The sequence below is a fragment of the Rhinoraja longicauda genome, chromosome 5, assembly GCF_053455715.1.
Source record: "Rhinoraja longicauda isolate Sanriku21f chromosome 5, sRhiLon1.1, whole genome shotgun sequence".
Lineage (NCBI taxonomy): Eukaryota > Metazoa > Chordata > Chondrichthyes > Rajiformes > Arhynchobatidae > Rhinoraja > Rhinoraja longicauda.
Genome location: NC_135957.1, coordinates 2,725,210 through 2,788,798, shown reverse-complemented (window position 1 = coordinate 2,788,798; position 63,589 = coordinate 2,725,210). Strand labels below are relative to the sequence as shown.

The 63,589-nt window shown below is 50.6% G+C and overlaps 2 protein-coding genes across 2 annotated transcripts in view; both read right to left on the bottom strand.

Moving 5' to 3' along the window:
• Nucleotides 1-9,430, bottom strand: part of LOC144593825 (phospholipase B1, membrane-associated-like) — a 171,067-nt gene extending 161,637 nt beyond the window's left edge. Inside the window, exon 1 of the mRNA XM_078399942.1 lies at nt 9,311-9,430. Within this exon, the coding sequence (XP_078256068.1) occupies nt 9,311-9,430 (120 nt within the window). The remainder of the gene's footprint in view (nt 1-9,310) is intronic.
• A 19,165-nt stretch (nt 9,431-28,595) lies between these two features.
• Nucleotides 28,596-56,098, bottom strand: fosl2 (FOS like 2, AP-1 transcription factor subunit). The gene is given in 4 exon segments (XM_078398784.1): nt 28,596-29,081; nt 29,084-29,171; nt 36,536-36,643; nt 55,850-56,098. Coding segments are annotated over 4 exon segments (858 nt in total). The 5' UTR covers nt 56,087-56,098; the 3' UTR covers nt 28,596-28,656.
• Nucleotides 56,099-63,589: the final 7,491 nt, after the last annotated feature.

Genomic DNA, 63,589 nt, shown 5'->3' with positions numbered 1-63,589 from the left:
GCCATTCAATATGATCATGGCTGATCATCCAACTCAGTATCCCGTACCTGCCTTCTCTCCCATACCCCCCTGATCCCTTTAGCCACAAGGGCCACATCTAACTCCCTCTTAAATATAGCCAATGAACTGGCCTCAACTACCTTCTGTGGCAGAGAATTCCACAGATTCACCACTCTCTGTGTGAAAAAATACTTTCTCATCTCGGTCCTAAAAGACTTCCCCCTTATCCTTAAACTGTGACCCCTTGTTCTGGACTTCCCCCGACATCGGGAACAATCTTCCTGCATCTAGCCTGTCCAACCCCTTAAGAATTTTGTAAGTTTCTATAAGATCCCCCCTCAATCTTCTAAATTCCAGCGAGTACAAGCCGAGTCTATCCAGTCTTTCTTCATATGAAAGTCCTCCCATCCCAGGGATCAATCTGGTGAACCTTCTCTGTACTCCCTCTATGGCAAGAATGTCCTTTCCTAAGAATGTCTTTCCTCAGATTAGGAGACCAAAACTGTACGCAATACAGCGTACGCAATTCTGTTTTATAAATAATTGTTTACCTACGATATATATATATATTCCAATATTTCAAGCTCTTTTTAAAAATTGAATATTATTTATTTGTTGCCATATAAACCTAATGTAAACCAACCTAATCTAACCTAACCTAGTTTAACCTTTCCTAATCTAATCTAACGTAACCCAGTCTAAACTTTTTTTGGGTTCATTAAATTTATAAAACTCACACTTGTTTATTTTTTCCTACACCCCGCAAAAATGTGCCAAATATATAACGTGGCCCTCATGTTGAAAAGTTTGGAGGCCCAGGACAGAAAGGTCAGTGTGGGAGTGGGAGGGGGGGTTGAAGTGCTGAGCCACCGGGAGATCAGGTAGATCTAGGCAGACTGAGCGGAGGTGTTTAGCGAAACGATCGCCAAGCCTGCGACCAGAGTTGAGAGATGGTAGATCAGTCTGAAGAAGGGTCTCGACCCGAAACGTCGCCCATTCCTTCTCTCCTGAGATGCTGCCTGACCTGCTGAGTTACACCAGCATTTTGTGAATAAATACCTTAGAGTTGAGAGGTGATTCATACTGCTTTTGGCAGGGTCAGAGAAGCACAGAAACATAGAAAATAGGTGCAGGAGGAGGCCATTTGGCACTTCGAGTCAGCACCGCCATTCATTGTGATCATGGCTGATCATCCACAATCAGTAACCCGTGCCTGCCTTCTCCCCATATCCCTTGATTCCACTAGCCCCTAGAGCTCTATCTAACTCTCTCCTAAATTCATCCAGTGATTTGCCCTTCTCTGTGGCAGAGAATTCCACAAATTCACAACTCTCTGAGTGAAAAAGTTTTTTCTCACCTCTGCTTTAAATGACCTCCCCTTTATTCTTAGACTGTGGCCCCTGGTTCTGGACTCCCCCAACATTGGGAACATTTTTTCCTGCATCTAGCTTGTCCAGTCCTTTTATAATTTTATACGTCTCTATAAGATCCCCTCTCATCCTTCTAAACTCCAGTGAATACAAGCCCAGTTTTTCCAATCCTTCCTCATACGACAGTCCTGCCATCCCGGGGTTTAACCTGTTGAACCTACACTGCATTGTCGTAGACCTTTAGCCCTGAGGGAGGATTGGATCAGTGGAGATTGGATTTCCTCGGTTGAGAAGATAGATCGTGGAGGTCTACGTGACCGAGATGGGCTGATACATAGCGAAGGGAAAGGAACTATTTTCTTTCGGAAGGTAGACACAAAAAGCTGGAGTAACTCAGCGGGACAGGCAGCATCTCTGGAGAGAAGGAATGGGTGACGTTTCGGGTCGAGACCCTTCCTCACTGCCTTGCTGAGGATTAGAAGGGACTAGACCAAGTGGACCCGTTGGGCCCAAACCTCTCCTGCATTGATGCAGCACCCTCTGCGACCCCCCCTCCCCTCTCCCCCTCCCCCTCCTCCATCCTACATCCCCCCCTCCCCCATCCTTTCTCCCCCTCCCCCTCCCCCTCTCTCCTCCTACCCCCCCCTCCCCACCCTCTCCCCTCCCCTCCCCGTCCCTCCACCCCCCTCCACTCCACCTCCCCCCTTCCCCTCCCCCCCACTCCATCCCCCTCAACCCCTCCCTCCCTCCTCCTCCCTCTCTCCCTAAGAGATAGATTTAAACTTTAAAATGTGAATAACTTTAAAAATATAACACCGATTTCAATGAAACTTCTTCCATTGGCACCAAAGGGACGACGGTGAGTAAGGTGGGCCTAAAATTGTCGCGCTATCGTGTACCGTTTTGGCTGTAGTTCAGGAACAAACAGACAAACAAACGAACGAGAGTTTTAGTATATAGAATAGATTCTCTGCTCGTGGCCACCCTCCGGTGGTAACACTGAGTAAATACAGGGAGAACTGTAGACGTAAGAACTGGCCCATCTGGGTGTGGTAATGGCGCCCCATATTGACCTCCTCAGACACAACAGGGGCAGCTCAATATTGATCTGGGGCACTGCCTATGAAATAGAAGGGACTATGCCCGCCTACAGTGGGCACACTGAGTAAACACAGGAATAAATGTAGAAACAAGGAACTGCATTAGAAATCAGGGTTGCCAACTATCCCGTATTAACCTACAAACCTGCACGTCTTTGGAGTGTGGGAGGAAACGGAAGATCTCGGAGAAAACCCACGCAGGTCACGGGGAGAACGTACAAACTCCGTACAGACGGCACCCGTAGTCGGGATGGAAGCCGGGTCTCCGGCGCTGCATTCACTGTAAGGCAGCAACTCTACCGCTGTGCCACCGTGACCGCTGTATGCGTGGGAAAGAACTGCAGAGGCTGGTTTAGTCCGAAGGTAGGCACGAAAAGCTGGAGTAACTCAGCGGGTAAGGCAGCACCTGTGGAGAGAAGGAACGGGTGACTTTTCGGGGCGAGACCCTTCTTCAGACTGAGAGTCAGGGGAGAGGGAAACGAGAGATATAGATGGTGATGTGGAGAGATGTAGAACAAATGAAAGAAGAATATGCAAAAAAAGTATAAAGGAAGCAGGCTGTTGTTAGCTGTGGGCTGGGTGAAAACGAGTTACAGACAATGAGACTCAACAAGACGACTTTGAAGCTGGTACGACTTGGGTGGGAGAGGGATGGAGAGAGAGGGGATGCAAGGGTTACTTGAAGTTAGAGAAATTAAAATTCATACCGCTGGGTTGCAAGCTGCCTATGTTTTTTGTGTCTCTCTGCACTGTTCTATGTTCCCATTCCAATCTGACCTTTCTGTCCTGGGCCTCCTTCATTGTCAGAGTGAGGCCCAGCGCAAATTGGAGGAACAGCACCTCATATTTTGCTTGGGCAGCTTACACCCCAGCGGTATGAACATTGACTTCTCCAATTTAGGTAACTACAAACCCCCTCTCCCTTCATCCCCAAAACCCTCCCCTTTCTCTTCTCCCTTGAGTGTGTCACACCTGGACTCACATCCATCTCTCCCCTCCCCTCTCCCGACATTCCTTCCTTCACTATTCACAACTCTTCACACCCTGTACTTTCACGCCTTCTGCCTTTTCATCTCAGGCCTCTGTTCCACCATCTGCCCCTCACCTGTATCCACCTATTACTCACCAGGCTTTGTCCTGCCCCTCTTGTCTTCCAGCGTTCTCCCCCCTCCCCCTCCCACTCCCCTTCCACAACCCCCTACAATCAGTCTGGAGAAGAGTCCCGACCCGAAACGTCACCTACGTTAATTCCCGGAGTGGCGGGACTGTCATATGTTGAAAGACTGGAGCGACTAGGCTTGTATACACTGGAATTTAGAAGGATGAGAGGGGATCTTATCGAAACGTATAAGATTATTAAGGGGTTGGACACGTTAGAGGCAGGAAACATGTTCCCAATGTTGGGGGAGTCCAGAACCAGGGGCCACAGTTTAAGAATAAGGGGTAGGTCATTTAGAACGGAGATGAGGAAAAACTTTTTCAGTCAGAGAGTTGTGAATCTGTGGAATTCTCTGCCTCAGAAGGCAGTGGAGGCCAATTCTCTGGATGCATTCAAGAGAGAGCTAGATAGAGCTCTTAAGGATAGCGGAGTCAGGGGGTATGGGGAGAAGGCAGGAACGGGGTACTGATTGAGAATGATCAGCCATGATCACATTGAATGGCGGTGCTGGCTCGAAGGGCTGAATGGCCTCCTCCTGCACCTATTGTCTATTGTCTATTGTTTATTGTCTATTGTCTATTGTCTATTGTCTATTGTCTATTGTCTATTGTCTATTGTCTATTGTTTGTTGTCTGTTGTCTGTTGTCTATTGTCTATTGTCTATTGTCTATTGTCTATTGTTTGTTGTCTATTGTCTATTGTCTATTGTCTATTGTCTATTGTCTATTGTTTGTTGTCTGTTGTCTGTTGTCTATTGCCTATTGTCTATTGTTTGTTGTCTGTTGTCTGTTGTCTATTGTCTATTGTCTGTTGCCTGTTGACTATTGTCTATCCCGAGAACTATTGTCTATCTCTGTTCTCCAGGGACGTTAGACACAAAAAGCTGGAGTAACTCAGCAGTCAGACTGCATCTCTGGAGAAAAGGTATAGGTGACGTCTTGGATCGGAACCCTTCTTCAGACTTGCCACAGATTCACCACCCTCTGACTAAAGAAAGTTCCTCTTCACCTCCTTTCTAAACGAGCACTCTATAATCATGAGGCTGTGCCCTCTGGTCCTAGACTCTCCCACCAGTGGAAACATCCTCTCCACATCCACTCTATCCAGGCCTTTCACTATTCTGTACGTTTCAACGAGCTCCCCCCTCATCCTTCTAAACTCCAGCGAGTACAGGCCCAGTGCCGACAAACGCTCATCAAATGTTAACCCACTCATTCCTGGGATCATTCTCGTAAACCTCCTCTGGACCCTCTCCAGAGCCAGCACATCCTTCCTCAGATATGGAGCCCAACAATGCTCACAATATTCCAAATGTGGCCTGACCAGCACCTCATAAAGCCTCAACATTACAGCCCTGTTTTTGTATTCCAGACTTCTCCAAATAACTGCTAGCATTGCGTTTGCTTTCTTGCATTCGACTTGCGGATTAATGTTTTGGGAATCCTGTACCGGCGATCCCAAGTCCCTTTGCACCTCCGATTTCTGGATTCTCTCCCCATTTAGAAAATAATCTACGCCTTCACTCTTATTACCAAAATGCATGACTCCACACTTTGCTCCACTATGTCCCATCTGCCACTTCTCTGCCCACTCTCCCAACCTGTCCGAGTCCTTCTGCAGAGTCTCTGCTTTCTCTACACTACCTGCCCCTCCGCTTATCTTAGCATCATCCGCAAACTTGGCCACAAAGCCTTCAATCCCCTCGTCCAAATCGTTAATATACAACCTGAAGAGCAGCGGCCCCAGCATCGAGCCCTGCGGAACTCCGCTAGTCACTGGAAGCCAAACAGAAACAGCCGCCTTTATTGCCACTCTTTGTCTTCTGCCATCCAGCCAGCCTGCTATCCATGCTAGTATCTGCCCTTTGATACCATGGGCTCTCATCTTCCCTAGCACCTTATCGAAGGCCTTCTGAAAATGTAGGTAAACAACATCTGCAGCCTCCCTTCTGTCTAGAGTTGCCAACTGTCCCGTATTAGCCAGGACATTCCGTATTTTGGGCTAAAGTGGTTTGTCCCGTACGGGACAGGCTTTGTCCCGTATTAGGCCCGAGGGGGGCGCTATAGGCCAGGACACTGTAGGCCTGGACACAGTAGGCCCGGATACTGACTCCACAATAACCGCTGACTTCACTGAAATACTCAACTGCTTTAACCTCACTCAACACGTCAATTTTCCCACCCATAACCATGGGCACATTCTGGACCTTGTCTGCTCCACTGGACTAAATCTACATCACCTCTCTGGTTCCGACCCCACCCTCTCTGATCACTTAGCCATCACCATGTCCGTCAACATTCCCACCCCAGCTCCAAAGCAAAAACGCAAAATCAACTTCCGTAAGCTGAACTCTGTTTCACCTACCTCGCTCTCATCCTCCCTCTCTGAAATAATGTCCGCCTCTCCCTTCGTTGACCTCCACAGCCCTTCTGACCTCACTGACTACTACAACCACACTCTCTCCTCCTGCCTCGACCAGCTTGCACCTATAAAAACCAAAACAGTTTCCTTCACCCACTCTGCTCCCTGGTTTACCCCTGAACTCCGCGTGATGAAAACTCATGCCCGCCAACTTGAAAGACTCCGCAACAAAACAGGTCTCACAATTCACTCCCAAGCCTACAAAGACCACATACAGCACTATAAAGATGCCCTCTCCCGTGTCCACTCCACCTACTACTCTCAAATAATTCACTCTGGCTCCGGAAACCCAAAACACTCTTCTCTACAATAAACAAACTCCTCAGCCCCCTGGACACCATCTCCCAATCATTCACAGTTGACAAATGCACCACTTTCCTTTCATTCTTCCAAAGCAAAATAGACAGCATCTACAGCACCTTAACCACCAACGCACCTGCTCCCCCTCAAACCACCTGCCCCCCCTTATCCTGTCAACCCCTGCCTCAGTTCTCCCCAGTCTCCACCACCGACCTCTCTGACCTCTTCACAGGAATAAAAACTGCCACCTGCTCTCTGGACCCCATCCCCTCCAGCTTTGTCAAGGCCTGCCTTCCTGCTCTCTCTCCACTTATCACTGCAACAATAAACTCCTCCCTGTCCACTGGCATCGTCCCGCCATCCCTCAAAATCGCTGCTGTCACCCCCATTCTGAAAAAACCTGGTCTAAACCCTGACACCCCAAACAACTTCAGACCAATCTCCAACCTACCCTTTCTGTCCAAAGCTTCCCAACTCCAATACCACCTCTCTACCAATAACCTGTATGAAACTTTCCAATCCGGATTCCGCTCCAACCACTGTACTGAAACTGCGCTCCTCAAAATCACAAACGACATTCTCCTCTCCTCCGACGCTGGCAACCTCAACATCCTCATCCTACTTGACCTCAGCGCCGCCTTTGACACCATAAATCACTCCATTCTCCTCACCCGACTTGAAACCTCCTTTAACATCACCGGCACAGCCCTATCCTGGTTCAAATCTTACCTCTCTGACAGACACCAGTTCATCTCCATTAACAACTGTAAATCCCCCACCGCTCCCCTCCCCCAATGTGTCCCCCAAGGCTCAGTCCTTGGCCCCCTCCTCTTCATCCTCTACCTGTTCCCCCTTGGTCAATTAATCCGCCGTCATGGTCTCAACTTCCACTGCTTCGCCGATGATATCCAGCTCCTCATCTCCACCAAGTCAATCTCCCCCACCACACACTCTACACTGACAAACTGCATCAGTGAAATAAAATCTTGGCTTCAATCAAATTTCCTCAAACTCAATTGCAACAAATCTGAAATCATCATCATTGGTCCAAAAACGCTCACCAAATCCACCCAAAACTTCATCCTCAATATTGATGGTCTCCCAGTATCCACCTCACCTCACATCCGGAATCTTGGAATCATCTTTGATCAAACCCTCTCCTTCGACAAACACATCAAACACATCACAAAGACAGCCTTCTTCCACCTCAAAAACATTGCCCGTCTCCGTCCATCCCTCTCCTCCACAGCTGCAGAAACCCTCATCCACGCCTTCATCACCTCCCGTCTGGACTACTGCAACAGCCTCCTCTATGGCTCACCCTCAAAAATCATCAATAAACTTCAATACATTCAAAACTCCGCTGCCCGTCTACTCACCCACACCCCGATCCGTGACCATATCACCCCCGTCCTTTACAAACTCCACTGGCTCCCCATCCCCCAGAGAATCCAGTACAAAATCCTCCTCATGACCTACAAAGCCCTCCATAACCTGGCCCCATCCTACCTGACCGACCTCCTCCACAGGCACACTCCCACCTGCACCCTCCGCTCTGCTGCTGCCAATCTCGTATCCCCCCACATCCGGACCAAACTCAGATCCTGGGGGGACAGGGCTTTCTCCATCGCTGCTCCCACCCTATGGAACTCACTACCCCAAACCGTCAGAGACTCCTCCACACTCACCACATTCAAAACATCACTGAAGTCTCACCTGTTCAGTACTGCCTTCAACCACTGAAGGTCACCCCACCTTCTGTCTCCTTTCTCTGTTCGTTTACTTATTTATCTATTTATTCACTTCCCTATGTTCTCTAAATCCCTGTAAAGCGTCTTTGAGTATATGAAAAGCGCTATATAAATGTAATGTATTATTATTATTATTATTATACTGTAAGCCCCGACAATGTAGGCCCGGATGCTGTAGGCCCGGACACTGTAGGCCCGGATGTTGTAGGCCAGGACACTGTAGGCTCGGACACTGTAGGCCTGGACACTGTAGACCCGGACGCTGTAGGCCCGGGGGACACTGTAGGCCCGGATGCTGTAGGCCCGGGGGCTGCTGTAGGCCCGGACAATGTAGGCCCGGAGGCCCGGGCGCCGCCTAACGGAGGTTGCGTAGCAACCTGCCTCCCAGCTCGGGCAGCCGCCATTGGTGGAGCGGGAGCACGTGGCCGCTGGCTGGGTGAGGTCACGTGGGGTGACATCACCTTGTCCCTTATTTGGGAGTGAGGAAGTTAGCAACCCTACCTCTGTCTGTCCAGCTATTTACTTGCTCAAAGAACGTCAGCAGATTCGTCAGGCAAGGTCTTTCCTTCAAAAAACCATGCTGAGTTCGGCCTATTTTATAGTGAACTTTCAAGTACTGCTTAACCTCATCCTTTATAATTGACTGTAAAATCTTACCAACTACTGAAGTCAGGCTAACCGGCCTACCCTTCTGTTTTGCTCCATTCTTGTGTCTTTTTGTACTGGAATGAATGCCTGGTATTGTAATTTTTCAACAGAGACTTATAAAGTTCTTGACTTTGAATCACGTTTGTTAGTCTTCCAGCATTACCATAGATCCTGCCGGCATTATTACCCCAGATACTCTTTTAGCAAAATTAAGGGGAAATCTGTATACTAAAACTCTCGTTTGTTTGTTTGTTTGTTTGTTTGTGACTGAACTTCCGCCAAAACTGTACCAGATAGCACGACATTTTTAGGCCCACCTTATTCACCGTCATCGCTTTAATGGTAAAAATGGTAGTTTTATTGAAATTAGTGTTATAGATTTTAAGTTATTCACATTTTAAAGGTTTTAAAAACCATCGCATGTGCAGTTGGGGCTGGTCCTCATCTAAGATGGCTGCCAGACCAGCGCCTACACTTACGTAAGATGGCCGCCGGGTGACTGCGTGTGCGCAGTTGGGGGGGGGGGGGGAAGGTCGTCATTTTCGTTCAGCTCCCACTTACCGCCAGACGCCTGTTTGATTCCGCAGCCCAAGTTGGGGGAGCGTCACCACCGACGCCGCTCCAAACCCCGGGCATCTCCATCATGGCCGCCGCTCTGCCTCGGGGTCCCCGCCCCGCCATCACCGTTGCCGCCGTCCGAAACCCCAGGCGTCTCCATCATGGCCGCCACTCCTGCTGCCGCTCTAAACCCCGGGCGTCTCCATCACTGCCGCCTCGCTGAGCCCCGGAGCCCTCGCCCCGCCATCACCGCCGCTCCTTTTGCCGCTCTCAGCCACGGGCGTCTCCTTCACCGCTCAGCCCCGGTTCCACCGCCGAGCAGTTAAAGGTCAGACTAATTAGACCAGGCGGACCCGCTGTGCTCAAACCCCTCCCGCATTCACATAGCGCCCGACCCCACTCCCCCCCGCTCCTCTCCCCCCTCTCCGCTCCCTCCCCCCTCTCCACCCCCCTCTCTCCCTCCTCTTCCCCCCTCCCCCCCTCTCTCCCCCCCTCTTCCCCCCTTCCCCCCTCTCCTCCCTCACCCCCCTCTCCTCCCTCACCCCTTCCCCGTCTCCTCCCTCACCCCCCTCTCCTCCCTCCCCCCCCCCCTCCTTAGGAGATAGATTTAAACTTTAAAATGTGAATAACTTTTAAATATATAACACCTATTTCGATGAAACTTCTCCCAGTAAGACCACGGGACGATGGTGAATAAGGTGGGCTTAAAATTGTCGCGCTATCGTGTACCGTGTTGGCTGTAGTTCCGGAACAAACAAACAAACAAGAGTTTTTGTATAAAGATTTTATTTGCTGTTGAGCTGTTAAAGATAATCTCCCAGTAAAATCTCCCCCAAACCTCCCCTACATTAACTGAAATTGAGTTACGGTTGTTTTAAGGAACCCCACTCACCCACTCCAACCCCCTCCCCCTCCCCACTCACATACTCCACCCCCCCCTCCACCCCCTTTATCCCCTCCTCCCCACTCACACATTCACCCACTCCATCCCCCCTCCACCCCCTCTCTCCCCCCTCCCCCCTCACACACTCCATCCCCCCTCCACCCCCTCTCTCCCCCCTCCCCCCTCACACACTCCATCCCCCCCTCCACCCCCTCTCTCCCCCCTCCCCCCTCACACACTCCATCCCCCCTCCACCCCCTCTCTCCTCCCTCCCCCTCACACACTCCATCCCCCCTCCACCCCCTCTCTCCCCCCCTCCCCCCTCACACACTCCATCCCCCTCCACCCCTTTATCCCCCCTCCCCTCTCACACACAACATCCCCCCTCCACCCCCTCTCTCCCCCCTCCCCCCTCACACACACCATCCCCCCTCCACCCCCTTTATCCCCGCTCCCTTCACCTGATCAATACCTATCTCTTTCTAACATCATGCCAAGAGTGAGGAAGACCTCCGAGGTCATGCAGATCACCAAACCCGTCCGAATTAGGCAGAAAGCTTCCGCCTTCTTCTTTCATTGTAGGGAGGGTCGACAATGATGTTCGATTCTCCAGTTCAGGCTTGTCTACCTTAGGAAACGCCTTTGGCTAAGAAGGTATGGTCATGCCGAATTAATCTAATTTAATTTCTTAAAACTTCTGATGGCTGCCTCCTAAATTGAACCTGTGCCTTCGTTGCGATCCCTTCCCTCCCCCTCACCCTCAGGCGATCGTGTCAAGAGATCATTTTAATGGTTCCCCATCAAATCAAGGTGGATGGCTGCCCAGAATGTGCGCCCAGTGCCAAATCAATCTGTTTTTTTTGTGTCTGAGAGACTTGTTAAACTGTGGTGCCTCGCGGAGTCAAGGCAGAAGGGTTTGCCTGGACTGGTCCTTCTGTTGTTGGAGTCGGGAATTTTACAGTCTGGGGAGGAGTGACAGATTAAAGGGAATATCTGGGATTCATTTGAGAGTTGTGGAGCAGGGATCGGTGCAGGTTCCTGTGGTTGCGGTTTCGTTTGGAGATACGGCGCGGAAACAGGCCCCTTCGGCCCACCGGGTCCGCGCCGACCAGCGATCCCCGCATACTAACACCATCCTACACACACACACACACACACACACACACACACACACACACACACACACACACACAAGGGACAATTTACATTCACACCAAGCCAATTAACCTACAAACCTGCACGTCTTTGGAGTGTGGAAGTAAACCGAAGATCTCGGAGAAAACCCACGCAGGTCACGGGGAGAACGTACAAACTCCGTACAGACGGCGCCCGTAGTCGGGATGGAACCCGGGTCTCCGGCGCTGCATTCGCTGTAAGGCAGCAACTCTACCGCTGCGCCACCGTGACACCCATTGGTATATTAGTGACTCCCATGTGACTTCAAGAAGCCATGATTAGTAAACTTGCAGATGACACCACAGTTGCTGGGGTGGTGGATGGTGAGAAAAGCTGTCAAAAGGTTTATAGATTAGGTTTATTATTGTCTATTAGTCCATTGTCTATTATTATTGTCTAATATCCTATTAGGTTTATTCTTGTTTATTGGTCTATAGTCTATTCGAAGCCTGAAGAAGGGTCTCGACCTGAAACGTCACCCATTCCTTCTCTCCAGAGATGCTGCCTGTCCCGCTGAATTACTCCAGCATTTTGCGTCTTTATTCGGTTTAAACCAGCATCTGCAGTTCCTTCTTACACATATTGTCTACCATTGCTGTCTAATAACCTACAGTGTTAGGTTTATTATTTTCTTTTAGTCTATTGTCTATTATTATTGTCTAATAACCTATTAGAAACATAGAAACATAGAAAATAGGCGCAGGAGGAGGCCATTTGGCCCTTTGAGCCAGCACCGCCATTCATTGTGATCACGGCTGATCATCCACAATCAGTAACCCGTGCCTGCCTTCTCCCCATATCCCTTGATTCCACTAGCCCCTCGAGCTCTAGCTAACTCTCTTTCAAATTCATCCAGTGAATTGGCCTCCACTGCCCTCTGCGGCAGAGAATTCCACAAATTCACAACTCTCTGGGTGAATTTTTTTTTTCTCATCTCGGTTTTAAATGGCCTCCCCTTTATTCTTAGACTGTGTGGCCCCTGGTTCTGGACTCCCCCAACATTGGGAAAATTTTTCCTGCATCTAGCTTGTGCAGTCCTTTTATAATTTTATACATTTCTATAAGATCCCCTCTCATCCTTCAAAATTCCAGGCTTATTATTGTTTATTAGTCTATTTAGTTTGGTTTAGTTTTAGAGAAACAGCGTGGAAATAGCCCACCCGGCCCCTCCCAGAAAGTGAAGATGGTTGTGAACGATTGCAGCAGGATCTGGGTCGATTGGCCAGGTGGGTGGAGGAATGGTTGATGGGATTTAATACAGAGAAGTGTGAGGTGTTGCATTTTGGGACGTCGAACAAGGGCAGGACCTACACAGTGACTGGTAGGCCTCTGGGTAGTGTTGTAGAGCAGAGGGATCTAGGAGTACAGGTGCATGGTTCCTTGAAGGTGGAGTCACAGGTAGATAAGGAGGTCAAAAAGGCTTTAGGCACTTTGGCCTTCATCAGTCAGAGTATTGAGTATAGACGTTGGGAGGTCGTGTTGTAGTTGTATAAGACGTTGGTGAGGCCGCATTTAGAGTGTCGGGTTCAGTTCTGGGCACCATGTTTTAGGAAAGATATTGTCAAGCTGGAAAGGGTACAGAGAAGATTTACGAGGATGTTGCCAGGACTAGAGGGTGTGAGCTACAGGGAGAGGTTGAGTAGACTGGGTTTCTATTCCATGGGGCGCAGGAGGATGAGGGGTGATCGTATAGAGGTGTACAAAGTCATGAGAGGAATAGATCGGGTAGACGCACAAAGTCTCTTGCCCAGAGTAGGGGAATCGAGGACCAGAGGACATAGGTTCAAGGTGAAGGGGAGAAAGATTTAATGGGAATCTGAAGGGTAACTTTTTCACACAGAGGGTGGTGGGTGTATGGAACAAGCTGCCAGAGGAGGTAGTTGAGGCTGGGACTATCCCAAAGTTTAAGAAACAGTTAGACAGGTACATGGATTGGACAGGTTTGGAGGGATATGGACCAAGCGCAGGCAGGTGGGACTAGTGTAGATGGGACATGTTGGCTGGTGTGGGTGAGTTGGGTCAAAGGGCCTGTTTCCACACTGTATCACTCTGTGACTACAAATCGTCACCCATCCATGTTCTCCAGAGATGCTGCCTGACCCGCTGAGTTACTCCAGCAATGTGGTTCATTGTGATTTTTGGGGGGCAAAGTTTCAGGTCGGGGCTCTGCATGTGGATTGATAGGGTAGTTTTATCTCTATCTCTTGTACCGTGAGTCACAGACATAACCCTTTGAACAAGATCACATCAGTCTGAAGAAGGGTCTCGACCCGAAACGTCACCCATTCCTTCTCTCCCGAGATGCTGCCTGACCTGCTGAGTTACTCCAGCATTCTGTGAATAACCATTTGAACAAGATCACCATTGTGTCTAGTAATTATAATAGACGGTTGCAGTAAGTTAAATGTGTTGGGTGTATCCAAAATAATAAAGTATGCTTTTTAAATCATTTTTAATATTGCGCAATTAACACGGTGGCACAGCGGTAGAGTTGCTGCCTCACAGCGTCGGAGACCCGGGTTCCATCCCGACTACGGGTGCTGTCTGTACGGAGTTTGCACGTTCTCCCCGTGACCACGTGGGACTTCCCCGGCCCTTCGGCCCACCAAGTCTGCGTCGACCAACGATTACCACATACACTAGCCGTATCATACACACACTAGGGACATAGAAACATAGAAAATAAGTGAAGGAGGAGGCCATTCAGCCCTTTGAGCCAGCACCTGCAATCATTGTGATCATGGCTGATCGTCCACAATCAGTAACCCGTGCCTGCCTTCTCCCCATATCCCTTGATTCCACTAGCCCCTAGAGCTCTATCTAACTCTCTCTTAAATTCATCCAGTGAATCGGCCTCCACTGCCCACTGAGGCTGAGAATACCACAAGTTCACAACTCTCTGGGTGAAAAAGTTTTTTCTCACCTCAGTTTTAAATGGCCTCCCCTTTATTCTCAGACTGTGTGGCCCCTGGTTCTGGACTCCCCCAACATTGGGAACATTTTTCCTGCATCTAGCTTGTCCAGTCCTTTTTATAAATTTTATACGTCTCCATAAGATCCCCTCTCACCCTTCTAAATTCCAGTGAACACAAGCCTAGTCTTTCCAAGGTCAAGTTACAATTTCCCCGAAGCCAATTAACCTACAAACCCGCACGTCTTTGGAGTGTGGGAGGAAACCGAAGCACCCGGAGAAAACCTACGTGGGTCACGGGGAAAACGTTTCATAGAGTCCCCTTAAATGGGATCTGTTATGGATAGCATGCAAAGCAGAGCTTTTTTCTGTAGGTTGGTACACGTGACAATAATAAACTTAAACCTAACCTAACCTTGATCTAATAGATTTATAATGTGAAGAGTCATGTGTCAAGAGTCATAAGTGTTTAATGTACTGACAGAGGAACAATATAATTCTTGCATGTAGCAACATAACACGAACACAACACAGAGGTTCAGGTTTATTATTGCCATGTGTACCGACCTCCAGTGAAATGCTTTGTTTTGCATGCTATCCAAACAGATCAGGTATACTTTACATCGAGACAACCAGTTCAAACTCGAGTACAATTTGGGCGCAGCGGTAGAGTTGCCGCCTTACAGCGAATGCAGCGCCGGAGACCCGGGTTCCATCCCGAATACGGGCGCCGTCTGTACGTTCTCCCCGTGACCCTCGTGGGTTTTCTCCGAGATCTTCGGTTTCCTCCCACACTCCAAAGACGTGCAGGTTTGGAGGTTAATTGGCTCGGTAAAATGCAAAAATTGTCCCTAGTGGGTGTAGGATAGTGTTAGTGTGCGGGGATCGCTGGGCGGCACGGACCCGGTGGGCCGAAGGGCCTGTTTCCGCGCTGTATCTCTACACTAAGGTAGCGCAAAGGGGAAGATGCAGAGTATTTAGTTTAGTTTAATATCATGTGTATCAAGGTACAGTGAAAGCTTTTGTTGCTTTCTATCCAGTCAGCAGAAAGACAACACACGATTACAATCAATACGTCCACAGATACAGGATAAAGGGAATTAGGTTTAGTGCAAGGTAAAGTCCCGTAAGGACCAGTTAAAGATAGTCCGAGGGTCACCAATGAGGTAGATAGTAGTTCAGCACTGCTCTCTGGTTGTGGTGGGATGGTTCAGTTGCCTGATAACAGCTGGGAAGAAACAGTCTCTAATATAGTTTTCAGCATTGTAGTGCACCAGGTGGGACTAGTGTAGATGGGACGTGTTGGTCGGCTTGCTCAAGTTGGGCCGAAGGGCCTGTTTCCACGCTGCATGACTCTGTGACTCTATGAGTCTATGGCTCTATGACTATACACCGATCAGCCAAAACATTCTGACCTGATGAGCCAAAACATTATGCCCACCTGCCTAATATGCTGCTGGTCCTCCGTGTGCAGCCCCATACGCAGCAGGGTGCGATGCACTGTGTATTGTGACACATTCCTCCCGTGACCACCATTAACATTTTCTGTGACTTGTGCCACAGTCGACCTTCTGTCGGTTCGGACCAAACGGGATAGCCTTCGTTGCCCTCGCGCATCGATGAGCCTTGGGCGCCCAACACCCTGCCTGTCGCCGGTTTGTGGTTTGTCCCTCCTCGGACCACTGTCGGTAGGTACTCACCACTGCTGACCGGGAGCACCCCACAAGCCTTGCCGTTTCAAAGATGCTCTGACCCAGTCGTCTGGCCTTAACAATTTGGCCCTTGTCAAAGTCGCTCAGGTCTTTACTCCTGCCCATTTCTCCTGCATCCAACACATCAACTTCAAGAACTGACTGTTCACTTGCTGCCTAATATATCCCACCCCTTGACAGGTGCCATTGTAACAAGATCATCAATGTTATTCACTTCGCCTGTTAGTGGTCATAATGTTTTGGCTGATGACCAGATCAAGGTTATACCTCAGCAGTGCCAGGAACTGCCTTTGTCTCCTTACCTTTTGCAACAATAACATTGATGTCAGCTTGGATTCAGGACCCACAATGAACAAACAACACGTGCAGAAGCTGGGAACATGCGATCAGGCAAGGCCTAGCTGGATCTCCGGACTCTGACTGCCTGTGCCAGAGTGGGTAATCGGCCACATACTGCAGCACAGTTCCCTTTACCGTACACCGCACTCACATCCTGTGTGGGTCTGGGCGGGTGCCAGAGTACACACACACTGCTGGATCCACCACGCCCTGTCTCTCCAGGCATTTCAACAAAGAAAGTCTGCACAGAGAAAGAAGGGTGGCAGCCCTTGCAGAAGGCAAGGCACGACCTGCACAGGCAAGTGGGCAGCTCCCAACCTTCCATCCATTCACCACACCGTCCCGGCACTTGTAGGGAACCATGCACCGATATTACCTGTACCTACACTTCAGCCTGAAGAAGGGTCTCGGCTAGGGTTGCCAACTGTCCCGTATTATGGGCTAAATTGGTTTGTCCCATATGGGACCGCCCTTGCCCGTATTAGGCCCGGAGGCGCTGTAGGGCCGGACGCTGTAGGCCCGGACGCTGTCGGCTCGGACGCTGTAGGCCCGGACGCTGTAGGTCTGGACAGTGTAGGCCCGGACACTGTAGGCCCGGCGGCTGTAGGCCCGGACGCTGTAGGCCCGGACGCTGTAGGCCCGGACGCTGTAGGCCCGGACGCTGTAGGCCCGGACAGTGTAAGCCCGGACACTGTAGGCCCGGACAGTGTAGGCCCGGACAGTGTTGTAGGCCCGGACAGTGTTGTAGGCCCGGACAGTGTAGGACCGGACACTGTAGGCCCGGATGCTGTAGGCCCAGACGTCGTAGGTCCAGACGCTGTAGGCCCGGACAATGTAGGTCCGGAGGCTGTAAGCCCGGATGCTGTAAGCCCGGACGCTGTAGGTCTGGACAGTGTAGGCCTGGACACTGTAGGCCCGGATGCTGTAGGCCCAGACGCTGTAGGCCCGGACAGTGTAGGCCCGGACAGTGTAGGCCCGGACAGTGTAGGCCCGGACAGTGTAGGCCCGGAGGCCCGGGCACCGCCTAACGGAAGTTGCATAGCAACCCGCCTCCCGGCCTGGGCGGCCGCCATTGGTGGAGCGGGAGCACGTGGCTGCTGGCTGGGTGAGGTCATGTGGGGCACGGGGCGGTGACATCACCTTGTCCCTTATTTGGGAGTGTGATAGTTGGCACCCCTAGTCCCGACCCGAAGCGTCACCCATTCCTTCTCTCCCGAGATGCTGCCTGTCCCGCTGAGTTACTCCAGCATTTTGAGTCTACCTTCGATTTAAACAGCACCTGCCGTTTTTGTCCTACACATGCACGTATACAAATAGGTTCATAGGGTTTCAGAGCAGAATTAGGCCATTCGGCCCACTGAGGCCATCAAGCACCCGTTCACACACTAGTTCTATGTTAGATCTCCTTCCTGTCTCCACCTATATCCTTCCTTTGTCCCGCCCCCCTGACATCAGTCTGAAGAAGGATCTCGACCCGAAACGTCACCCATTCCTTCTCTCCTGAGATGCTGCCTGACCTGCTGAGTTACTCCAGCATTTTGTGAATAAATGCCTTCCACTTTCTCATCCACTCCCTCCACACTAGGGTCTAATTTTGCAGAAGCCGATGAACCTACAAACCTGCATGGCTTTGGGTTGTAGGCCCTGTGGCCTATTTCCATGCTGTATCTTTAATCTAAAGTGGACTGCAGGAGCTCGACTGTATACAAATCAGTCCATAAATCGGGCATTTGTCCAGAAATTGGGCATTTGTAACCCAGGGTTAGGAGTCAGATTGAAGTCAGCCATAAACTTAACACCAGCGAGTGAAATTCTTCTCATCCTTATACCAATTCGACGACACAGAAAAAATCATTCACGCTTTCATTTCCTCCCGCCTAGACTACTGCAACTCCCTATACACTGGGATCAGCCAATCTTCCCTGTCCCGCCTGCAACTGGTCCAAAACGCCGCAGCGAGACTCCTGACGGGTACCCGTAAAAGGGACCACATCACCCCGATTCTGGCCTCTCTCCACTGGCTCCCTGTACGGTACAGAATCAACTTCAAGCTCCTCCTATTCACGTATAAAGCCCTAAATGGACACTCCCCCCTCTACATCAAAAATCTTCTAATCCCCCTCTCTAACTCCAGGTCCCTCAGGTCGGCCGACTTGGGGCTACTCACTATCCCGCGGTCTAGGCTTAAGCTCAGGGGTGACCGCGCTTTTGCGGTTGCAGCTCCTAGACTGTGGAACAGCATCCCTCTCCCCATCAGAACTGCCCCCTCCATCCACTCCTTTAAGTCCAGGCTCAAAACCTATTTCTACTCCCTAGCGTTTGAGGCTCATTGAGGAGGCGCTGTGAACTGTTTGCGTGCTACTGTATGTTTCATTTTTTTCCTTAGTACCTAATCAGATGTACAGCACTTTGGTCAACGTGGGTTGTTTTTAAATGTGCTATACAAATAAAATTGACTTGACTTGACTTGACTTGATACATCTTATAGAGCTGTATAAGATCATGGGGTAAATGTGCAGAGCAGGGGAATCGAGAACCAGGGGACATAGGTTTAAGGCAAAGGGAGAAAGATTTTTGTTTAGAGATACAACACAGAAACAGGCCCTTCGGCCCACCAAGTCCACACCGACCAGCGATCCCCGCACATTAACACTATCCTACACACACGAGAGACAACTTTACATTTACACCAATCAGCCAAAACATTATGCCCACCTGCCTAATATGCTGTTGGTCCTCCGTGTGCAGCCCCATAAGCAGCAGGGTGCGATGCACTGTGTATTGTGACACATTCCTCCCGTCACCACCATTAACATTTTCTGTGACTTGTGCCACAGTCGACCTTCTGTCGGTTCGGACCAGACAGGATAGCCTTCGTTGCCCTCGCGCATCGATGAGCCTTGGGCGCCCAACACCCTGTCTGTCGCCGGTTTGTGGTTTGTCCCTCCTCGGACCACTGTCGGTAGGTACTCACCACTGCTGACCGGGAGCACCCCACAAGCCTTGCCGTTTCACAGATGCTCTGACCCAGTCGTCTGGCCATAACAATTTGGCCCTTGTCAAAGTCGCTCAGGTCTTTACTCCTGCCCATTTCTCCTGCATCCAACACATCAACTTCAAGAACTGACTGTTCACTTGCTGCCTAATATATCCCACCCCTTGACAGGTGCCATTGTAACAAGATAATCAATGTTATTCACTTCACCTGTCAGTGGTCATAATGTTTTGGCTGATCATTGTACAACCAAGCCAATTAACCTACAAACCTGCACGTCTTTGGAGTGCGGGAGGAAACCGAAGATCTCGTAGAAAACCCACGCAGGTCACGGGGAGAACGTACAAACTCCGTACAGACAGCGCCCGTAGTCGGGATGGAACCCGGGTCTCCGGCGCTGTAAGGCAGTTGCTCAATTGCTGAGCCATCCAATAGAAACCTGAGGGGTAACTTTTTCACACAGAGGGTGGTGGGTGTGCGGAACAAGCTGCCAGAGGAGGTAGGGACTATCCCAATGTTTAAGAAACAGTTAGACAAGTACATGGACAGGACAGGTGTGGAGGGATATGGACCAAGCGCAGGCAGGTGGGACTAGTGTAGCTGGGACATTGTTGGCCGGTGTGGGCGAGTTGGGCCGAAGGGCCTGTTTCCACACTGTATCACTCTGTGACTCTATGAAGGGCCTGTTTCCACACTGTATCACTCTGTGACTCTATGAAGGGCCTGTTTCCACACTGTATCACTCTATGACTCTATGAAGGGCCTGTTTTCACACTGTATCATTCTATGACTCTATGACACTACAGGATGAACACCGATTTTCAGGCAGCCTTGGTTTCGGAGGCTTTCTGGATTGTCCGTTTTTCTAGACCAACAGAGATTTGTTAGTTTAGTTTATTGTCACGTGTACCGAGGTACAGTGAAAAGCTTTTGTTACGTGCTAACCAGTCAGCGGAAAGACAATACATGATTACAATCGATCCTTTTACAGTGTGTAGATACTGTACATGATAAGCGAATAACGTTTAGTGCAGCAAAGTCCGATCAAGGATAGTCCGAGGGTCACCAATGAGGTAGATAGTAGTTGTGGTGGGACGGTTCAGCTGCCTGATAACAGCTGGGAAGAAACTGTCCCTGAATCTGGAGGTGTGCGTTTTCACACTTCTGCACCTTTTGCCTGATGGGAGAGGGGAGAAGAGGGAGTGGCCGGGGTGAGACTGGTCCTTGATGATGCTGCTGGCCTTGCCGAGGCAGCGTGAGGTGTAGATGGAGGCAGTGGAAGGGAGGTTGGTTTGTGTGATGGTCTGGGCTGCTGGCCTTGCCGAGGCAGCGTGAGGTGTAGATGGAGGCAGTGGAAGGGAGGTTGGTTTATGTGACGGTCTGGGCTGCGTCCACAATTGTCTACAATGTCTTGCGGTCTTGGATGGAGCTGATCCCAAACCAGGCTGTGATACATCCCGATAAAATGCCGTGTATAATATATGATAATGAAATGACAATACACCCCTGCCCCGCTAATAACACCCGTTCCTTGTGTCTAAAGCACCATCGAGTGCCAGGAATTTAAATAAAACAAATATAAAATATTTTTATAAGAAGGAACTGCAGATGCTGGTTTATACCGAAGATAGACACAAAATGCTGGAGTAACTCAGCATCTCTGGAGAGAAGCAATGGGTGACGTTTCGGGGCGATACCCTTCTTAAGTTTAAAGTCATAAGTGTTAGGAGTAGAATTAGGCCATTCGGCCCATCGTCTACTCTGCCATTCAATCGTGGCTGATCTATCTCTCCCTCCTAACCCCATTCTCCTGCCTTCTCCCCGTAACCTCTGACACCCGCACTAATCAAGAATCTATCTATCTCTGCCTTAAAAATATCCACTGACTTGGCCTCCACAGCCTTCTGTGGCAATAAATTCCACAGATTCACCACCCTCTAAAGAAATCCCTCCCCATCTCCTTCCTAAAAGAACATCCTTTAATTCTGAGGCTGTGACCTCTAGTCCTAGACTCTCCCACTAGTGGAAACATCCTCCCCACATCCACTCTATCCAGGCCTTTCACTATTCGGTACGTTTCGATGAAGTCCCCCCTCATCCTTCTAAACTCCAGTGAGTACAGGCCCAGTGCCCACAAACGCTCATCGTATGTTAACCCACTCGTTCCTGGGATGTGAATGGAATGAGCTGCCGACCCATCCCTCGCTACCACCGTCCCCACGGCCGTTTGGAGCCCCAGCTTCCGACCGCACTCCCGACTCTCAGGGTGCACCAGTGAGCCCCACTCACCCACCACAGGTCCCTTCATAACGAGGGGATTTGAGTATCGGAGTAAAGAGGTCCTTCTGCAGTTGTACAGGGCCCTGGTGAGACCGCACCTGGAGTACTGTGTGCAGTTTTGGTCTCCCAATTTGAGGAAGGGCGTCCTTGCTATTGAGGCAGTACAGCGTAGGTTCACCAGGTTAGTCCCCGGGATGGCGGGACTGTCGTATGAGGAAAGATTGGATAGACTGGGCTTGTATTCACTGGAGTTTAGAAGGATGAGAGGGGATCTTATAGAGACATATAAAATTATAAAAGGACTGGACAAGTTAGATGCAGGAAAAATGTTCCCAATGTTGAGGGAGTCCAGAACCAGGGGCCACAATAGACAATAGACAATAGACAATAGGTGCAGGAGTAGGCCATTCAGCCCTTCGAGCCAGCACCGCCATTCAATGCGATCATGGCTGATCACTCTCAATCAGTACCCCGTTCCTGCCTTCTCCCCATACCCCCTCACTCCGCTATCCTTAAGAGCTCTATCCAGCTCTCTCTTGAAAGCATCCAACGAACTGGCCTCCACTGCCTTCTGAGGCAGAGAATTCCACACCTTCACCACCCTCACAGTCTAAGAATAAAGGGGAGGCCATTTAAAACTGAGGTGAGAAGAAAAAAAATTCACCCAGACAGTTGTGGATTTGTGGAATTCTCTGCCACAGAAGGCAGTGGAGTCCAATTGACTGGATGAATTTAAAAGAGAGTTAGATTGAGCTCTAGGGGCTAGTGGAATCAAGGGATATGGGGAGAAGGCAGGCACGGTGTTACTGATTGTGGACGATCGGCCATGATCACAATGAATGGCGGTGCTGGCTCGAAGGGCCAAATGGCCGAAGGGCCTGTTTCCACGCTTTATCTTTTCAATGGATCGGCCGAAAGCAGAATTTTCTTTTTTCTTGTAGTTATTTGATGCCGTTGCAAAATGAACGGCGTGGTGTTGCAACTGGCAAAGTGGCCGTTGCCAATCCCATCTATAACGGAACCTATTTACGTGGGTGTGAGCAAAACTGAAACGGCCACACCAACCACTTACTTCCTGGACTCAAGAGAAGGAGATCTTCTTCCTCACCCTCGGTTGCACAAGGAAATGTCTTCACAGGATGAGTTCAGCGCAATTTTTTTTTTCAAAAGACAACAATCGGAGGGCAGGCACAGAGAGCCATTGCCTCTCACCACTGGAGACCACCTGTACCATCCCAACCTCGGGTGCTGTCTCTATGTGTGTGTGTGTGTGGAGTTTGCACGCTCCCCCTATGTAGATGACCATATTAGATCACCTCACTTATAAGGTGATCCAATAGACAATAGGTGCAGGAGGAGGCCATTCGGCCCTTCGAGCCAGCACCGCCATTCAATGTGATCATGGCTGATCATTCTCAATCAGTACCCCGTTCCTGCCTTCTTCCCATACCCCCTGACTCCGCTATCCTTAAGAGCTCTATCTAGCTCTCTCTTGAATGCATTCAGAGAATTGGCCTCCACTGCCTTCTGAGGCAGAGAATTCCACTCTGAGGCAGAGAATTCCACATGTGATCCAGTCCGAGATCCATTCCAAGCTACAACAAAAACGAGACGCTCAAAAATGATGGTATGTTAAAACGAGCAGCCCGCTTCCACCACTAGCTAAGGGACAGGTAGTCCGTCTGCAAACAGGAAAGGGCCACGATCGCCTTGGTGTGATATCTGGAACTGCTCTCGAACCACGTTCTTATCTGGTCGACACCAACGGCAGCACCGACAGATGTAATCCACAGCACATCCTGCCGGTGAATGAACCAGCGCTGCCTCCGTGCCTGCCCGACCGCACAAGCATCCCGAGCGGCTCCGGCCCGACCTTACCACCGTTGCTCGACACTCCCGATCCGATCGTCTCGCCCACGACACCTCGGCTCCTGCCATCCTCTTCAGTCCAGTCACCTGCGATGCTGCCTCAGTCTCCTGAGCCTGTTCCACCATCGTTCCCATCTCCGGTGAAAGAAAGAAATGCAGGACTGTACCGTACACGTGCAGGTCGCACCTGCCGGCCTACCATAAAGTACCAGGCATAACATAAAGTACCAGGCCTAACATAAAGTACCAGGCCTAACATAAAGTACCAGGCCTACCATAAAGTAGCAGGCCTAACATGAAGTACCAGGGCTGTGTTTGAACTGCCTTTGGTGTCATTCTCTATCAGCTTGTTTATACTTGCAAAATATATGTGATTATATGTGACAAGTGAACACCATATCAATATCTATTTTATTAGTGGTTAATTCCTTAAGAGGAAGGATGTAGATTACTATATTAGATCACCTCAGTTATTATTAAGAGAGAGCTAGATAGAGCTCTTAAGGATAGCGGAGTCAGGGGGTATGGGGAGAAGGCAGGAACGGGGTACTGATTGAGAATGATCAGCCATGATCACATTGAATGGCGGCGCTGGCTCGAAGGGCCGAATGGCCTCCTCCTGCACCTATTGTCTATTATGCATGCTGCACATTCCGCATGTGATCCAGTCCGGATCTTCATCCCTACCTGGACTATGTAAGCTGCCTTCCACCGTCTCACAGCAGACTTGATGCTGACTACAGAGATAATAGCATGTAATGTTTCCTCCGCTTGTGTTATAATAAAACTATGAGTTGTTGCTCCTGTGTATGGGTTTGATGCCAACAACAGCCTGTGACACGCGTGGGCTTCCTCCGGGCGCTACGGTTTCCTCCCGGGTACCAAAGACGTGCGGGTTTGTAGGTTAAATGACCCCTGGTTTGGGAGGCATTAGCTCCAAGACGAAATTGGATTGGTTTGTAAAACTGGTAGAGCCTCTGCCTGACGGCGCCAGAGACCCCGGTTCGATCCTGACCTCGGGTGCTGCGTGTGTGTGGTGTGTGTGTGTCTGTGTGTGTGTGTGTGCGTGTGTCTGTGTGTGTGTGCATGTGTGTCTCTGTGCGCGTGTGTGTGTGTGGAGTTTGTCAGTGTGTGTGTGTGTGTGTGTGTGTCTGTGTGCATGTGTGTGTGTGTGTCTGTGTGTGTCTGTCTGTGTGCCTGTGTGTGTCTGTCTGTGTGCATGTGTGTGTGTTCGTGCGTTTGCGTGTGCGTGTGTGTGCGTGTGTGTGTGTGCATGTGTGGAGTTTGCACGCTCTCCGTGTGACTGCGTGGGTTTGCTCCCACACTCCAAAGACGTGCGGGTTTGCAAGTGAATGGACCCTCTGTACAATTCCCTGTGGTGCGTGGGGAGCGGATGAGAAAGTGGGATAACGTAGAACTGGTGTGCAAACGGGTGATCAATGTCTGTCGCGGACTCGGTGGGCCGAAGGGCCTGTTTCCGAGCAGTACTTCTACAAATAACCCCAATCAATAGACCAGTTTCCATGCTGCATCAATCAATCAATCAATCAATCAAATCTAAAATATCAATTTGCTGTTTAATAAATACTAACACATACAATTTTGAATAGGAAAAGACCTGACATTATTCTTTAAACAATGCTTCTCATATTTTCTTTTTTAAAAAAAACACAGAATAGTTAATTTTACAGATTTACACATGGTTAGCAAGGTCCCTGTGAGACTTGTTGCAGGTCTCGATAATGCTTTTGATCCATTCAACCCATTGTTTACTGTGCTTCTTAAAAACCATCCTTCCTACAGAAGAGCAAGTAAGTCCCAGCTTAATTATGGTCCCTTCTGCTTTTTCTGATTGCTTAATATGTTCTCTCTCTCTCTCTCTCTCTCTCTCTCCCCCCCCACCCCTTCCCCCTTCTCACACTTTCTCTCTCTCTTTTTCTCTCTCTCTCTCTCTCTCTCACACCTCCCTGCTCCCTGCTTGCCCACACACACAAGTACATGCACGCATAAATCGGTTTATAATAACAAATTTGAGTCTTGTTGGGAGTAACTTATGTAGAGATCAAAACACCTCGATTCCCCCCCCCCCCTCGTGATCTGTAGAAGCCCTCAACTTTCGTCCCTCTTCCCAGCCCCCCCTTGGCTTTTGGCACCTTTCCACCCGTGTAGGAACTGCAGATGCTGGTTTACACAAAATGGACACAAAATTCTGGAGTAAATGTGGGCAGTTAGACAGAGCTCTAGGGGCTAGCAGAATCAAGGGATATGGGGAGAAGGCAGGCACGGGTTACTGATTGTATGATCACAACGAGTGGCGGTGCTGGCTCGAAGTGCCAAATGGCCTCCTCCTGCACCTATTTTCTATGTTTCTAACTCAGCGGGTCAGGCAACATCTCTGGAGAGAAGGAATGGGTGATGTTTCGGGTCGTCAGATGAGGGCGTAGCTGGAAGTAAACTTCAGAGGAGATGCGTGGAGTGTTTGTTTGGACACAGAGAGTGCCTGGAACACGCTGACTGGTGTGGTGGTGGAGGCAGATACCACGGTGCCGATTAAGAGGCTTTTGGATAGGTACATGGATATGCAGGGAATGGATGGGGACAGATAATGTGCAGATAGATCAGATTTGTCTTGAGCATTTTGGACTGAGAGAGGAAACAAATTTGGCTTTTTTAGGTCCAACTCAATGGGCCAAATGGCCTAATTCTGAACCTATGACGATAGTTTAGATTAGTTTGGTTGAGAGATACAGTGTGGAAACAGGCCGTTCGGCCCACCGAGTCCGCGCCGACCAGCGATCCCTGCACACTAACACTATCCCACACACACACTAGGGACAATTTGCAATTTTTACCGAAGCCAACTAGCCTACAAATCTGCACGTCTTTGGAGTGTGGGAGGAAACCGACGATCTCGGAGAAAACCCACGCAGGTCACGGGGAGAATGTACAAACTCCGTACAGACGGCGCCCGTGGTCGGGATGGAACCCGGGTGTGTGGTGCTGTGAGGCAGCAATTCTACCGCTGCATTGTCTGCCTCGGTGGGTTTAGTTTGGGCTGGGGTAACCAGCGTAACCCCCACCTAAAAACCCCCCTCCTCCCAGTTGTAGGAGTCGATCGGTGTGCCCAGTCTACACAGCTCACTTCCGTCTCTGCCACAGAAGGCAGTGGAGGCCAAATCACTGGACGTTTTCAAGAGTTGGAGGGCTAGCGGAATCAAGGGGTGTGGGGAAAAAGCAGGAACGGGGGACTGATAGTGGATGATCGGCCGTGATCACAACGAATGGCGGCGCTGGCTCGAAGGGCCGAATGGCCTCCTCCTGCACCTATTGTCCACGTTTCTATTTCTGTCCCAACTAACGTCAGTTCAATCTCCGCTTCTGCTCGCTCCTCTTCATTCACGCACACACACACACACACTCAGTCACTCTTGCACACACACTCTTGCACGCTCTCCACACTCTCGCACTCGCCCACCCATGCACTCTCTCGCACATTCACTCACACACACACATATAGACACGCGCGCACAAATTCACCCAGAGGCACACACACAAACACGTGCACACCTACTCACACACACACACACACACACACACACGTGTTCAATATTCAAAGACACAAGGAACTGCAGATGATGGTTAATACACAAAAGGACACAGAGTGCTGGAGTAACTCAGCGGGTCAGGCAGCATCTCTGGAGAACATGGATGGGTGACGTTTCACAGAGTGCTGGAGTAACTCAGCGGGTCAGGCAGCATCTGTGGAGAACATGGATGGGTGACGTCTTGGGTCCAGACCCTTCTTCAGACAGTTTGTCCCTTTGTGAATTAACCAGCATCTGCAGATCGCAATCTCCACATTTCCCCTGATTTCAGCAGGCAATGAAAATCACTATCCATACCCCCATCCAAACCTGCCTCCATCATTCGAACGACCAATTTTAACCCACCCACCCCCGAAAAAAAATTTGACATACATTTTCATTATTCTTTCAAATTTTTGTTTTTTAAAAGTTATAAATACTAAAGTTAAGGTCCGAAGGCAAAAGGCAGAGGGTGTTTGTTGTACGATGATAGAAAACCCCAATCCAAGCATCCTACACTGTGAATACAGGTCCCTTTGCTGTGTTGAAAGCAGAAATCCCAGTCTTGTCCACAAATGCCCCATGTTGGAAGCGCCATTTTGTTCCTGACAGTACATCAACATCATCTACGCCTCAAAATGGGAATCAAAGGACCAAAGATGTGGCGTTAGCACAACCTTAAAACTAAAAATTACTCCAAAGTTTAAAAAAAAATCATACATCACACGGCCGCCATCTTGGATTTACCCAAGATGCACTTTCATCTCGACCAGGAATTTCCTCTGGTATTCCAGAGGAAAGGAAAATACATCAGGAAAACAAACAAATGCTGTAAAACCGAGGTCGGACGGCCTGGATCGGAAATCTTGAAGCTGAAGGCTGACACAAAATGGCGGAGTAACTCAGCGGGACAGGCGGCATCGCTGGAGAGAAGGAACGGGTGACGTTTCGGGTCGAAAAGCTTCTTCAAACATCAGACTTCAGTTGACTCGAGCCGAAGATAGATAGATACAGAATGCTGGATTAACTTCTTCAGACATCAGACTTCAGTCTTGGTCGAGATGAAAGTGCATCACCCATCCAAGATGGCGGCCGCTGCCGTAGTTATGGATACCGTGCTCTCCCTGGCTTGGTGGCACCATCCACTGCCAGATGCCCAGTCCAAAACGGTGCCACCCTCTCCGTTTTCCTTCCCCCGCCCAGCCAGTCCGAAGTGTTTGGAGACAAGTTCGACCCCTTCCCCTCCGTCCATTTCCCTCCCCATCGCCCGCCCTCCGAGCCACTTCCTGTGGGCGGGTGGGCATCAGGTCCACACAGAAGGCCAGAGAGACGGGCGCTCAAAATGCTGAAGTCGCTCTTTCCAAAGTCTAGTGTCCGTGTGCGAAAAAACGCCGGAGTAACTCAGCGGGCCAGGCAGTGTCTCTGGGGAGGAGGAATGACGTAGTGGGCGACGTTTTGTGTTGTAGACCCTTCTTCAGGCGGGAGGGTGGTGTGAGGAGAGGGGAGGTGTGGGGGGGGGGGGGGGGAGGGGGAGGGGGAGGGAGGTCCAGTGTCCACCCAGGTGCTGGTGAATGTCCAGAGGCAGGGAGGGAGGGAGGACTCAGAGTGCCAGCAAGGTTGGCGAGTTGAGCGAGTCTGATGACTGGTCTCCGCTGCTGCTGCTCCTCCGGTGGGCTTTGGAGCAGGACTCCGATGGGGAGTCTTGATCCATCCCGGGCACGTTGGGGTAGGTGAAGACCAGGCTGGGCGGGCAGGGGGTGATGCTGGGAGCTGGGGTGCAGGCCGCCACCACCGGGGTGTTGAGCGGCTCCGCGTCGGAGTAGAAGGCGCCGGCGATGCTGATGTCCGTCACGGGCTTGATGACCGAGCGCTGGGTCCTGGCGAGCTTGGCCTTGCCCTCCGCCGGCTCCTGCTTCACCACCACCGACGGCTCCGCGGGCCGGGCCGCACGAGGGTCCACCCCCTGCCGTCGCCCACGCCCCTCGCCGCCGCCGGCCGCCATCTTGCAGATGGGCTTGTGGGCACCAGCATGAACTCCAGCTTCTCCTTCTCCTTCTGCAGCACGGCTATCTCCTTCTGCAGCGTCGACTTCTCCTCCTCCAGCTTCTCCGTCTCCTGGGGGGAGGGAGGGGGAGAGAAATGAGAGAGGGAGGGAGGGAGGGAGGGAGGGGGAGAGAAATGAGAGAAATGAGAGAGGGAGGGAGGGAGGGAGGGAGGGGGAGAGAAATGAGAGAGGGAGGGAGAGGGAGGGGGAGAAATGAGAGAGGGAGGGAGAGGGAGGGGGAGAAATGAGAGAGGGAGGGAGAGGGAGGGGGAGAAATGAGAGAGGGAGGGAGAGGGAGGGGGAGAAATGAGAGAGGGAGGGAGAGGGAGGGGGAGAAAGAGGGAGGGGGGAGAAATGAGAGAGGGAGGGAGAGGAGGGAGATGGAGGGGAGGAGAGGGGGAGAGAGAGAGAGAGAGAGAGAGAGAGAGAGAGAGAGAGAGAGAGAGAGAAAAGAAAGGAGAGAGAGAGAGAGAGAGAAGAGGAGAGGAGAGGAGAGGAGAGGAGAGGAGAGGAGAGAGAGAGAGAGAGAGAGAGAGAGAGAGAGAGAGAGAGAGAGAGAGAGAGAGAGAGAGAGAGAGAGAGAGAGAGGGGAAACTTGCACTCCACCGATCGCTGACTAAAGCCCTCCCTCCCCTTCGTTGCCTGAGTGAGACAGCGCACAAATCAGACAATAGCCCCTCCATGTGCATTTCTTTCATTCATTGTTCTTTTATCTCTCTACATCATCGTCTATATCTCTCGTTGCCCTTATCCCTAACCAGTCTGAAGAATGGTCTCGACCTGAAACGTCACCCATTCCTTCTCTCCAGAGATGCTGCCTGTCCCGCTGCGTTACTCCAGCATTTTGTGTCTATCAATGTATACCAGTATCATCAGTTCCTTCCTAGACATCCCTCCATGATCCACTCGGGCAGCTTACAACTCAATGGTGTGAACATTGCTAATGGCTTGTTGGCCTTCATAACGAGAGGAGTTGAGTACAGGAGTAAAGAGGTCCTTCTACAGTTGTACAGGGGCCCTGGTGAGACCACACCTGGAGTATTGCGTGCAGTTTTGGTCTCCAAATTTGAAGAAGGACATCCTTGCTATTGAGGCAGTACAGCGTAGGTTCAACCAGGTTAATCCCCGGGATGGAGGGACTGTGATATGAGGAAAGATTGGAAAGACTCGGCTTGTGTTCACTGGAGTTTAGAAGGATGAGAGGGGATCTTATAGAAATGTATAAAATTATAAAAGGACTGGACAAGCTAGATGTAGGAAAAAAATTCCCAATGTTTGGGGAGTCCAGAACCAGGGGCCACAGTCTAGGAATAAAGGGGGAGGCCATTTAAAACTGAGGTGAGAAAAATCGTTTTCACCCAGAGAGTTGTGAATTTGTGGAATTCTCTGCCACAGAGGGAGTGGAGGCCAATTCACTGGATGAATTGAAAAGAGTGTTAGATAGAACTCTCGGGACTAGTGGAATCAAGGGATATGGGGAGAAGGCAGGCACGGGTTACTGATTGGGGATGATCAGCCATGAGCACAATGAATGGCGGTGCTGGCTCGAAGGGCCAAATGGCCTCCTCCTGCACCTATTTTCTATGTTTCTGTGTAACAGTGGCGCAGCGGGTAGAGTTGCTGCCTCACAGCGCCAGAGACCCGGGTTCCATCCCGACTACGGGTGCTGTCTGTACGGAGTTTGTACGTTCTCCCCGTGACCTGCGTGGGTTTTCTCCGGGTGCTCCAGTTTCCGCCCACACTCCAAAGACGTGCAGGTTTGTAGGTTAATTGGCTTGATGTAAAAAATTGTAAATTGTCCCTAGTGGGTGGGACAGTGTTAGTGTGCAGGGATCGCTGGTCGGCACGGACTTGGTGGGCTGAAGGGCCTGTTTCCATGCCCAACGAAATCTAACGAAATCATCGTATTAGCCGGTACAACATCCCGGGGGAGGGATGGAGATAGAGAGGGAAAGCAAGGGTCACTTGAAGTTGGAGAGGTCAATGTTCATACCGCTGGGGTGTAAGCTCCCCAAGCGAAATATGAGGTGCTGTTCCTCCAATTTGCGCTGGGCCTCACTCTGACAATGGAGGAGGCCCAGGACAGAAAGGTCAGACTGGGAATGGGAGGGGGGGTTGAAATGCTGAGCCACCGGGAGATCGGGTAGGTTGATGCGGACTGAGCGGAGATGCTGCCTGTCCCGCTGAGTTACACCAGTATTTTGTGTCTATCTTCCTGATGCAGTACATTTTTGTTTAAGGCCATGTTAAGACTCTCCATTCTCAAGAAGGCACCAGAAAGGAGGAGACTCTGGTGTACTGCCTCAGTATAATTTAATCTTCTTCCACTCTCGTACTTAAATATGATTGAGCCTGATTGAGTAAGATTTCTACTGAACTGAATGCAAACAAGGAATCTCCCTATATCTAGGTACTAGGGTTGCCAACTGTCCCGTATTTGCCGGTACAACATCTCGTATTGTGAGCTAAATTGGCTTGTCCCGTACGGGACCACCCTTGACCCTTGGAGGTTTGTGAGCAAAATTAGAGCACATGGTATTGGGGGGTAGGGGTGTTGACATGGATAGAGAATTGGTTGGCAGACAGGAAGCAAAGAGTAGAGATTCACGGGTCCTTTTCAGAATGGCAGGCAGTGACGGGCGGCACGGTTAGCGCAGCGGTAGAGTTGCTGCTTTACAGCGAATGCAGCGCCGGAGACTCAGGTTCGATCCTGACTACGGGTGCTGCACTGTAAGGAGTTTGTACGTTCTCCCCGTGACCTGCGTGGGTTTTCTCCGAGATCTTCGGTTTCCTCCCACACTCCAAAGACGTACAGGTATGTAGGTTAATTGGCTGGGTAAATGTAAAAATTGTCCCTAGTGGGTGTAGGATAGTGTTAATGTACGGGGATCACTGGGCGGCACGGACTTGGAGGGCCGAAAAGGCCTGTTTCCGGCTGTATATATATGATATGATATGATATGATACTAGTGGGGTACCGCAAGGCTCGGTGCTGGGACCGCAGCTATTTACAATATACATTAGTGATTTGGATGATGGAATTAGAAGTAACACTAGCAAGTAACACTAGCAGATGACACAAAGCTGGGTGGCAGTGTGAACTGTGAAGAGGATGTTAGGAGGTTGCAGGGTGACTTGGACAGGTTGAGTGAGTGGGCGGATGCATGGCAGATGCAGTATAATGTAAATAAATGTGAGGTTATCCACTTTGGCGGCAAAAATAAGGAGGCAGATTATTATCTCAATGGTGTCAGATTAGGTAAAGGGGAAGTGCAACGAGACCTGGGTGTCCTTGTGCACCAGTCACTGAATGTAAGCATGCAGGTACAGCAGGCAGTGAAGAAAGCTAATGGCATGTGGCCTTCATAACGAGAGGAGTTGAGTATAGGAGCAAAGAAGTCCTTCTGCAGTTGTATAGGGCCCTGGTGAGACCACATCTGGAGTATTATGTCCTAATTTGAGGAAGGACGTCCTTGCTATTGAGACAGTGCAGCATAGGTTTACTTGGTTAATCCCTGGGATGGAGGGACTGTCATACGAGGAAAGATTGGAAAGACTAAGCTTGTATTCACTGGGGTTTAGAAAGATGAGAGGGGATCTTTTGAGATGTATAAAATTATAAAAGGACTAGATAAGCTAGATGCAGGAAAATTGTTCCCAATGTTGGGGGAGTCCAGAAACAGGGGCCACAGTCTAAGAATAAAGTGGAGGCCATTTAAAACTGAGGTGAGAAGAAACTTTTTCACCCAGAGAGTTGTGAATTTGTGGAATTCTCTGCCACAGAGGGCAGTGGAGGCCAATTCACTGGATGAATTTAAAAGAGAGTTAGATAGAGCTCTAGGGGCTAGCGGAATCAAGGGATATGGGGAGAAGGCAGGCACGGGTTACTGATTGTGGATGATCAGCCATGATCACAATGAATGGCGGTGCTGGCTCGAAGGGCCGAAGGGCCTCCTCCTGCACCTATTTTCTATGTTTCTATCCTTTTTCTCCAGAGATGCTGTCTGTCCCGCTGAATTACCCCAGCACTTTGTGTCTAACAAGGACCCATAGAAACATCGAAAGTAAGTGCAGGAGTAGGCCATTCGGCCCTTCGAGCCAGCACCGCCATTCAATATGATCGTGGCTGATCATCCAAAGTCAGTACCCCGTTCCTGCTTTCTCCCCATATCCCTTAGCCCTAAGAGCTAAATCTAACTCTCTCTTGAAAACATCCAGTGAATCTGCCTCCACTGCCTTCTGTGGCAGAGAATCCCACAGATTCACAACTCTCTAGGTGAAAAAGTTTTTCCTAAATGGCCTACCCCTTATTCTTAAACTGTGTGACCCCTGGTTCTGGACTCGCTCCAAAATGGGGAACATTTTTCCTGCATCTAGCCTGTCCAATCCCTGAAGAATTTCACATGTTCTCCTCTCCTGCTTCTAAATTCCAGTGAAGTTTAGCTCAGTTGATCCATTCTTTCATCACATGTCAGTCCAGCCATCGGTGTATTCCAGCGTCAGCAGTTCCTTCCCACACAGGCTAGTGATATCACAGTAAAAGCAGGGCATTTTCTCATTCCAAGGACTTGGGTTTGGTTGGTCTGTTGACAGCTGGAGTATTAGGTGTGGTGATGTTCTTTTCAAAGAATTCTTGAGGTTAGAGATGATGACATCGTAGAGTTGCTGGCCAGAATGAGAACAGGATTGCTCAATGATCGACAAGCTTCCTCTTGCTAACTCCAGACAAAGAAGCCAACTGTTTCTCAATGTCCCTCCCCTGACCTGCCCCTGGTACAAGACCCTACACGTAAGTACTCAAGGCACACAATGTACATTTGGATTTCTCCTCTCAGGCACCCTCACGCCTATCCCTAACGAGGCACAGTGAGCATCTGGCAGTACCACCGCCTCCCAGCACCAGAGACACGGGTTCAATAGACAATAGACAGTAGGTGCAGGAGGAGGCCATTCGGCCCTTCGAGCCAACACCACCATTCAATCATCCACAATCAGTACCTCGTTCCTGCCTTCTCCCCATACCCCCTGACTCCGCTATCCTTAAGAGCTCTATCTAGCTCTCTCTTAAAATCATTCAGAGAATTGGCCTCCACTGCCTTCTGAGGCACAGAATTCCACAGATTCACAACTCTCTGACTGAAAAAGTTTTTCCTCATCTCCGTTCTAAATGGCCTACCCCTTATTCTTAAACTGTGGTCCCTGGTTCTGGACTCCCCCAACATTGGGAACATGTTTCCTGCCTCTAACGTGTCCCTTTGGTGGGAATGTGAGGAGAATTTAAAAACTGTTTAGTTTAGTTTAGAGATACAGCACGGAAACAGGCCCTTCAGCCCACCGGGTCCGCGCCGACCAGCGATCCCCGCACATTAACACTATCCTACACCCACTGGGGACAATTTTTACATTTGCACAGCCAATTAACCTACAAACCTGCACGTCTTTGGAGTGTGGGAGGAAACCGAAGATCTCGGAGAAAACCCACGCAGGTCACGGGGAGAACGTACAAACTCCGTCAGACGGCGCCCGTAGTCGGGATGGAACCCGAGTCTCCGGCGCTGCATTCGCTGTAAGGCAGCAACTCTACCGCTGCGCCACTGTGCCAACTTCTACACTAAATTCAGGAAGGTCACATCAGCTCAGGACCTTCATGGTGCATGGTAGGCCCTTGTGGAGTGTTGTAGAGCAGAGGGATCTTGGAGTATCAACACTTTTGTGTGGCGTAGCGGTAGAGTTGCTGCCTCACAGCGCCGGAGACCCGGGTTCCATCCTGACCACGGGTGCTGTCTGCACGGAGTTTGTACGTTCTCCCCGTGACCTGCGTGGGTTTCTACCGGGCGCTCCGGTTTCCTCCCGCACTCCAAAGACGTGCAGGTTTGTAGGTTAATTGGCTTCTGTAAATTTTCCTTAGTGTGTGTAGGATAGAACTAGTGTGAACGGGTGATTGTTGGATGACGCGGACTCAGTGGGCCGAAGGGCCTGTTTCCACGCTGTATCTCTAAACTTAAACTAAACTAAGAGAAATCAGGGCAGGACCTTCACAGCTCCTGGAAGGAGCCCTGGGAATTGTCGTGGAGCAACTCTTGGAGTGACAGAGAAGGGGAGCGACCCGACAAGTCTGAAGAAGGGTCTTGGGCCAAAACGTCACCCATTCCTTCGCTCCAGAGATGCTGCCTGACTTGCTGAGTTACTCCAGCATTTTGTGTCTACCTTCGTTGTAAACCAGCATCTGCTGTTCCTTCCTGCACATAGTTCCCTGAAAGTGGTGTCACAAGTAGAGAGGGTGCAGGCAAAGGCGTGTGGCATGCTGGTCTCCATCAGTCAGAGAAGTGGAGGCCAATTCTCTGAATGCATTCAAGAGAGAGCTAGATAGAGCTCTTAAGGATAGCGAAGTCAGGGGGTATGGGGAGAAGGCAGGAACGGGGTACTGATTGAGAATGATCAGCCACGATCACATTGAATGACGGTGCTGGCTCGAAGGGGCGAATGGCCTCCTCCTGCACCTATTGTCTATTTTCCACTGAGATATATACAGAACAGTACAACACCATCAACATAAATAAAATAAGAAAAAAAAAATATATATATATATATAGTATAAGAAAATAACTGCAGATGCTGGTACAAATCGAAGGTATTTATTTCACAAAATGCTGGAGTAATTCAGCAGGTCAGGCAGCATCTCAGGAGAGAAGGTATGGGTGACGTTTCGGGTCGAGACCCCTCTGCAGACAGATCAGAGATGCTGCCTGACCTGCTGAGTTACTCCAGCATTCTGAGAAATAAATATCTTCGATTTATACTTTTATACTGAAGATAGGCTCAAAACGCTGGAGTAGCTCAGCAGGTCAGGCAGCATCTCTGGAGAGAAGGAATGGGTGACGTTTCGGGTCGAGACCTGAAACGTCATATATATAACCTACAAAGCCCTCCATAACCTGGCCCCATCCTACCTGACCGACCTCCTCCACAGGCACACTCCCACCTGCACCCTCTGCTGCTGCCAATCTCCTATCCCCCCCCACATCCGGACCAAACTCTGATCCTGGGGGGACAGGGCTTTCTCCATCGCTGCTCCCACCCTATGGAACTCACTACCCTAAACCGTCAGAGACTCCTCCACACTCACCACATTCAAAACATCGCTGAAGTCTCACCTGTTCAGTACTGCCTTCAACCACTGAAGGTCACCTCACCTTCTGTCTCCTTTCTCTGTTCATTTATTTATTTACTTATTTATCTATTTATTCATTTACCTATGTTCTCAAAATCTCTGTAAAGCGTCTTTGAGTATATGAAAAGCGCTATATAAATAAAATGCATTATTATTATATATTTATATATATATATATATATATAGATATATATATATTTATTTATTTATTTTAAAAATATATATATATTTGAAGAATAATAAATATAATCCCATTGTACTTACTCCTTGAAGCTTCTCAGTGAGTTCTCGTCGTCTGTTCCGGCATTTGGCGGCCGCCAATTTATTTCTCTCTCGCCGTACTCTTCTCTTCTCCTCATCCTCTGGAGTGAGCTGATTGGCAAATAAAGAACGTGCGTTACTAACGGTTCAATGGTGCTCTGATTGTCCTGTGCGGTCGGCACGGTGGCGCAGCGGTAGAGTTGCCGGAGACCCGGGTTCCATCCCGACTGCGGGCGCTGTCCGTACGGAGTTTGTACGTTCTCCCCGTGACCTGCGTGGGTTTTCTCCGAGATCTTCGGTTTCCTCCCACACTCCAAAGACGTGCAGGTTTGTAGGTCAATTGGCTTGGTAAGTGTAAAAATTGTCCCCAGTGGGTGTAGGATTGTGTTAGTGTGCGGGGATCGCTGGTCGGCGCGGACCCGGTGGGCCGAAGGGCCTGTTTCCGCGCTGTATCTCTAAACTAAACTAAACATACAGGTTTGTAGGTTAATTGGCTTGGTGTAAATGTAAAATTGTTCCTTGTGTGTGGGGATCGCTGGTCGGTGTGGACCCGGTGGGCCGAAAGGGCCTGTTTCCGCGCTGTATCTCCAAACTATTCTAAACTAAACATGCTAAATGGTTACGCAGTAAAATATTGTTCCTTACAAACAGCGGAGTTCCCAACTGTGCATGAAAACCTTTGTCACCACCCTGTCTACCTGTGACACCACGTTCAGGGAACCATGCACCTGCACTCCGAGATCCCTCTGCTCTACGACACTCTCCAGGGCCCCAACATGCACTGCGAAGGTCCGGCCCTGATTTGACTTAGCTTCGTTTTTAGTTTAGAGATACAGCATGGGAACAGGTCCTTCGGCCCACTGAGTCCACGCCGACCAGCGATCCCCAGTACCAGTGCACACTAGCTCTATCCTATACTCTCCTAGGGGCAATTTACAGAGGCCAATTAACCTACAAACATCTTTGGAGCATGGGAGGAAGCCGGGGCACCGGGAGAAGGCCCACCCATTCATGGGGATAACGTACAAGCACCTCACAGCCAGCACGTAGTCAGGATCGAGCACTGGCCCATGCCGGCCAGCGATCCCCACACATTGCCACTATCCTACACATAGTGTTGCCAACTGTCCCATATTAGCCGGGACATCCCGTATTTTGGGCTGAATTGGTTTGTCCCACACGGGACCGCCCTTGTCCCGTATTAGGCCCGGACACTGTAGGCCCGGACACTGTAGGCCCAGGGGACGCTGTAGGCCCGGACACTGTAGGCCCGGACACTAAGGCCCGGACACTAAGGCCCGGACACTGTAGTCCGGGGGCCACTGTAGACCCGGACAGTGTAGGCCGGGCGCCGCCTACTGGAGGTTGCATAGCAACCCGCCTTCTGGCCCAGGCGGCCACCATTTGTGGAGCGGGAGCACATGTCCACTGGCTGGGTGAGGTCACGTGAGGCGGTGACGTCACCCTTTGTCCCTTATTTGGGAGTGAGGAAGTTGGCAACCATACCTACACACTGCAGACAATTTACATTCTTTGCAAGTGCTGGAGTAACTCAGCGGGTCAGGACCCTTCATCAGAGCTTCCTTGTTTCTACAGCCCGAGAGAATACCCTGCAGTTTACAGAAGCCAATTAACCTACAAACCTGCACGTCTTTGGAGTGTGGGAGGAAACCGAGGATTTCGGAGAAAACCCACGCAGGTCACGGTGAGAACGTACAAACTCCGTACAGACAGCACCCGTAGTCACGGTGGAACCCGGGTCTCTGGCGCTGTGAGGCAGCAACTCTACCGCTGCGCCACCAGTTGTTCCAGCACTTTGTGTATGAGTCCAGCTCTTAATTCTCAGTCCAGGGAGAGTCCTCTCTTTCCAAGTCTTCTTGCTGTTATGCGTTGCCCGGAACAATAACAGTGCTAGATTTGTCCTGTTTCTATGCTCTATCTACCACAGCGGGCAACACCCAACACTTGCCAGTGCCTGTTTCTGCTAAACTCTGGACAAATCTCTTCTCAAGAGTCCAATCTCCCCTTGCCAGCCTTAATCTAATGCTTTTACACCAGACTGTGAGGCATGAGAGGAAGATAGAAGACTCTGAGAGGAATAGATCGGGTAGACGCACAGAGTCTTTTGCCCTGAGTAGGGGAATCGAGGACCAGAGGACATAGATTCAAGGTGAAGGAGAAAAGATTTAATAGGGAACCGAGGGGTAACTTTTCCACACAGAGTGTGGTGGGTGTATGGAACAAGCTGCCAGAGGAGGTAGTTGAGGCTGGGACTATCCCATCGTTTAAGAAACAGTTGGACAGGTACATGGATAGGACAGGTTTGGAGGGATATGGACCAAACGCAGGCAGGTGGGACTAGTGTAGCTGGGACATTGTTGGCCGGTGTGGGCGAGTTGGGCCCGTTTCCACACTGTGTGAATCTACAACTCTAATAGAAGATATTTGGACAGGTACATGGATAGTGCAGGAAAAAAAAACTGCAGATGCTGGTTAAAATCGAAGGTAGACACACAATGCTGGAGTAACTCAGTGGGTCAGGCAACATCTCAGGAGAGAAGATGGAGCATCTCCTGAGATGCTGCATGACCCGCTGAGTTACTCCAGCATTGCGTGTCTAGGTACATGGATAGATTTTTTTTTTTAGATTTAGATTTAGAGATACAGCGCGGAAACAGGCCCTTCGGCCCACCGGGTCCGCGCCGACCAGCGATCCCCGCAAATTAACACTATCCTACACACACTAGGGACAATTTTTACATTTACCCAGTCAATTAACCTACAAACCTGCACGTCTTTGGAGTGTGGGAGAAAACCGAGGATCTCGGAGAAAACCCACGCAGGTCACGGGGAGAACGTACAAACTCCGTACAGACGGCGCCCGTAGTCAGGATCGAACCTGAGTCTCCGACGCTGCATTCGTTGTGAGGCAGCAACTCTACCGCTGCGCCACCGTGCCGCCATAGGACAGGTTTAAAAGGTTATGTTGCAAACGCAGGCAGCGGGGGACACGTGTAGATGGGGCATGTCGGTCGGCATGGGCAAGTTGGGCCGAAGGGCCTGTTTACAGGCTGTGTGACTCCAATAAAAATCCTCAAGTCCAGAGCTCATTGGAGAACAGACATAATGTTGGTAATGATAACAGTCCATGGTGATTACACAATGTACCCTGTCTGAACAGAATGTACAGTCAAGTGCACCCTGGGGAATTTCACATGTACACTGGGGAAATCTTTCCCAGGAATTTCACTGTGGAATGGCATGGATAAGGAATTAATTTTTCCAATGTTCAAATGTAGCTGTGCTGTAAGAATTTAGTTTAGTTTAGAGATACAGCGCGGAAACAGGCCCTTTCGGCCCACCGGGTCCGCGCCGACCAGCGATCCCCGCACACTAACACCATCCTACACCCACTAGGGACAATTCTTTTTACATTTATGCCAATTTAAGCCAATTAACCTACAAACGTGAACGTCTTTGGAGTGTGGGAGGAAACCGAGGATCTCGGAGAAAACCCACACAGGTCACGGGGAGAACGTACAAACTCAGTACAGACGGCGCCCGTAGTCGGGATGGAACCCGGGTCTCCGGCGCTGCATTCGCTTTAAAGGCGGCAACTCTACCGCTGCACCCATTGGAGGCGAGCCGAGGTTTTGCAAAGGAGTTGGCCCAACACTTAACCACGGCAGGGAATTCCCGCTCCCACTCTTTCACGCAGAGGGCGGTGGGTGTATGGAACGAGCTGCCGGACAAGGTAGTCGAGGAAGGGACGAGAGTTTAAAAGGCAGGCACAAAGTGCTGGAGTAACGCAACGGATCAGGAACGTTCATCAGATCTTGTTTCCACAGGCTGAGAGAATAGCCTGGATGGAACAAATCCGTCCGGCACGGTAGCACAGCGGTAGAGCTACTGCCTTACAGCGCCGGAGACCCTAAGTGTGAGGTTATCCACTTTGGTGGTAAGAATAGGATTCAGAGTATTATCTCAATGGTGTCAAGTTAGAAAAAGGGAATGTACAATTGGATCTGGGTGTCCCAGTGCATCAGTCACTGAAAGGAAGCATGCAGGTACAGCAGGCAGTGAAGAAAGCCAATGGAATGTTGGCCTTCATAACAAGAGGAGTTGAGTATAGGAGCAAAGAGGTCCTTCTACAGTTGTACAGGGCCCTAGTGAGACCGCACCTGGAGTACTGTGTGCAGTTTTGGTCTCCAAATTTGAGGAAGGATATTCTTGCTATTGAGGGCGTGCAGCGTAGGTTTACTAGGTTAATTCCCGGAATGGCGGGACTATCATATGTTGAAGGACTGGAGCGACTAGGCTTGTATACACTGGGATTTAGAAGGATGAGAGGAGATCTTATCAAAACGTATAAGATTATTAAGGGGTTGGACACGTTAGAGGCAGGAAACATGTTCCCGATGTTAGGGGAGTCCAGAACAAGAGGCCACAGTTTAAGAATAAGGGGTAGGCCATTTAGAACTGAGATGAGGAAAAACTTTTTCAGTCAGAGAGTTGTGAATCTGTGGAATTCTCTGCCTCAGAAGGCAGTGGAGGCCAATTCTCTGAATGCATTCAAGAGAGAGCTAGATAGAGCTCTTAAGGATAGCGGAGTCAGGGGGTATGGGGAGAAGGCAGGAACGGGGTACTGATTGAGAATGATCAGCCATGATCACATTGAATGGCGGTGCTGGCTCGAAGGGCCGAATGGCCTCCTCCTGCACCTATTGTCTATTGTCTATCCGTCCTCAGATATGGGGTCCAAATCTGCTGACAGTGCTCATAAATAATTTGTGATGCGGGACTTCAGGCTCGTGTCCTTCCTGCTCGCAGGCTCTGTTTCCCAGCAGAACGTTCTCCCACCGAGCCCAGAGGCACTAAACCCTAGTTACCAGCCACACCCATCCACAGCCACACATCCATCCTGATCAACAACAAAGCAGTCAGGTTTACAACAGGGACCACGCCAGGAGAGGTCGACCTTGCCCGCAATCAATGGGCGGTCACGGTGGCGCAGCGGTAGAGTTGCCGCCTTACAGCGAATGCAGCGCCGGAGACCCGGGTTCCATCCCGACTACGGGTGCTGTCTGTACGGAGTTTGTACGCCCTGGATAGTTTCCTGAATAACATAATGATCATAATGATCGTATTGTGGAGAATACTGCCCATATTGTGCCTGTTCTGAGGGACACCTTGTCATTGGAAAAGCAAACTATCTACAAAAGTCTGCATCTACATTTGCCTCAGCGGTAGAGTTGCCGCCTCACAGCGCCAGAGACCCGGGTTCCGTACCGGTTTGTAGGTTAATTGACTTGGTAAATGTAAAAATTATCCCTAGTGTGTGTAGGATAGTGTTAGTGTGCGGGGATCGCTGGGCGGCACGGACTCGGTGGGCCGAAGGGCCTGTTTCCGCGCTGTATCTCTAAACTAAACTGCAAGTTCAACATTAATCCCTGCACTGAGACGGTTTAAAGAGAGGAGAGCCGTTTAGTTTAGTTTAGTTTAGAGATACAGCGAGGAAACAGGCCCTTCGGCCCACCGAGTCCGCGCCGACCAGCGATCCCCGCACACTAACACTATCCTACACCCACTAGGAACAATTCTTTTTACATTTATGCCAATTTAAGCCAATTAACCTACAAACCTGCACGTCTTTGGAGTGTGGGAGGAAACCGAGGATCTCGGAGAAAACCCACGCAGGTCACGGGGAGAACGTACAAACTCCGTACAGACGGCGCCCGTAGTCAGGATGGAACCTGGGTCTCTGGGGCAGTGAGGCAGCAACTCTACCGCTGCGCCACCGTGCCGCCCCGACAAGGATTGTGGGAAAGGAATGGAATGATTTGGAGAAACAGATGTGAAAGTTCAGAGTTCATCGCTAAATTAAGCCCCAATGTCACAGTGTCTGGACCCTCGTAGATTCCACTACCCCCTCCCACTCTTCACTTCATCATAGAGTCATACAGTGTAGAGTCATACAGTGTGGAAACACGCCCTTTGGCCTACAGAGCATTCAGAAAGTATTCAGACCCCTTCACTTTTTCCACATTTTGTTACGTCACAGCCTTATTTTAAAATGGATTAAATTCTTTTTTTTAATCATCAATCTACACACAATACCCCATAATAAAAAAGTGAAAACAGGTCTTTAGAAATGTTTGCAAAGTAATTAAAAGGAAATAACTGAAATATCACATTTACATAAGTATTCAGACCCTTTACTCAGTACTTTATTGAGGCACCTTTGGCATCCATTACAGCCTCAAGTCTTCTTGGGCATGACGCTACAAGCTTGGCACACCTGTATTTGGGTCATTTCTCCCATTCTTCTCTGCAGATCCTCTCAAGCTCTGTCAGGTTGGATGGGGAGCAGCTATTTTCAGGTCCCTCCAGAGATGTTCGATCGGGTTCAAGTCCGGGCTCTGGCTGGGCCACTCAAGGACATTCACAGACTTGTCACAAAGCCACTCCTGTGTTGTCTTGGCTGTATGCTTAGGGTCGTTGTCCCGTTGGAAGGTGAACCTCCGCCCCAGTCTGAGGTCCAGAACTCTCTGGAGCAGGTTTTCATCAAGGATCTCTCTGTATTTTGCTCCGTTCATCTTTCCCTTGATCCTGACTAGTCTCCCAGTTCCTGCCGCTGAAAAACATTCCCACAGCATGATGCTGCCACCACCATGCTTCACCGTAGGTATGGTATTGGCCAGGTGATGAGCGGTGACGCTTGGCATTCAGGCCAAAGAGTTCAACCTTGGTTCCATCAGACCAGAGAATCTTGTTTCTCATGGTCTGAGTCCTTTCGGTGTCTTTTGGCAAACTCCAAGTGGGCTGTCGTGTGCCTTTTACTGAGGACTGGCTTCAGTCTGGCCACTCTACCATAAAAGCCTGATTGGTGGAGTGCTGCAGATATAGTTGTCCTTCTGGAAGGTTCTCCCATCTTCACAGAGGAACTCTGGAGCTCTGTCAGAGTGACCATCGGGTTCTTGGTCACCTCCCTGACCAAGGCCCTTCTCCCCCGATTACTCAGTTTGGCCGGGCGGCCAGCTCAATGAAGAGTCCTGGTGGTTGCAAAGTTCTTCCATTTAAGAATGACGGAGGCCACTGTGCTCTTCGGGACCTGCAATGCTGCAGAAATTGTTTTATACCCTTCCCCAGATCTGTGTCTCAACACAATCCTGTCTCGGAGGTCTACGGACAATTCCTTCGTCTTCATGGCTTGGTTTTTGCTCTAACATGCCCTGTCAACTGTGGGACCTTATATAGACAGGTGTATGCCTTTCCAAATCATGTCCAATCAATTTAATGTACCACTGGTGCACTCAAATGTAGAAACATCTCAAGGATAATCAATGGAACCAGGATGAATATAAGCTCAATTTTGAGTGTCATATCAAAGGGTCTGAATACTTATGTAAATGTGATATTTCAGTTATTTCTTTTTAATTACTCTGTAAAAATGTCTAAACACCTGTTTTCACTTTTTTATTATGGGGTATTGTGTGTAGATTGATGATTAAAAAAATGAATTTAATCCATTTTAAAATGAGGCAGTAACGTAACAAAATGTGCAAAAAGTGAAGGGGTGTGAATACTTTCTCAATGCTCTGTATGGTTATTTTCGCCCCCGAACCGCAGATTTATTTCATTTCTTGAGCTCAAGGGTTTGAGCTGTCATTTAAATGCACGCCTATGTTGAAATTTAATTTAGTTTAGTTTAGAGATACAGCGCGGAAACAGGCCCTTTCGGCCCACCGGGTCCGCGCCGACCAGCGATCCCCGCACACTAACATTGTCCTACACCCACTAGGGACAATCAGTACCCCGTTCCTGCCTTCTCCCCATACCCCCTGACTCTGCTATCCTTAAGAGCTCTATCTAGCTCCCTCTTGAAGTCATTCAGAGAATTGGTCTCCACTGCCTTCTGAGGCAGAGAATTCCACAGATTCACAACTCTCTGACTGAAAAAGTTTTTTCTCATCTCATTTCTAAATGGCCTACCCCTTATTCTTAAACAGTGGCCCCTTGTTCTGGAGTCCCCCAACATTAGGAACATGTTTCCTGCCTCTAACGTGTCCAACCCCTTAATAATCTTATACGTTTCGATAAGATCTCCTCTCATCCTTCTAAATTCCCGTGTATACAAGCCTAGTCACTCCAGTCTTTCAACATACGACAGTCCCACCATTCCGGGAATTAACCTAGTGAACCTACGCTGCACGCCCTCAATAGCAAGAATATCCTTCCTCAAATTTGGAGACCAAAACTGCACACAGTACTCCAGGTGCGGTCTCACTAGGGCCCTGTACAACTGTAGAAGGACCTCTTTGCTCCTATACTCAACTCCTCTTGTTATGAAGGCCAACATTCCATTGGCTTTCTTCACTGCCTGCTGTACCTGCATGCTTCCTTTCAGTGACTGATGCACTGGGACACCCAGATCCAATTGTACGTTCCCTTTTTCTAACTGCAGAAGGACCTCTTTGCTCCAATACTCAACTATACTCACATGGATATGCAGGGAATGGAGGGCAGAGGAGATCGGTTTATCTTGGCATCATGTACGGGCACAGACATGAAAGGTTTAGAGGGACAAGGGCCAAATGGGGGCAAGTGGGGCCAGAGTAGATGGAGTAGCTTGGTTGGCATGGACAAGTTGGGCCGAGGAGCCTGTTTGCACGCTGCATGACCGAGTTCAAGCCTGACCTGGCAACCATAAACCTTTGAGCTCTATCCTGCTTTTATTTCAGATTTTCAGCATCTACCATATTTTATTTGTTTTGAAAAATTAAATGAATGCACCAAAGCTCACCCCAACGAGAAATGGTTTTGTGGTAGCACCGAAATACCAGTCAACATTTGTTCCTAATTTCTTCTTCCCAGCTGTTATTAGGCAACTGAATGGGCCTCTCTCGAGAGGCCATCTACCTCACTGGAGACCCTTGAACTATCTTTAAACCGCACTTCATTGTTATATCTTGCACTGAAGACAGGCACACAATGCTGGAGTTACTCAGCTGGTCAGGCAGCATCTGTGGAGAGAAGGAATGGGTGATGTTTTGGGCTTACTCCAACTTCTGTCAGTCGTTAACCTGCACACAGCCCTGCTCTGGAAGAAATGCTGTCTAACTTTGGTGTAAACCAGCATCTGCAGTTCCTTCCTACACTAAATGTTGTACCCTTTATCAGGCAGCTGGGGAATAGTGTGGATGGGACATGTTGGCCGGAGTGGGCAAGTTGGGCCGAAGGGCCTGTTTCCACGCTGTATCACTCTATGTGAGCCAAATTAGTGCAAATTAGGGGGGTTATTCTTTATCTGTACACTGTGAACGGCTTGATTGTAATCACGTGTAGTCTTTTCTTTGACTGGATAGCACGCAAAAGCTTTTCACTGTACCTCGGTACACGTGACAATAATAAACTCAACTGAACTAAAATGTAGAGTGATGCAGCGTGGAAACAGGCCCTTCTGCCCAACTTGCCCAAACCGACCAACATGACCCACCTACACTAGTGCCACCTGCCCGCGCTTGGCCCGTATCTCTCCAAACCTGCCCTGTCTAACGGTGACAGACACAAAGAGGCGGGGCAACTCAGCGGGTCAGGCAGCATCTCTGGAGAAAAGGAATGGGTGATGTTTCTGGTCGAGTCCCTTCTTCAGACCGAAGAAGGGTCTCGACCCAAAACGTCGCCCATTCCCTCTCTCCCGAGGTGCTGCCCGTCCCGCTGAGTTACTCCAGCTTCTTTTTGTGTCTACCTTCGATTTAAAACCAGCATCGGCAGTTTTTCTTTTCCCTTACTGCTCGCCCACGAGATGGAACACGGCCATCTTGCGGCTGGAGATGGCGGGGGATGGGAGGGGGGGGGAGGGGGGAGACCTACCCTGCAGAAGCACGCCTGCTCCTGGTCGCTCTCGGGGCAGCAGTGATGGTGGCCATTGGGAACTCCGCAACCTGGGCCATGGTGCCCTGCCGGGTAGTGAAAGTGCAACGGCAAAGGCAGCTGGCCCTGGAAAATCTAAACAGGCACAGGAGGAGGGGGTGGAAGGGTGGGAGGACAAACAATCAACAACAGAGAGGGGGGAAAGAAAAGGATATATTAGGAACATTGAATGGTGCCCAATTGTCTATTGTCAAATCAACCCACCCTATACCTGAAAATCCAAGATGGCGCCCAAGCCAAGGGACTCTCTGTGTGTGTAAGAAAAAAAACTGCAGATGCTGGTTGTTTAAATCGAAGGTAGACACAAAATGCTGGAGTAACTCAGCGGGACAGGCAGCATCTCGGGAGAAATGTCTGAAGAAGGATCTCGACCCCAAACGTCACCCATTCCTTCCCTCCCGAGATTAGGGGTTGCCAACTATCGCACTCCCAAGTAAGGGACAAAAGGTGACGTCCCGCGCCCCACGTGACCTCACCCAGCCAGCGGCCAGGTGCTATCGCTCCACCAATGGGCGGCCGCCCGGGCCGGGAGGCATGTTGCTACGCAACCGTCGTTAGGCGCCCGGGCCTCCGGGCCTACACGGTCCAGAGCTAAAATGTTGGAAACCTAGAGTATTGGGAGCTAAACTGTTGGGACCTACAGTGTCCAGGCCTACAGCGTCGGGGCCTACAGCGTCGGGGCCTACAGCGTCCGGCCCTAGTGTCCGGGCCTGCAGTGTCGGAGCCTGCAGTGTCGGGGCCTACAGTGTCGGGGCCTGCAGTGTCGGGACCTGCAGTGTCGGGGCCCGCAGTGTCGGGGCCTGCAGTGTTGGGGCCTACAGCGTCCAGGCCTACAGCGTCGGGGGCCTACAGCATCGGGCCCTACAGCGTTGGGGGCTACAGTGTCGGGGCCTACAGTGTCGGGGCCTACAGCGCCCCTCGGACCTAATATGGGACAAGGGCGGTCCCGTACGAGACAAACTAATTTAGCCCAAAATACGGGATGTCCCGGCTAATATGAGACAGTTGGCAACCCTACCTGAGATGCTGCCTGACCCGCTGAGTTACTCCAGCATTTTGTGTCTATCTTCGACTCTCTGGTCTAGGCAGTGGATCTACAATCACTCATTGTAATCACTTCACTCTTTTAAACCTCTACTCCTGCAGCAGCATTTCTCACTATAACTACGCTCTCCTTAATCCATCTGTACACTGGGGATGGTTCGATTGCAATCCTGCGTTGTCTTTCCGCTGACTGGTTAGCACGCAACAAAACAGCTTTTCACTCTACCTTGGTACCCGTGACCATAAACGAAACTCAACTAAACCTGGAAGTCCTCCACCATTCCAACGGACAAAATATTTCTTGGAGTCTAGTTACGCAACCTGGTTGGGGAAAGGGGAAGCTCTCAGTTTCCATCCATTGCAGGCATGATCCGTGGGATTAATATCCTGAAACTCTACACATGCACTGTAAAAAAGCATTTTATTGGGATGTATCACAGCTTGGTTTGGGAACAGCTCCATCCAAGACCGCAAGAAATTGCAAAGAGTTGCGTACGCAGCCCAGACCATCACACAAACCAACCTCCCTTCCACTGACTCCATCTACACCTCACGCTGCCTCGGCAAGGCCAGCAGCCCAGACCGTCACACAAACCAACCTCCCTTCCACTGACTCCATCTACACCTCACGCTGCCTCGGCAAGGCCAGCAGCATCATCAAGGACCAGTCTCACCCCGGCCACTCCCCCTTCTCCCCTCTCCCATCAGGCAAAAGGTACAGAAGTGTGAAAACGCACACCTCCAGATTCAGGGGCAGTTGCCATGTGGTGGGTGTATGGAACGAGCTGCCAGAGGAGGTAGTTGAGGCAGATACTATAACAACATTTAAAAGACCTGTGGACAGGTACATGGATAGGAAAGGTCGAGGGGGATATGGGGCAGGTGCGGGCAAATGGGGCTTGCTTGGAAGGGGCATTTTGGTCAGCATGGGGTCGTTGGGCCGAAGGGCCTGTTTCCGTGCTGTATCACTCTATAACTATGACACTCAGTTCTCACACACTACTTCCTGGCTCAGAGCTCACGATCGCCCCCTCACGCTCACCTTCTCATACTCACTCACTCACACGCTCATTCTCTCACACACTAGGGTTGTCAAAGTTTTCACTCCCAAATAAGGGACAAAAAAAGGTGACCTCACCCAGCCAGCGGCCGTGTGTTCCCGCTCCACTAATGGCGGCCGCCCGGGCCGGGAAGCGGGTTGCTTCGCAACCCTCAGGCCTATTCTGTCCGGCCTACAGCGCCCCCCCAGGCCTACAATGTCCAGGCCTACAGCGGGCCCCAGGCCTACAGTGTCCGGGCCTACAGTGTCTGGGCCTACAGCAGGCCCCGGGCCTACAGTGTCTGGGCCTACAGCGGGCCCCGGGCCTACAGTGTCTGGGCTACAGCGGGCCCCGGGCCTACAACGTTTGGGCCAACAGCGCCGTCTGGGCCTAATACGGGACAAGGGCAGTCCCTATGGGACAAACCAATTTAGCCCAATATACGGGATGTCCCAGCTAATACGGTACAGTTGGCAACACTAATACACGCTCACACACACAGTTTGACCTTGACACGACCTGTACATTGCGTTACAGTCTACCAGTGACAAGCTAACTCTTGTAAAATACCTCATTTTAAAAAACCAACCGCACCCCCGCCTTGTTAGAACATACCTAAACATTTTGCAAGGCCTTCTTATTAAAGGATTAGCAACTCAGCCAATTCCCAGCAGATTGCATTATCAGTTATTACTTTACGTCATTGGCAACTCAACCTCATATCCCCGTGCCTATTATCCATCCACCCTGGTTATTTAGCACCATTCTGCTGGCAATACTGTTTGCCAACAAGTTGGTCTTCGGTGGGAATTGGCTGGGAATGGAAAGGCAGCAGATAAATTACTGCTTGGATATTATATTTAGTCTCATATTCCACGGTTGGGGGGTCAAGTTGGTGCAGCGGTAGAGTTGCTGCCTTACAGCGAATGCAGCGCCGGAGACCCGGGTTCGATCCCGACTACGGGCGCTGTCTGTACGGAGTTTGTACGTTCTTCCCGTGACCTGCGTGGGTTTTCTCCGAGATCTTCGGTTTCCTCCCACACTCCAAAGACGTGCAGGCTTGTTGGTTAATTGGCTAGGTAAATGTAAATCATCCCTAGTGGGTGTTGGATAGTGTTAGTGTGTGGGGATCGCTGATCGGCGCGGACCCGGTGGGCTTGTTTCTGGGCTGAATCGATAAAAACTAAAACTAAATTCCACATGGGTAGCGTATAACACGATGGAAGCAGTAGTAACTTCTCCAATGTTAGATAAAACCACTCCCAATTTCGTCCCCCCTCACTTCCCCTTGCTCCATTAACCCTCTCCACCCCTTTCCCATCCCATCCCCTACCATCTCCATTCCTTCCTCTGCCTTCATCTTTCACTCCTCTCCTAGGAGTGAAACGTGAGTAAAGAGGTCCTTCCGCAGTTGTACAGGGCCCAGATGAGACCACACCTGGAGTATAATGTGCAGTTTTGGTCTCCCAATTTGAGGAAGGACATCCTGGCTATTGAGGCAGTGCAGCGCAGGTTCACCAGGTTAATCCCCGGGATGGCGGGACTGTCATATGAGGAAAGATTGGAAAGACTGGGCTTGTATTCACTGGAGTTTAGAAGGATGAGAGGGGGTCTTATAGAGACGTATAAAATTATAAAAGGACTGGACAAGCTAGATACAGGAAAAAATGTTCCCAATGTTGGGGGAGTCCAGAACCGGGGGGCCACACAGTCTGAGAATAAAGGGGAGGCCATTTAAAACTGAGGTGAGAAGAAACTCTTTCACCCAGAGAGTTGTGAATGTGTGGAATTGTCTGCCACAGAGGGCAGTGGAGGCCAATTCACTGGATGAATTTAAGAGAGAGTTAGATGGAGCTCTAGGGGCTAGCGGAATCAAGGGATACGGGGAGAAGGCAGGCACGGGTTACTGATTGTGGATGATCAGCCATGATCACATTGAATGGCGGTGCTGGCTCGAAGGGCCGAATGGCCTCCTCCTGCACCTATTGTCTATGTTTCCTCTCCTTATCTGTCGCCCTTTTGTCCCCTTTTCATCTCTGGCCTTTGTCACTTATTACTCCGTCCATCTGCCAATTAACCTGCCCCCCCCCCTCACCTCTCTCTACCGTCTGAAGAAGGGTCTCGACCCGAAACGTCACCCATCCATGTTCCCCAGAGATGCTGCCTGACCCGCTGAGTTACTCCAGCACTCTGTGAAACGTCACCCATCCATGTTCTCCAGAGATGCTGCCTGACCCGCTGAGTTACTCCAGCACTCTGTGAAACGTCACCCATCCATGTTCCCCAGAGATGCTGCCTGACCCGGTGAGTTACTCCAGCACTTTGTGTCGGCCCACCTATTGCTTGCCAGGGATTATCCCTCTCCCTCCACCTTTCAGTTCCATCCCTCCCTCTATCCCTCCCTCCACCTATTCCACTTTCTCATCCACTCCCTGCACACCAGGGAGCAATTTTACAAAGGGCCGATCAACCTGCAAACCCTCCCTGCAAGTCTTTGAGTGATGCGGGCAGGAACCGGAGCACCCGGGGGAGACCCCCACGATCACAGGGAGAGCATGCACCCTCTACACACCCACACACACACACAGCACCCATGGTCGGGATGGAACCCGGGTCTCAGGCAGCAGCCAGAGATGTCAGGGAGGACTAGGGTTGTGCGGAGGAGTGTGACAGATTTACCAGCTTTGCATTCTCCCTGTAGAGTCACTGATAGGCTTGTATACACTGGAATTTAGAAGGATGAGAGGAGATCTTATCGAAACGTATAAGATTATTAAGGGGTTGGACACGTTAGAGGCAGGAAACATGTTCCCAATGTTGGGGTAGTACAGAACAAGGGGCCACACAGTTTAAGAATAAGGGGGTAGGCTATTTAGAACTGAGATGAGGAAAAACTTTTCAGTCAGAGTTGTGAATCTGTGGAATTCTCTGCCTCAGAAGGCAGTGGAGGCCAATTCTCTGAATGCATTCAAGAGAGAGCTAGATAGAGCTCTTAAGGATAGCGGAGTCAGGGGGTATGGGGAGAAGGTAGGAACGGGGTACTGATTGAGAATGATCAGCCATGATCACATTGAATGGCGGTGCTGGCTCAAAGGGCCGAATGGCCTCCTCCTGCACCTATTGTCTATTGTCTGATCACATAAGTCCCTCATTAAATAGGTATACCTCCCTTAATTAGCGGGCACATTCAACAGTGAGGTGTCTCTTGGCAAACCATCACACATCCCTGTGGCAGGCTGAGCAGTGAATTGTGTTTCGGGCAGGTTTAGGATGTGTACCTGCACTGATCACATACTTGCACAGGCAAAGACCTTTCCTCCCGTCATTTCTCAGTCACCTCAATCCAGTTTACTTTAGTTTAGAGATACAGCGTGGAAACAGGCCCTTCGGCCCACTGGGTCCGCGCCGACCAGCGATCCCCGCACATTAACACCATCCTACACCCACTGGGGACAATTTTCGTTACGTTTACACCAAGCCAATTAACCTACAAACCTGTACGTCTTTGGAGGAAACCGAAGATCTCGGAGAAAACCCACGCAGGTCACGGGGAGAACATACAAACTCCGTACAGACGGCACCTGTAGTCGGGATGGAACCCGGGTCTCCGGCGCTGCATTCGCTGTAAGGCGGCAACTCTACCGCTGCGCCACCGTGACCGTCCAGTGCTGCGATAGGATTTAACAGGGTGATTTCTTTTGACACAATCCCCACAAGACAGGAGGCCATTTGGCCCATTGGGTCCATGCTGTCATCCCATCAGTCCGTCACTTATTTCTGACGGTGTGATTAGCAGCAACAATCGGCACGGTGGCGCAGCGGTAGAGTTGCTGCCTTACAGCATTTGCAGCGCCGGAGGCCCGGGTTCCATCCCGACGACATCCCGACATTTGAGATCCTAGTGACAATGTATTTGCTTCAATAATTACTCTTTCAACGCTTGCCAAGTGTTGTGAAATTTCAAGGGAAGAACACACGCATGCACACGTGCAGGCACGCACAAACGCACTACCCCTCCCACTCTCCCTGTTACACCCACCCCCTCTGACCCGTCAAACATCGTTTGTCGGCACTGGGCCTGCACTCGCTGGGGTTTAGAAGGACGAGGGGGGACCCCATTGAAATGTACAGAATAGTGAGCGGCCTGGATAGAGTGGGTGTGGAGAGGATGTTTCCACTAGTGGGAGAGTCTAGGACCAGAGGGCACAGCCTCAGAATTAAAGGACGTTCCTTTAGGAAGGAGATGAGGAGGAATTTCTTTAGTCAGAGGGTGGTGAATCTGTGGAATTCTTTGCCACAGAAGGCTGTGGAGGCCAAGTCAGTGGATATTTTTAAGGTGGAGATAGATAGATTCTTGATTAGGTTATGGGGAGAAGGCAGGAGAATGGGGTTAGGTGGGAGAGATAGATCAGCCACGATTGAATGGCGGAGTAGACCTGATGGGCCGAATGGCCTAATTCTGCTCCTATCATTTATGACCTTAAGAACCCCTCCCCTCACCCCCCTAACCTGGGGACTGAAGCAATATATAGTATCCTGAGAGTCATACAGTGCGGAGGAAGGCCCTTCGGCCCAACTTGCCCGTGCTGGCCAACACGCCCCATCTTAACATCTGGAGGTGGACGGGCCAGTGTGTAATGGCGACAATAAAACACGGCCAGTGTAGGATTAGTGTGAGTGAGCACTTCATGGTCAGCACGGACTTGCTGGGCTGAAGGACCTGTCTCCATGTTATAGGATGACTGGACCGTCACAGAGCCAGCAACGAAGTGGAGGTAGAACAGAGCACAGTACAGCACGGTAACAGGCCCTTCGGCCCGCAGTGTCCATGCTGAACACAATGCCAAGACACACCAATCTTAACTGCCTGGACATTCCAAAGACATGTAGGTTTGTAGGTTAATTGGCCCCTTGTAAATCGCCCCTGGTGTGCAGGGATTGCATGTGAAGGTGGCGTAACATACAACTAGTGTGAACGTGTGGTCGATGGTCAGTGTGGACCCGGTGGGCCCATGGGCCACTTTCCATGTTATATCTAGGGTTGCCAACTGTCCCGTATTAGCCGGGACATCCCGTATTTTGGGCTAAATTTGTTTGTCCCGTAAGGGACCGCCCTTGTCCCGTATTAGGCCCGGGGGCCGCTGTAGGCCCGTACACTGTAGGCCCAGGGGCCGCTGTAGGCCCGGACACTGTAGGCCCAGGGGCCGCTGTAGGCCCGGACACTGTAGGCCCAGGGGCCGCTGTACACTGTAGGCCCGGACACTGTGGGCCCGAGGGCCGCTGTAGGCCATGGGGCCGCTGAAGGCCCTTACACTGTAGGCCCAGGGGCCATTGTAGGCCCGTACATTGTAGGCCCAGGTCCGGACATTGTAGGCCATGGGGCCGCTGTAGGCCCGTACATTGTAGGCCCAGGGGCCGCTGTAGGCCCGTACACTGTAGGCCCGGACAATGTGGGCCCGGGGGCCGCTGTAGGCCATGGGGCCGCTGAAGGCCCTTACACTGTAGGCCCAGAGGCCATTGTAGGCCCGTACATTGTAGGCCCAGGGGCCGCTGTAGGTCCAGACATTGTAGGCCATGGGGCCGCTGTAGGCCCGTACATTGTAGGCCCAGGGGCCGCTGTAGGCCCGTACACTGTAGGCCCGGACAATGTGGGCCCGGGGGCCGCTGTGGGCCCGGGGGCCGCTGTAGGCCCGGACACTGTAGGCCCAGGGGCCGCTGTAGGCCCGGGGGCCACTGTAGGCCTGGACACTGTAGGCCCGGACACTGTAGGCCCAGACAGTGTAGGCTAATGGAGTGTGTTCGGGGAGCGGGGCCGAGTGTGTTCACCTAACGGAGGCTACATAGCAACCCGCCTCCCAGCCCGGGCGGCCGCCATTGGAGGAGTGGGAGCACGTGGCCTCTGGCTGGGTGAGGTCATGTGGGGCGCGGGTCGGTGACGTCACCTTGTCCCTTATTTGGGAGTGAGATAGTTGGCAACCCCTAGTTGTATCTCGAAACAGAACTAGAACAACTAGAACTAATCCATATCACCTCCCATTCCCATCCAAAAGCCTCTTAAAGGCCACTATCGTATCTGCCTCCAACATCACCACCCCGGGCAATGCTTTCCAGGCCCCCACCATCCTCTGTGTAAGAAAACTTGCACCAGCCCAAGGTGGTGCAGCGGTAGAGTTGCTGCCTTACAGCGAATGCAGCGCCGGAGACTCAGGTTCCATCCCGACTACGGGTGCCGTCTGTACGGAGTTTGTATGTTTCCCCGTGACCTGTGTGGGTTTTCTCCGAGATCTTCGTTTTCCTCCCACACTCCAAAGACGTACAGGTTTGTAGGTTAATTGGCTTGGTGTATGTGTAACAATTGTCCCTAGTGTGTGTGGGATAGTGTTAGTGTGCGGGGATCGCTGGGCGGCACGTTGCATCTCTAAACTAAACTACGCCTCTCCATTATAGTTTCCCCCTCTCACCTTAAAGCCACGCCCTCTAGTGTTCAACATCTTCACCCTCGGGATAAAAGTTCTGCCTGTCCCCTGCAACCGCAACACCTGTCCCTTTACCTCCCCCCTCGACTCCATCCAAGGACCCAAACAGTCTTTCCAGGTGAGACAGAGGTTCACCTGCACCTCCTCCAACCTCATCGACTGTATCCGCTGCTCTAGATGTCAACTTCTCTACATCGGCGAGACCAAGCGCAGGCTCGGCGATCGTTTCGCTCAACACCTGCGCTCAGTCCGACTCAACCAACCTGATCTCCCGGTGGCTGAGCACTTCAACTCCCCCTCCCACTCCCAGTCTGACCTTTCTGTCCTGGGCCTCCTCCATTGTCAGAGTGAGGCCCAGCGCAAACTGGAGGAACAGCATCTCATATTTCGCCTGGGCAGCTTACACCCCAGCGGTATGAACATTGACTTCTCTAACTTCAGGTAGTTCCTCTGTCCCTCTCTCTCCATCCCCTCCCCTTCCCAGTTCTCCCACTAGTCTTCCTGTCTCCGACTACAACCTATCTCTGTCCCGCTCCCTCCTGACATCAGTCTGAAGAAGGGTCTCAACCCGAAATGTCGCCCATTCCTTCTCTCTCTCGAGATGCTGCCTGACCCGCTGAGTTACTCCAGCACTCTGTGAAACGTCACCCATCCATGTTCTCCAGAGATGCTGCCTGACCCGCTGAGTTACTCCAGCATTTAGTGTCCATCTTCTGACTGTCTCCCCCGTCTGTCCCTCCCGTAATGTCTTTCCAGACGACATGGAGACAGATGAACATGATAATAACGACAGAGGGCGGGAGGACATTAGACAGGCGTCTCACCTGGTCGTCTCTCTTCCTTCGGCCCCCGGTCTCGCCGATGGTTTTGATGACCCCGGGCCGGTGCAGGGTGGTGGAGGAGGGCGAGGGGATGGAGGCCCCCGTGAGGTGGTAGGGGTGAGACCTGGTGTAGGGGCTGGACATGGAGGTGATGACTGTGGGCTGCACCATCCACTGCAGGTCCTGACTGGTGGTGATGGCAGTGATGGTCGGAACAAAGGCACTGCTGGAGCCCGGCATGTCCACACGGTACTTCTGGGGAGGGGGAGGGAGAGAGGGGGGGGAGAAGAAGTGGAGAGAGGAGGGAGGGGGAGTGTGAGAGGGAGGGGGAGTGAGAGAGAGGCGGGGGTGAGAGAAGGGGGGAGAGGGGGAGAGGAAGAGAGGGGGGAGAGGGGAAGAGGGGGGGTGGGGGAGAGGGGGGAGAAGTGGAGAGAGGTGGGAGAAGAGAGCGGGGGGGGTGAGATAGGGGGGGAGAAGAGGAGAGGAAAAGTGCACAAGAGGAGATGGGGGGAGGAGGTGGAGAGAGGTGGGAGGAGAGAGCGGGGGGGAAGAGAGAGAGGGGGTGAGAGAGAGGGGGTGAGAGAGAGGGGGTGAGAGAGAGAGGGGGTGAGAGAGAGGGGGTGAGAGAGAGGGGGTGAGAGAGAGGGGGTGAGAGAGAGGGGGTGAGAGAGAGGAGGGTGAGGGGGCGTGAGAGAGAGGGGGTAGAGAGCAGGGGGAGAGAGCAGAGGGGGAGGAGGGAGGAGGGGGAGGAGGGAGGAGGGGGAGGAGGGAGGAGGGGGAGGGGGGGAGAGGAGAAGAGGGAAATTAAAAGAACAAAACAAAGTGAGGACCATTGCCGTACAAATCACAAACGTTAGACTTTAGAAACACAGCGCAGCAACAGGCCCTTCGGCTAGCGATTACCCCGTACGTTAGCGCTCTCCAACACACACTTCGCTCAACACCTCCGCTCAGTCCGCCTTAACCAACCTGATCTCCCGGTGGCTCAGCACTTCAACTCCCACTCCCACTCTGACCTTTCTGTCCTGGGCCTCCTCCATTGTCAAAGTGAGGCCCACCGGAAATTGGAGGAACAGCACCTCATATTTCGCTTGGGCAGCTTACACCCCAGCGGTGTGAACATTGACTTCTCTAACTTCAGATAGTCCCTCCTTTTTCCCTCTCTCTCTCCTCCCCCTTCCCAGTTCTCCCACTAGTCTTCCTGTCTCCGACTACATCCTATTTCTGTCCCGCCCCCTCCCCTGACATCAGTCTGAAGAAGGGTCTCGACCCGAAACGTCGCCCATTCCTTCTCTCCAGAGATGCTGCCTGACCCGCTGAGTTACTCCAGCATTTTGTGTCAACCTTTGGAGTGTGTTCAATTCAGACCAATGAACACTACAAACACCGATTAAACTACAAACTCCAAGGTTATTTGTGTTTAGTTTATTAGTAATGCGTGTACCGAGGTACAGTGAAAAGCTGACAGTATCTCTGCGTACCATCTAGTCATAGAAAAGGCAATACAAACTATCTTGGTTCCACCTTGGGCTTTTGTGTTGCACTGATATTGTTTAGTTTTTCTTAATTCATTGACATTTTTTGTGCTTGTCTGTTGAAGTTATCTGTAATTATTGTGTTTATTGGGCTACAGAGCTGCTGCAAGTAAGAGTCTTGAAGCGGGTGCTGGTTTCTGATGGATAATGGATAGAATGCCAAGTCCAGGCAATTTGTTGTTGGCAGAATTAGCACCAACGGGGAGAGAGGTTTAAATCCATCTTCCAAACAACAAACCATCAAACCACTTTTGACAAAGAGTCAAAAGATTCATCAGACAACTGTCGCAAAAAGGGAAACCACATTACAGTGTGAGTGTGTCTCAAACATTAGAGGGATGTGTTGGAGACTTTGGATGCAGTCTGTCAAGCTATTGGTTCAGCTCATCTGTGTAGGTCGTACGTGCAGAACACACGCACACACATGCACGCACACACACGAACATGAACGCTCACACGAACACACAAACGAAACCGAATGAACGCACACGCACAAACACGAACACGCACGAACGTGAACGCGCACACACACGCACACACGCAAAACCGAACGAACGCACACGCACAAACACACACACGCACGAACATGAACGCGCGCAAACATACGCACAAAACCGATCGCACACGCAAATGCACAAGCACACACACACGAACATGAACGCACACACAGACGCGCACAAGGACACACACAAAACCGAACAAACGCACACGCACAAACACACAGATGCACACAAACACGAAGGCGCACACACACAAACGTACGCACACATTCACCAACACAAACGTGCACACACGCAGGTGCACATGAACACAAACATGAATGCACACACACACACACGGATGCACACAAACACGAACATACATGAATGCGCACACACACAAACGAACACACACACCACAATCTCGAACACAAACACACACGAAACACATACATACACACACACGCACATGTAATGAAAGGGAACTGCAGATGCTGGTTTAAACCAAAGGTAGACAGAAAATGCTGGAGTAACTCATCAGGTCAGCTAGCATCTCTGGAGAAAATGGACAGGTGACGTTTCGGGTCGGGACTATTCATCAGACAGATCAGGGCGGTAGAGTTGCTGCCTCACAGCGCCGGAGACCCGGGTTCCATCCTCACTACGGGTGCTGCCTGTACGGAGTTTGTACGTTCTCCCCGTGACCTGCGTGGGTTTTCTCCGAGATCTTCGGTTTCCTCCCACACTCCAAAGACGTGCAGGTTTGTAGGTTAATTGGCTTGGTAAATGTAAAAATAGTCCCTAGTGTGTGTAGGATAGTGTTAGTGTGCGGGGTTCGCTGGTCGGCGCGGACCCGATGGGCCGAAGGGCCTGTTTCCGCGCTGTATCTCTAAACTAAACTGAACATTTTGTGTCCATCTCTGCTGTGAGACACCGTTTAGTTCTCTGTTTCACTGCATGGAGACCCGTACAATAATAGAGAAGGATATTGTCGGGTTGTATCACGGCTTGGTTTGGGAACAGCTCTGCCCAAGACCGCAAGAAATCACAGAGAGTTGTGGATGTAGCCCGGTCCATCGCACAGACCAGACTCCCCCACCAGTGATTCCATCTACACTTCACGCTGCCTCGGCAAAGCAGCCGGCAGAATCAAAGGCCTTTCCCAACCAGATCATTCCGTTTAGGGAAAATGACAATAAAACTCTCTTGAATCTTCTCCCCGCTCCCGACCGGCAGAAGGTACAGAAGCTTGAAAGCGCGCACCACCAGACTCAGGAATAGCTTCTTCCCCTCTGTTATCAGGCTTCTGAACGGCCCTTCCATAAGCTAGGGCACTGTCCGATTCACCTCTACCCCATTGCGGACATTGGACTTTGTCTGTGGAACTGGTGCACTACACTGCTGAGAGTTATATTCTGCACTCTGTATCTCCCCCTTTTCTCTAACTATTGCACTCGAGTTTGGCCCGATTGTATTTACATATAGTATTATTGAATCTAACTGGACATCATGCACAACAGAGATTTTCACCGTACCTCTGTGTGTATTGGGCTTGTACTCACTGGACGTGCCGGTTTGTAGGTTAATTGGCTTCGAGAAAATTGTAACTTGACCTTGGAAAGACTGGGCTTGGATTCACTGGAATTTAGAAGGGTGAGAGGGGATCTTATAGAGACGTAGAAAATTATAAAAGGACTGGACAAGCTAGATGCAGGAAAAATGTTCCCAATGTTGGGTGAGTCCAGAACCAGGGGCCACACAGTCTAAGAATAAAGGGGAGGCCATTTAAAACTGAGATGAGAAAAAAACTTTTTCACCCAGAGAGTTGTGAATTTGTGGAATTCTCTGCCACAGAGGGCAGTGGAGGATAATTCACCGGATGAATTTAAAAGAGAGTTAGATAGAGCTCTAGGGGCTAGTGGAATCAAGGGATATGGGGAGAAGGCAGGCACGGGTTACTGATTGTGGTTGATCAGCCATGATCATAGTGAATGGCGGTGCTGGCTCGAGGGGCCGAATGGCCTCCTCCTGCACCTATATTTCAATGTTTCTGTGACAATAATAACCTAAAGCTAAAAATCTTGTAATTAAGGAGACAGCCATTTATTGGCGATGTTTCCAACCACTAACTCAGATACAAAACCGGTCGGTCTTAAATCATTGTCAATAATGGTAGTCACTTGGAGATGGGTTTGCAAGTCCCTCATTTTAAATTAGATTCTCTGCGTTGTCCCACAAAGTATAAAAATATACAGGGACTTGGGGAAAGAATATAGTTGCCAACGGTCCCATATAGCCGGGACATACCGTATTTTGGGCTAAGTTGGTTTGTCCCGTAAGGGACCGCCCTTGTCCCGTATTACGCCCGGTGGGCACTGTAGGCCTGGACAGTGTAGGCCCGGGCGGTGTAGGTCCTGGGGGGCGCTGTAGACCCGGGCGCCTGGTAGACCCGGACACTGTAGGCTAACAGAGTGTGTTCGGGGAGCGGGGGCCGAGTGTGTTCGCCAAAAGGAGGTTGCGTAGCAACCCGCCTCCCGGCCCGGGCGGCCGCCATTTGGTGGAGCGGAGCTCGTGGCCACTGCTGGGTGAGGTCACCTTTGTCCCTTATTTAGGAGTGACACAGTTGGCAACCCTAGGAAAGAGTGACCCAGTGAACAAACTCAGCAGGTCAGGCAGCATCTCTGGAGAACATGGATGGGTGACGTTTCACAGTGGTGGAGTAACTAGCGGGTCAGGCAGCATCTCTGGAGATCATGGATATGCGAATAGAAATTGTAAGCCCACACATTGGTCTAGAAATCTGATTATGTGGTAATTTATTTCCCAAAACTGAGCATGCAATTTTTTTTTTCCTGGATTGGAACATGATTGCAGTGGTTTGTGGGTTGGTTTGAGTCACTCAGGAAACTTGACCCGTTTGAGGTCATTCATAGCTGTGCAAATCAGCCTTCTTTTTCACGTCGGATATTTATTTAACTCAGCCATTCCTTGCTTAATGGTCTTCCATGGCACTATTAGGATAAATTAGCTCACATGGTTCCAAGAATATCTTCAGGCACCCCCAATTAGGGGTTGCAACTTCCTCACTCCCAAATAAGGGACCAAAAGGTGACGTCACCGCCCCGCGCCCCCACGTGACCTCACCCAGCCAGCGGCCACGTGCTCCCGCTCCACCAATGCGGCTACCCGGGCCGGGAGGTGGCTTGCTACGCAACCTCCGTTAGGCGGCGCCCGGGCCTCTGGGCCTCCACTGTCCGGGCCTACAGTGTGCGGCCTACACTGTCCGGGCCTACAGTGTCCGGGGCCTACAGCGCCCCCCCCCCCCAGGCCTAATACGGGGCAAGGGCGGTCCCGTACAGGACAAACCAATTTAGCCCAAAATAGGGGATGTCCGGTTAATACGGGACAGTTGGCAACCCTACTCCCAATACAAAAGAGTTACAGCTTGGGTAGGAAGGACTGTAGATGGACACAAAGACCTGGAGAAAAGGAATAGGTGGCGTTTTGGGTCGAGACCCTTCTGCAGACATGAAGGGGCATGTTGGTCGGCGTGGGGGCAGGTTGGGCTGAAGGGCCTGTTTCAGGCAGTATGACTCTATGACTGCCCGACCTCTCCCTATAGCTCAGGACCTCAGCAACATCTCCATTCCAGATACCCTTTTGTGAAAAAAGTTGCCCCTCAGGTTCCTATTCAATCTTGCCCCTCTCATCTTCAACCTTTAAGTTGAAGGTCTGGTTCTTGATTCCCCACCCTGGTAAATTTAGATTAGTTTAGCGATACAGCGCAGAAACAGGCACTTCGGCCATCGAGTCCGTGCCAACCAGTGATTGCCCCTATCCTACATTGGCACTATCCTACACACAACAAGGGACAATTTACAATTTTTACTGAAGCCAATTAACTACAAACATGTATTCTTTGGAGTGCGGAGGAGGAACACGGAGCACCGGAGAAAATCCACGCAGGTCACGGGAGAACGTACAAACTCCGTACAGACAGCACCCGTAGTCGGGATGGAACCGGGTCTCCGGCGCTGTGAGGCAGCAACTCTACCGCTGGAATGACCACACGTGCTCACCCTATCTCTGCGTTCTTCCGACGGGAAGGTGCTGTGATCAGCATTTTCTATTCTCACTCAGGACCTGCTCCTGTCTCTGCTGCCTTTGTAAGGCCAAGATGGAAGCCAGCCCATTGTGGACGCAGCCCAGACCATCACACAAACCAACCTGCCTCCACTGACTCCATCTACACCTCACGCTGCCTCGGCAAGGCAGCAGCCCAGACCATCACACAAAACCAACCTGCCTTCCACCGACTCCATCTACACCTCACGCTGCCTCGGCAAGGCCAGCAGCATAATCAAGGACCAGTCTCACCCGGCCACTCCTCTTCTCCCCTCTCCCATTGGGCAAGAGGTACAGAAGTGTGGAAACGCACACCTCCAGATTCAGGGACAATCTCATCCGGCTGTTATCAGGCAACTGAACCATCCTCTCACCAACCAGAGAGCGGTCCTGACTTCCCATCCACCTCACTGGAGACCTGTAGATTAACTTATCTTGCACTAAATGTTATTCGCTTCACCAGCAACTCTACACGTGATTGTGGACTGCTTGATTGTAATCATGCAGTCTTACCTCTGACAGGTTAGCACGCAACGACAAGGCTTTCCACTGTACCTCAGTACACACGACAATAAACTAAACTGAACTCAAAAAGACCAGCCACACTCAGCTTCCCACGCCCACCCTGTTTATAGTGGGCAGTTAAACCCACTAATCAGGTGTGCAGGGAGCAAGATTGTCCAACACAGTGAGGAGGAACTGGGATACAAGTACTGTGCCAGTTCTATCCCAGTCACAGGCTGGACGAGGGGTCGGGTGGAAGGGAGGGTTTCATCATGCAATAATAATAATAATAAAATTATATGTGCAATAAAAACGAGAAAGATTCCAACCATGCGTACTTTCAACCGCGGAGTATATAGAGCCAATAAAACGGCCACTGTGTGATCAGGTGAAGCAATGGGTTTACAGTAATCCACACACGCACGCACAGACAGACAGACAGACAGGGCCAAGATGTGGGACAGGAGAACAGCACACGGGTTCCTCAAACTAGAGGGAGAGGGGAAGAGAGAGAGAAAGGGGAGAGGGAGAGAACGAGCGAGAGACAGAGAGAGAAAATGACTGAGAGAGAGACATACAGACATAAAGAGAGGGAGAAAGAGAGGGAGAGAAAGGGAGGGAGAGAAAGGGAGGGAGAGAAAGGGAGGAGAGAAAGGGAGGGAGAGAAAGGGAGGGAGGCAGAGAATGAGAGAGAGAAAGAGAAAGAGAGAGACTTTATTTTTTTAATTATTTAAATATTTAAATATCAAATAGAGTCAATAGACTATTAATTATTAAATATTAAATATCTATTTAAATATTACTATTAAGAGAGAGAAGAGGAGAGAGAGAGGAAGAAGAGAGAGAGAAAGAGCGGGAGAGAGAGAAGAGAGAGAGAGAGAGAAAGAGAGAAAGAGAGAGAGAGAGAGAGAGAGAGAGAGGACGAGAGAGAGAGAGAGAAAGAGAGAGAGATGAGAGAGAAAGAGAGAAAGACGAGAGAGAGAGAGAAGAGAGAGAGAGAGAGAGAGAAAGTGAGAGAAAAGAAAAGAGAAAAAAGAGAGATAGAAAGAGAAAAGAGAAAGAATGAAAGAGAGAGAAAGAGAGAGAAAGAGAGAAAAAAA